This window comes from Phyllobates terribilis, unplaced genomic scaffold (genome assembly GCF_046119375.1).
Source record: "Phyllobates terribilis strain yellow unplaced genomic scaffold, ASM4611937v1 Scaffold_291__1_contigs__length_2406647, whole genome shotgun sequence".
Taxonomy (NCBI): Eukaryota; Metazoa; Chordata; class Amphibia; order Anura; family Dendrobatidae; genus Phyllobates; species Phyllobates terribilis.
The window spans coordinates 656,155-728,243 of NW_027363051.1; the positions used below are offsets into that span (position 1 = coordinate 656,155).

The following is a 72,089-nucleotide window of genomic DNA, read 5'->3' on the forward strand; positions in this document are numbered from 1 at the left end:
GAATTGTAAAATTAGGCCCGGTCATAAAGGTTAAAATAGGCTCGGGGAAGAAGGGGTTAAGCCTCAGATCACATCTACAAGACGTCACCGACCACGACAGATGGATCCTGTAACTAAGGCTCCGATCACATCTACAAGACGTCACCGACCACGACAGATGGATCCTGTAACTAAGGCTCCGATCACATCGACAAGACGACACCGACCACGAGCGATGGATCCTGTAACTAAGGCTCCGATCACATCTACAAGACGACACCGACCACGAGCGATGGATCCTGTAACTAAGGCTCTGATCACATCTACAAGACGTCACCGACCACGACCGATGGATCCTGTAACTAAGGCTCCGATCACATCTACAAGACGTCACCGACCACGACCGATGGATCCTGTAACTAAGGCTCCGATCACATCTACAAGACGTCACCGATCACGACCGATGGATCCTGTAACTAAGGCTCCGATCACATCTACAAGACGACACCGACCACGACCTATGGATCCTGTAACTAAGGCTCCGATCACATCTACAAGACGTCACAGACCACGACCTATGGATCCTGTAACTAAGGCTCCGATCACATCTACAAGACGTCACAGACCACGACCTATGGATCCTGTAACTAAGGCTCCGATCACATCTACAAGACGTCACCGACCACGACAAATGGATCCTGTAACTAAGGCTCCGATCACATCTACAAGACGTCACCGACCAAGACCGATGGATCCTGTAACTAAGGCTCCGATCACATCTACAAGACGTCACAGACCACGAGCGATGGATCCTGTAAATAAGGCTCCAATCACATCTACAAGACGTCACCGACCACGACCGATGGATCCTGTAACTAAAGCTCCGATCACATCTACAAGACGTCACCGACCACGAGCGATGGATCCTGTAACTAAGGCTCCGATCACATCTACAAGACGTCAGCGACCACGAGCGATGGATCCTGCAACTAAGGCTCCGATCACATCTACAAGACGTCACCAACCACGACCGATGGATCCTGCAACTAAGGCTCCGATCACATATACAAGACGTCACCAACCACGACCGATGGATCCTGTAACTAAGGCTCCAATCACATCTACAAGACGTCACCAACCACGAGCGATGGATCCTGTAACTAAGGCTCCGATCACATCTACAAGACATCACTAACAACGACCGATGGATCCTGTAACTAAGGCTCCAATCACATCTACAAGACGTCACCAACCACGACCGATGGATCCTGTAACTAAGGCTCCAATCACATCTACAAGACGTCACCAACCACGAGCGATGGATCCTGTAACTAAGGCTCCGATCACATCTACAAGACGTCACCAACCACGAGCGATGGATCCTGTAACTAAGGCTCCGATCACATCTACAAGACGTCACCGACCACGACCGATGGATCCTGTAACTAAGGCTCCGATCACATCTACAAGACGTCACCGACCACGAGCGATGGATCCTGTAACTAAGGCTCCGATCACATCTACAAGACGACACCGACCACGAGCGATGGATCCTGTAACTAAGGCTCCGATCACTGATGGATCCGGTCTCTCGGCCTCTGGTCTCCCCCTGGAATCCCCTCAGTGCTGACGTCACACAGATCCTGTTCTGTCTCCAGGAATATAATCTGCGGGGAATGTTCTCTGCTCTGTATATAATGTCTCCTGGGCGCAGGTCTCTGTATAATGGCTGATAACAGAGAGAACAGAGATCCAGGAGAAGTATGAAGCGTCTGCAGCACTGAGGGGGAGGAGCTGTGGTGACGTCATCATTATCACAGGTCCTTCACTACTCTCTGGAACTCCGCCCCCGATCACATGGCGGTGACGTCACCACAGGTCCTTCACCACCTCTCTCCTGAGCCCCGCCCCCCTGATCACATGGCGGTGACGTCACCACAGGTCCGTCACCACTTCTCTCCTGAGCCCCGCCCCCCTGATCACATGGCGGTGACGTCACCACAGGTCCTTCACCACTTCTCTCCTGAGCCCCGCCCCCTGATCACATGGCGGTGACATCACCACAGGTCCTCCAGCTCTCAGTGCAGCAGCTCCGTCCTGGTTGTGCGCAGCTCTTGCTCTCTGGTATCAGCCAGCAGCAGGTTTCCGCTTCCCGCCATTCCGGTGAGATTACAGGGAGGGTTTGTGGTGAATCTGTGAGAGGAGAGTGTGGGGTGAGATCAGAGCTGTTCCTGTGGAGGCTCCTGCTCCATGTGACTGCGGCTCCTCAGTGTTGTATGGGGGATGTGCAGCGGCTCCTCCTCACCTCACCGCCCCCGCTGGAGGTGGAGTTACCACGGTGACCGCCCCCGCTGGAGGTGGAGTTACCACGGTGACCGTCCTCCGCTGGAGGTGGAGTTACCACGGTGACCGCCCCCGCTGGAGGTGGAGTTACCACGGTGACCGTCCTCCGCTGGAGGTGGAGTTACCACGGTGACCACCCCCGCTGGAGGTGGAGTTACCACGGTGACCTTCCCCCGCTGGAGGTGGAGTTACCACGGTGACCGTCCTCCGCTGGAGGTGGAGTTACCACGGTGACCGTCCCCCGCTGGAGGTGGAGTTACCACGGTGACCGTCCCCCGCTGGAGGTGGAGTTACCACGGTGACCGTCCCTGCTGGAGGTGGAGTTACCACGGTGACCGTCCTCCGCTGGAGGTGTAGTTACCACGGTGACCGTCCTCCGCTGGAGGTGTAGTTACCACGGTGACCGTCCTCCGCTGGAGGTGTAGTTACCACGGTGACCGTCCTCCGCTGGAGGTGGAGTTACCACGGTGACCGTCCCCCGCTGGAGGTGGAGTTACCACGGTGACCGCCCCCGCTGGAGGTGGAGTTACCACGGTGACCGTCCTCCGCTGGAGGTGGAGTTACCACGGTGACCGCCCCCGCTGGAGGTGGAGTTACCACGGTGACCGTCCTCCGCTGGAGGTGGAGTTACCACGGTGACCGCCCCCGCTGGAGGTGGAGTTACCACGGTGACCTTCCCCCGCTGGAGGTGGAGTTACCACGGTGACCGTCCTCCGCTGGAGGTGGAGTTACCACGGTGACCGTCCCCCGCTGGAGGTGGAGTTACCACGGTGACCGTCCCCCGCTGGAGGTGGAGTTACCACGGTGACCGTCCCTGCTGGAGGTGGAGTTACCACGGTGACCGTCCTCCGCTGGAGGTGTAGTTACCACGGTGACCGTCCTCCGCTGGAGGTGTAGTTACCACGGTGACCGTCCTCCGCTGGAGGTGTAGTTACCACGGTGACCGTCCTCCGCTGGAGGTGGAGTTACCACGGTGACCGTCCCCCGCTGGAGGTGGAGTTACCACGGTGACCGTCCCCCGCTGGAGGTGGAGTTACCACGGTGACCGTCCCCCGCTGGAGGTGGAGTTACCACGGTGACCGCCCCCGCTGGAGGTGGAGTTACCACTGTGACCGACCCCCGCTGGAGGTGGAGTTACCACGGTGACCGACCCCCGCTGGAGGTGGAGTTACCACGGTGACCGTCCTCCGCTGGAGGTGGAGTTACCACGGTGACCGTCCCCCGCTGGAGGTGAAGTTACCACGGTGACCGTCCCTGCTGGAGGTGGAGTTACCACGGTGACCGTCCCCCGCTGGAGGTGAAGTTACCACGGTGACCGTCCCTGCTGGAGGTGGAGTTACCACGGTGACCGTCCTCCGCTGGAGGTGTAGTTACCACGGTGACCGTCCTCCGCTGGAGGTGTAGTTACCACGGTGACCGTCCTCCGCTGGAGGTATAGTACCATGGTGACCGTCCTCCGCTGGAGGTGGAGTTACCACGGTGACCGTCCCCCGCTGGAGGTGGAGTTACCACGGTGACCGTCCCCCGCTGGAGGTGGAGTTACCACGGTGACCGTCCCTGCTGGAGGTGGAGTTACCACGGTGACCGTCCTCCGCTGGAGGTGTAGTTACCACGGTGACCGTCCTCCGCTGGCGCTATAGTTACCACGGTGACCGTCCTCCGCTGGAGGTATCGTTACCACGGTGACCGTCCTCCGCTGGAGGTGTAGTTACCACGGTGACCGTCCTTCGCTGGAGGTGGAGTTACCACGGTGACCGTCCTCCGCTGGAGGTGTAGTTACCACGGTGACCGTCCTCCGCTGGAGGTGGAGTTACCTCGGTGACCGCCCCCGCTGGAGGTGGAGTTACCACGGTGACCGTCCTCCGCTGGCGGTGTAGTTACCACGGTGACCGTCCTCCGCTGGAGGTGGAGTTACCACGGTGACCGCCCCCGCTGGAGGTGGAGTTACCACGGTGACCGACCCCCGCTGGAGGTGGAGTTACCATGGTGACCGTCCTCCGCTGGAGGTGGAGTTACCACGGTGACCGTCCCCCGCTGGAGGTGGAGTTACCACGGTGACCTTCCCTGCTGGAGGTGGAGTTACCACGGTGACCGTCCTCCGCTGGAGGTGTAGTTACCACGGTGACCGTCCTCCGCTGGAGGTGTAGTTACCACGGTGACCGTCCTCCGCTGGAGGTATAGTACCACGGTGACCGTCCCCCGCTGGAGGTGGAGTTACCACGGTGACCATCCCCCGCTGGAGGTGGAGTTACCACGGTGACCGTCCCCCGCTGGAGGTGGAGTTACCACGGTGACCGTCCCTGCTGGAGGTGGAGTTACCACGGTGACCGTCCTCCGCTGGAGGTGTAGTTACCACGGTGACCGTCCTCCGCTGGCGCTATAGTTACCACGGTGACCGTCCTCCGCTGGAGGTATCGTTACCACGGTGACCGTCCTCCGCTGGAGGTGTAGTTACCACGGTGACCGTCCTCCGCTGGAGGTGGAGTTACCACGGTGACCGTCCTCCGCTGGAGGTGGAGTTACCACGGTGACCGTCCTCCGCTGGAGGTGGAGTTACCACGGTGACCGTCCTCTGCTGGAGGTGGAGTTACCACGGTGACCGTCCTCCGCTGGAGGTGGAGTTACCACGGTGACCGTCCTCCGCTGGAGGTGGAGTTACCACGGTGACCGTCCTCCGCTGGAGGTGGAGTTACCACGGTGACCGTCCTCCGCTGGAGGTGGAGTTACCATGGTGACCGCCCCCGCTGGAGGTGGAGTTACCACGGTGACCGTCCTCCGCTGGCGGTGTAGTTACCACGATGGCCGTCCCCCGCTGGAAGTGTAGTTACCACGGTGACTGTCCCCCGCTGGAGGTGTAGTTACCACGGTGACCGTCCTCCGCTACCGGTGTGGTTACCACGGTGACCGTCCTCCGCTACCGGTGTGGTTACCACGGTGACCGTCCTCCACTGGAGGTGTAGTTACCACGGTGACCGTCCTCCGCTAGAGGTGTACTTACCACGGTGACCCATCTCCGCTGGCGGTGTGGTTACCACGGTGACCGTCCTCTGCTGGCGCTGTAGTTACCACGGTGACCGTCCTCCTACGAGGCTGATAATGAGCGGTCAGATCCTCTGAGGAGGCCGCGGTGGAGTTTGTGGCTTTTCCTCCAGGTTCTTCCTGATAAATTACGGATAGAGAGTAATTAATTGATTCGCACTAAAATAATGTGAAGGACTTGGAGCGAGTAGATAAAAAGTAATTTTTTATTTGATTCAATTTTCCATTAAAATTGTTAATACTCATAAAATAATGTTCATATTAGTACAATATTATAAAAAGATATAACATGATCGCTTAAAACTGGCGTATAGATTAGATAACCCAGTGGGCTCCAGAGTGGAAAACCTGTAAGGAAATAGGAGAATTGATTTGTTAGGCCCGGTTGAGAGGTATTAGTCCTACGGTAATTAAATCCACATATACCTGGTTCGATGGTACGTAGAATACCGAGTCGGTAGATGAAGAGCCCCTGATTCGTTTTAAGTAGTAACTGGACTATAAAGAAATCAAGGTATATAGGAGTTACTCGAAGTAATAGGGATTTAAGAAAACCGCCAGAGAAAAGGAGTACCTTTTATATGATTATTCCGGTGCTGAGGTAGTTTTTAGTGTAGGATGTAGTTTACACGAACTAATAGATGACACACTGCATGCGTGTAGTAGTTCTGCCTTAAAATTCTTATAGGGTCCAGGAATATCATGAGAGGTTCTTCTTTTGGCTGATGAATCAATTATTATTAAATATGCCTATAGCTTTTTTGGATCAAAAGGTGCCAATCTACAGTCCTAAGGACCCCGTGTATGGTAAGTTAGGTGCTTAGTTGGTATTGTTGCCTGATGTTGCCATAGGGTCCAAGGATATTTTGTTTGGAAATCCAAGTGTACTCACGTTGCAGGGGAGACCGAGTGTCTGGGCGCCGGTGCGAGAGCGGTGTCCCGGCCGGTGACTGCCGCTACTCGCGTACTTCCGCTTTAGTGTGTGCACTACTGAGTGAGAGTCTGCCAGGACCTGTGTGACGTGGCAGCACGTGACACACACGTGGTCCGGATGATGCGGCAGCTCATTTGCTCTGATCGAGCTGGATTTAGGGACGACATATTCCTGGACCCTATAAGAATTTTAAGGCAGAACTACTACACGCATGCAGGGTGTCATCTATTAGTCCGTGTAAACTACATCCTACACTAAAAACTACCTCAGCACCGGAATAATCATATAAAAGGTACTCCTTTTCTCTGGCGGTTTTCTTAAATCCCTATTACTTCGACTAACTCATATATACCTTGATTTCTTTATAGTCTGGGCATCTGGGCAATAAAAATGAAAAAAGCATATACAGAATGGGAGGAATAGAGCTAAGCAACAGTACATGTGAAAAATACTTAGGTATACTAATAGATCATAGACTGAACATGAGTCAACAGTGTGATGCAGCAGCAAAAAAGGCAAATACAATTCTGGGATGTATTAACAGAAGCATACAGTCTAGATCACGTGAAGTCATTATCGGTATTTACTCCTCTTTGGTCAGACCTCATCTGGAATACTGTGTACAGTTTTGGGCACCACATTTTAAAAAAGACATAGACAAACTGGAGCAAGTTCAGAGAAGAGCGACCAGAATGGTGACTGGTCTGCAAACCATGTCCTATGAGGAACGGTTGCAGGATTTGGGAATGTTTAGCTTGCAAAAAAGAAGACTGAGAGGAGACTTAATAGCTGTCTACAAATATCTCAAGGGCTGTCACATTGTAGAAGGATCATCTTTATTCTCATTTGCACAAGGAAAGACTAGAAGCAATGGGATGAAACTAAATGGGAGGAGACACAAATTAGATATTAGAAAAAACTTTTTGACAGTTAGGGTGATTAATGAGTGGAACAGGCTGCCACGAGAGGTGGTGAGTTCCCCTTCAATGGACGTCTTCAAACAGAGGCTGGACAAACATCTGTCTGAGATGATTTAGTGAATCCTGCTTTGAGCAGGGGGTTGGACCAGATGACCCAGGAGATCCCTTCCAACTCTACCATTCTATGATTCTATGATAGTCCAGTTCCTACTTAAAACGAATCAGGGGCTCTTCATCTACCGACTCGGTATTCTACGTACCATCGAACCAGGTATATGTGGATTTAATTACCGTAGGACTAATACCTCTCAACTGGGCCTAACAAATCAATTCTCCTATTTCCTTACAGGTTTTCCACTCTGGAGCCCACTGGGTTATCTAATCTATACGCCAGTTTTAAGCGATCATGTTATATCTTTTTATAATATTGTACTAATATGAACATTATTTTATGAGTATTAACAATTTTAATGGAAAATTTAATCAAATAAAAAATTACTTTTTATCTACTCGCTCCAAGTCCTTCACACTATTTTAGCGCGAATCAATTAATTACTCTCTATCCGTAACTTACCTTTATTTTGACAAATAATGTTTTTTTGTCCCTAATTCGCAGCTGTTATAGTGACCAGCCTACCAGCGCCAATTGTAAATTTAATTATATTGTTTCTTCCTGATAAATGTTGGATATTTGGGGCAGAATTCAGTGATTGTCGTTATATCGTCCCCTGTGATCTCCATCTTCTCCTTTATCATGAAGACGCCGGCAGGACGAGATCCCTCCAGCTGATCCAGTGTTCATCCCTCCTTCTCCTGAATGACCCCGAGGATGGACGAGGACGAGACCACCAGAAGATTATTACACTTCACCCTGGAGATCATCTCCCTGCTGAGCGGAGAGGTAACTCCTCTACATTTCTATCAGCTTTATTGTGTTATGTAACAAGTCCGACATCAGGAAGAGGAAATCCAGAAGAGGAAGAGAAGGATTCTTTACTGTAAGAGCAGTGATTGTGTGCAGCTCTCTGCCAGGAGGAGTTGTCATGGGGATTCCCTATAAGAGCTGTAGAGGGGCCTGGATGTCTGTCCTGAGTGTAATAATATTCCCGGTTATGGCCCCAGATTACTGGAGACGGTTATTGATCCCGGGATTTCTACTGATTGTCAGATCTGGAGTCGGGAAGGAATTCTTCTCCCTAAGTGTCTCTCTCCATACACAGGATTACACAATAGTGAGGAAGACACCGGGGGAGGGTGTGACTCCCATCATCCATCTCCAAGAGTCAGGAGGGCGGAGCCCGGGTCCCATCACAGAGCCTCCCCCGCACCCCCCAATACATGAGAGGAAGAGGAAGAAGATCCTAGAGCTCAGCAATAAGATGATTGAGCTACTGAGCGGAGAGGTGACTGCTGGGACATTATACAGGACAGCACTGGAGGATTCTGGGTGATGACGGTGTCGTTGTTGTCAGGTTCCTATAAGGTGTCAGGACGTCGCTGTCTATCTCTCCATGGAGGAGTGGGAGTATCTAGAAGGACACCAGGATCGGTACCAGGAGGTGATGATGGAGGAGCTCCGGCCTCTGACATCACCAGGTGAGAGGAGACTCTTGTTGGCTCCGTTGGATGTGATGACGTCTCTCGGCCTCCTCCTATAATAGATGATTTTTCTCCAGACTTGCTCTGGTTTTCTCTACATTTTCTCACAGCTTTCATTCCCTGATTATTCTCTTCTGATCTATGAGTCGCGGTTTCTCCGCTGTCGTCTTCATCAGTCTTGAGTCTTCGTCCTCGGCGGCTTCTTTCAGAATCTTTCCCCTTCCTTAGAGCATCGGTCACATTTTGTCTGCAGATGTCCCAGCGCTTCTGTCCGTTCTCTCCTGTGAGATCTTTCGGTACCTGAGTCTGTCGTGGATTGTTACTCAGCAGAGTCGGGGTTAATTTACTGATGATTTTCCCCCTAATCCGCTGTCGCTCGTCCGTCCCTCAGAATCGGTGCAGGCTCAATGTCGTCATCAGTCGTGGTCGGGCGTCCGGCTCTTCCCTCTTGGCTGACACTTGTGTGATCTTCCTTGGTCTCCTCCGTTCATTCTTCTTCTTTGTGACAAATCACTTTCTCCGTACTGAGCACAAAGTCTTGGATAAATATCGGCACCGGACTGTCCCTCAGACCCCGAAACACGAGTCCTGACATGAAGATGGAGCGTGGTGGAGCCGATCACCCCCCAGAGCCGGACATGGAGGCTCCAGCAGTTCTCGGCCCCCGCGTCTATTCACCACTCGCTCTGCAGGCGGAAAAGCACAGAACTTTCCGCACTGGAGGAGAAGGTCGGACCACCGCGCACTCCTCTCTATAGGGGGAATGTTTCTTCTGGAGGAGAAGGTCGGATCACCGCGCACTCCTCTCTATAGGGGGAAATGTGTCTCATGGAGGAGAGCGGCGATTCTGAGTACGGAGAGTTATAGGCCATGCAATGCCCCATGGGAAATAAGATATGCAGAGAACGGGGTCTCTAGCGCCACCTACAGGAGGCAGCAATCCTAGGAGTCAATATCAATGTTTCAACCCCATCCTGTTGGGGAAAATTTCCATTTCTTTTTCATTTTTTTTTCCTCTCCTTCCATCAGCCAGAACATTTCTATTTTCTATCCACAGATGTTTGACGTCTTCTGTGTTTTTTTTGCAGCACAAATTGTGCATTTTACCATATAATGTGCTGAAATCAGAAAAAAAAATCCAGCTGAGGTGAGACAGTTAGTGAAAAAAAAAAACGCAATTCCACATTTATATTTTGTTTTTTGTTTCTCTGCATTTATTGGGCGGTAAGAACGACCTTTTGGCGATTTTCCAGGTCAGAACAGGTACAGCGATGCCAAACTTCTGTTTTTTTGTTTTTTGAATATATTTTTCGGGTTAAAAAGATTCTGTGGCATCGGACCAGACAATCTCTCCTTGGCTCCCCGTGTGCATCAGTAAGCACCCATGACCCCGGTGCCTGCTCTCTAGTTGTCCTTTCTACACATTGATGGGCACTAACCGCTGTGTACCGGGTGCTCCCCACAACACCGTCCTTCCGGGTTCTGTGACTTCATCTGTCAGTCGTACATGTGCCCTTTTTTCCTCCTTCAGAGACAAATGCAGAACTTTTTAGCACTTGCTGCCTATTTTATTGTTTCTATCGAGGTGGATGCGGAGATTTATGTCTATTTAAAAAGGAATAAAAACGCATTAACTCGTGTCTTTTTGGCTCTCAAAATACAATCACTGGTAAATGGTCACCGTCCTTCCCCCAATCTCCATACAGTGAATTATGAGAGAAGAAACCGATGGATGGAAATGTGGAGCTTTCTCCAGCTCCTCTGGTTCCATCCCTGGTGGAGATGAATCTTGGCGAAGTTGTGTTTCTTAGTACGGCTCCTTCATCTGACTGACGAGGGTCTTCTCTGTCTCTCTCCTCAGGGTCCTCATCCTCCGAGTGCAGAGCAGAGAGCATTAGGCTTTGGTCTCGCTGATTATCACTTCGTACTTGAGGCCCACAATGTGCTGGGACCTCGGTACCGGTGGTGAGGACCGCAACAATGTAATTTATTCCCTGATACATAAACATAGAGTTACTGGTTCTGAGAGACGAGTCTCATATATAGACAGATACACGGCAGGTCATGTATTCAGTCTCTGTGTCTCCACAGATGGATCCAGGAGGAGAAATCCACCAGAGAGATGTCCCCGTCCTCTGTATCCCCAGGACTGTCCAGAAGAGAATCACAGTGTCCCGGAGGGTCATCAGGTAGATGGAGCTGAGCCCTGTACCGGATCTGTATATGGGGGACATTTCTGATCGAGGTCATAGATGTCACAGATTTTGGTGGTTTCTTGTATTGCGCTGATTGTTACATCTGATATATCAGGAGGAAGATCCGACTAAGAATAAAGTGAAGGACGAGACAGAAGAAGAAGCGATGACGAGGAGGGATCAGCCGTGTGTGAGTGACGGGAAGGAGGAGATTCCTGTAGATGTTTCCACAGGTATGTAATAATGACCGGTGTGTGATATCGTGTGAAGTCTCCGGTGCAGTGAAGCTTTATCCGTTGTCCACATCACAGCAGAAGAGTCCGGTGATGACGCGGCTGCTCCTGTAGAGTCCGGCTGTGCACCGATGACTAACGGGGCCGCCTCCACACCTGTTTTTGATGATTTAGGAATCAAATTCTTAATTTTCCTAATTATATGACTTCTAATATTACTTCCATATTTTTGTTACACAAGTCCCGTGCTACCATATAAATGACTGACCTTGTGATCCAGACAGAACCTTTTGCAGAAGATTCCCTGTAATGAGGCAGATGGAGACATTGTGGACCCCGTCTGACCTGGATTTGGCATTCTCCGTCTTTTTCAGCGTGCGTAAAAGAGCCGTTAGCACAGTTTTGTGCATCTCTGAAAAGATGGACACAGCTGAACAGAGGCCTGACCGTGTCCAGAGTAACTCTGCTGCCACATTATAGTGAATGGATCCCTTGGGGGTGTCATCTGAATCACGTATTTTGTAGATTTAGATGGAAACCCCGATGTAAATGCTCTGCGTAGAGCGCAGGATAAATGTGATCTAAAATGTTCTGTACCCCAGAATGCCACCAATAAAAGCTTATACTCAACCCACGAAAAACAAGTCCCCACTCTGGTTCATCATATTAACAAAAACATAGGGTGTCCACATTATGTGACGTGGCTCCCACCTAATGAAATCCAGCAAAATCTGCTCATTTAAATATCCTCTCCTCCTGTGTCCCACAGAACGCTTAAACCACAAGTAAGGCTATGTGCCCACGATGCAGAAATGAAGCAGAAAAATTCTGCAGCATTTCTGCATCTCCCTGGCAGAAAAAACGCATGCAGATTGTGCATGCGTTTTTCCTGCAGAATACATGCGGAATACATGCGGATTCACATGCGTACCCACGTGCGTTAACGCATGTGTTTCTGTATGCGGACTGACAAGCACTTTCCAGGCGATAGCATCACTTGGAAAGTGCTTGACAACTAGGTCACACTGTATAAATCCATGCAAACGGCATGGATTTATACAGTGTGACCTTAAAAATAAAAAAATAAAGCTATACTCACCCCCGATGCCGCCGTGTGTGCTGTTGCGCTCCTTCCTGGTTCCTTCCTGGTTGCCGGCATCTCGCGAGACAGCCTGCGGTCACATGACCGCGACGTCATCTCAGGTCCTGGAAGGAGAAGCGCTGCAGGGGCCGCCGGACAGGTGAATATAACTTTATTTATTATTTTATTCTTTTTTTTACAGGTACATTGGTACCCAGGTCTGGATGAGAGTCTTCTCTCCTCCAGAACTGGGTACCATCCGCACATTGAAACGCATATTATCTGCTTGTACAAATGTACAGACACGGATTCTATGCGTCTCAATGCAAGTCAATGGCGGCGCTTCCGAAAAATTAATGAACATGTTGCGGATTTATGAGCGCTGCAGAAACGCTGCGGAAAAATCCGCAGCATGTGCATTGACATTGCGGAATGCCATTGGGGACCATGGGGTGCGGATTACCATGCGTTTTTGATGCGTTTCCGCTGCGGAAATTCCGTAGCGGAAACGCATGAAAAACACATCGTGTGCATGCAGCCTTAGCATCCTCATGTTTGGCATTATTGTAGCAAGGAGAGCCCACTTAATTTACAGGGTGCGTGTCTCCAGAAGCACAAGCTGAGCATAATGTACTAGGCACTGCAATATACCGGGCGCTACTGTGTACTGGGCACTACATTGTATGGGCGCTGTGACGATACAGCTTAAAATTTTAATTAGCCAGACGATTAGATTTGTTAAGTCACAGTGGCTCAGTGGTTAGCACTGCAGCCTTGCAGCGCTGGGGCCCTGGGTTCAATTCCCACCAAGGACAACATCTGCAAAGAGTTTGTATGTTTTCCCTGTGTTTGCTTGGGTTTCCTCCAGGTTCTCTGGTTTCCTCCCACATTCCAAAGACATCCTGATAGGGAATTTACATTACGAGCCCCAATGGGGACAGTGCCCATAATGTCTGTAAAGCGCTGTGGAATTAATGGAACTATATAAGTGAGTAAAATAAATAAATGAATACACTATTATCTTGGTGTTGACTTTGTAAATGTTTGTGTATTTATGTGCCTGGTCAATAAGAACAGACCAGTATTTGTATTACCCTGAATATTAACTTCTATTTTTTTGGAAACAAGGATGTTTACTCTGCTAAAGACATGTTGCACTAAAAGGCAACTAGATGTTTATTTACAAGACCAACTATGTAAATTGATTAGCTCAAACAATGCCCTCCCTAACACCTTACCTGTGAATGTGTAATTGCACAGACAACTGTAGCTATTTTTAAGGGACATGTGCTTCTGTAGTAGTTAGTCTTGAAGCAGAGAATCAGAAAGGAGAATGAGAGACATCCTTCAGGACAGTAGATGGGTAGCATGGCAATTCCATTCAAAGAGACACAGATTTGGATTCTACATGACTCCAGCATAAGGGTATCAGCCCTGACTGGAAAGATACGGATCTCTGCTCTATTGCCATCAGAGAACAAGGATACATTTGGGGAGACCAGGTTGGGACGATGAAGTCACTTGGCCCCATGGATATGTTGTTTGGAGTTGCCGGGAGGGACCCACCTGTCGCCTGGAACCCATGGAGACATTCAAAGAAGCCAGATTGTGACCCACCGGTCATCTGGCCCCATGGAAACTCTCGGAAAAGCCAGGGTGGGACCCTCGGGTCACCTGGCCTTGTACCTTGACGGACTACTAGCTTCCTAAGCTTACCGCTACCTTGTCTCTGTGGGGAGCCACCAGAACCAGGAAGCCACTGGTTGAGGTAGTCGGCCATGGAAGTTTCCAAACTCGCAGCTGTTCCATCCCATTTGGGCGGAGAAGGAAGGGTGAGACTGTGTAATGTTGTACCATCTTAGGTATTTGCTGGGACTGTTCTGTGTGTTTATTGTCCTCTTTGTGGTTCAGTAAAGTATTGCCACGGTGTTTTATCCTCATCCTGTGTTGTCTGAGGAGCATTTCACCCATGGAAGACCGCGGGTCTTCACAGGCACTATAATGGAATATATGCATTTTCACTTTGCAACATCCATTGCTGCTCGTTTCTGAAAAACATCGATGGAGTCAAATTCATCACTACTCCTGTAGATAAATTCCCAGATAGGTGTAATTTCCAAGACGGGATCCCTTGAGGGGGGATTCTGCTCTTCTGCACTTAGGGGCTCCATATATGGAGTCCGCAAACTATTCTAAAAAAAATTTTTCTCCAAGAGTCAAGTAGCGCTCGCTATATGCTGCCCCACGCTGCATATCTGACCGTCTTTTCCAAGCTGTATGTATCTGTCTCCCGGTGTGTTCCCTGCATCCAATATCTGCTGTGTATCCACTGATCCCTGCTAATTTCATTCTATCTGTCCTTGGTATGTTTGATCCCATGTGCACGTTCATCACCTCAATCTTTGATCCCAATACACACTGGTCCCTGACTGTCTGTTTCCTGAATACATTTAGCCTCTGTGTCCTAATTACTCCCCCACTCCACCCATGCTTTTGTGAGCAGTCTTCCTGCGGCTCCTGCACACCTAAGCCATCTCATGTGCTGTTCAGAACTCCATAAATCAAGTGAGCCAAGTCTGGCACAGACGGGTCTAGTTTCTAAAGGGTCCCTTTTTAAGGGTCTAAAAATGAAATCTGCCAGAAGTGACCAGAATGTACGAATAACTATTTACTAATTGTACTTAGATTCTCTTTCTCATTCACACTTAACATTCATTATGCTAACATACACCCTTACTGTTTTTGCCCCACTAATCCTCACTGTGCTTCGCTATCCCCAAACCCCAGCACCCTCTAACCAAATCATCATCTCTCCTTCCCTCTTACCTCCCCACCTGACCTCATCTACAGACCTGCTCCTCAACCTCAGGTCTATCCTACCAAAACATAACACAAGCCGGACACTCTCCTTCTCCCACCTGCTCTCCCTTTCTCTCCCTTTCCTTACTGCTGGCGACATATCTCCCAATCCTGGACCCCCACAGCTTGCACCTTCCACCAATTCCCCCACCTATCGCTTCAAACCAACTGCAAACTACCACAACCTCTCCTATGTAAAACCCGTGCCCATGATGCCCACCCCCATGCTCCCTCTCTCTGGAGCACCCTGGAATGCCCGCTCTGTCTGCAACAAGCTCCATTTTGTCCACGACCTCTTTACCTTTCGCAGTCTCTCCTTCCTGGGCATCACAGAGACATGGCTGACACCTTCCGACACTGCCTCCCCTGCTGCGCTGTGTTACGGTGGCCTCCACTTCACCCGCACTCCTCGCCCTGGTGACAGACATGGTGGAGGAGTGGGTCTTCTCCTTTCTAACAACTGCACCTTTGGCCCTATTCCCCCTCTACCTGACACCTTCCGACACTGCCTCCCCTGCTGCGCTGTGTTACGATGGCTTGCACTTCACCCGCACTCCTTGCCCTGGTGACAGACATGGTGGAGGAGTGGGTCTTCTCCTTTCTAACATCTGCACCTTTGGCCCTACTCCCCCTCTACCCTCCCTTATTCTCCCTTCTTTTGAAGTCCACTCTGTCCTTATCTACTCTCCCTCCAACCTCCAAGTGGCTGTGATATACCGACCTCCGGGCCCGATCACTGCCTTTATTGACCAATTCGCCACCTGTCTTCTTTACTTTCTCTCTGCTGACATTCCTACAATCATCATGGGCGATTTCAACATCCCCACTGACACTTGCCAGTCAACAGCATCCAAATTCCTGTCACTTACTTCATCCTTTGGACTTACTCAGTGGTCCTCCTCAGCCACCCACACAGACGGACACACACTAGACCTGATCTTCACCCGACTCTGCTGCTTATCTAACCTCACAACTTCCCCCCTTCCCCTATCTGACCACCATCTACTCACTTTCTCATCCCTGTCCTGGTCATCTGTCACCCATGTCCAGCAACTAGCACACCCCCTCAGAAACCTTGTACATCTAGACACTCACACTCTCTCTGACTCTATTCTACCACTGACATCCATATCTTCACTCCACAACACAAACAGCGCCACTGCTTTCTACAATGCCACTCTCGCATCAGCTATTGACTCGGTTGCCCCTCTTATGCATGGCAGAGCACGACGAGTCAATAGGCAACCCTGGCATAAAAACCTCACTAAACAGCTCCAATCAAGCATCCAGGGTAGCAGAGCGGCGTTGAAAGAAAACACATTTTCAAGATGACTTCACTGCATTCAAACAAGCAACACTCACATTCAAATCAGCACTCACCTCTGCTAAACAGGCCTACTTCACAACCCTCATATTTTCCCTGTCCTACAACCCCAAACAGTTATTCAACACTTTTAACTCTCTCCTCTGCCCTCCACTTCCCCCTCCGACCTCCGTCTTCTCTGCTGAGGAGTTTGCCACACACTTCAAAAACAAGATTGACCAAACACGGCAAGTCTTTACTGCCCAACTACCACAATCCCTTTGTTTTCCACACCATTTCCCTACCTCTATAACCTCCCTTCCCAATATCACGGAAAGAGACCTTACTCATCTCCTCTCCAAATCACACCTCACCACATGTGCACTCAACCCCATCCCTTCCCACCTCCTCCCCAACCTCACCCCCACACTCACCCCATCCCTAGCCCATCTCTTCAACCTATCACTAACTTCTCGTACCTTCCCCGCTGCCTTCAAAAATGCCTCAATCACGCCCATCCTCAAAAAGCCATCCCTCGACCCAACCGCCTTGTCCAGCTATCACCCCCAATTATCCAGCTATTCTTTTGTGTCTTCTCCGTTCAATGGTATAACATTTTGTGAAACACATATGGCGTCAAAATGCTCACTACACCCCTAGATAATTTATTTGTGAAAATTATTAATTTGTGGCCAAAATAACATTTTTGGGGGAAATGTATTTATTTTTTTTAACTTTCACGGTCCAATTTCTTAAAATTCCGTGAAGCACCTGTGGTTTCAAAATGCTCCCCATACATTTTAGATAAATTCCTTGAGGGGTCTAGTTTCCAAAATGGGGTCAGTTGTGTGAGGTTCCTTCTGTTTAGGCACATCAAGGACTCTCCAAACGCGATATGGCGTCCGCTATCTACATCAGCCACTTTTGTACTCCAAACTTCAAATGGCGCTCCCTCCCTTCTGAGTCCTGCTGTGCACCCAAACAGTAGTTTTCCTCCACATATGGGGCATTGACATACTCAGGGGAAAGTGTACAACAAATGTTATGGTCCATTTTCTCCTGCTACCTTTCTGAAAATTAAAAATTTGGAGCTAAAATAACATTATTGTGGAAATACTTTTCCCTTCCACATTGCTTTAATTCCTGTGAAGCCCCTAAAGGGTTAATAAACTTCTTGAATGTGGTTTTGAGGACTGTGAGGGGTGCAGTTTTTAAAATGGTGTCACTTTTGGGTATTTTCTATCACAGGACCCTCAGTCACTTTAAATGTGATGTTTTCCCTAAAAAATATAGTTTTGTAAATTTTGTTGGAAAAAATGAGAAATGATAAACTTTTAACCCTTCTAACTTCCTAACAAGTTTCATCAATGATGCTGATGTAAAGTAGACATGTGGAAAATGTTATTTATTAACTATTTTGTGTGATATAACTCGCTGGTTTAAGGGCATAAAAATTCAAAGGTTGAAAATTGCAAAATACTCAAAAAAAATTTGCCAATTTTTTTTTATATTTTCATAATTAAAGGCAAATAATAACGACCAAAATTTACCACTAACATAAAGTGCAATCTGTCACGAAAGAAACAGTCTCAGAATCAGTGGGATACGTTGAATTACCACATAAAGTGATGCTGGTCAGAATTGTAAAATGAGGCCTGGTCATTAACCCACATAACGAGCAAAGTATCTTGGTCCTTTAGGGGTTAATGTACCTTCAGCACTATTGCAGTCTTCTAAGGTTTCCTATTATGCTCTTATACATGCTGTGGACCTGATTACGGTGGCCGGAGCTCGACTGCTCCTGGATGTAGGGCCGCCTTCACTTTACCCGTCATTGTGTTAATGTTATGGCATGTAGTTGTCTTCCTTATTACCGGTACTTTCACTGACGAGGGTCTTCATTGTGAGCTCCATAAAATACATTTAGAAATCTCTTTGGATATGATTTTTTTCTTTAAAACAAATCTATCTTTCCTCCTTACAGGAAATCCTTGTGAGAATAACGGTTTATCACTAAATTGTAAAAAAGAAGATATCAGGAAGCACTCTAATGGAGGAAACCTCATCACCCTTCCTGCACCTCCTGGACTTCACAGCACTTCACCTTCTTATAATCCTCCTAATCATGAGGAATCATCTCCTGAGCAATCTCACATTGTTACCACAATTCCAGGTGACACAGATACAAGATTTCAGTGTGACAAGCAACTTACTAAAAGCTCAGATTGTTTAATACAAAGAAAACACAAAGGAGAAGAGCCATACTCCTGTTCAGAATGTGGGAAATGCTTTACAAGTAAATCAAAATTTGTTATACATGAGAGAATTCACACAGGAGAAAAGCCATTTTCATGTTCGGAATGTGGGAAGTCCTTCACAGATAAAGGGAGTCTTATAAAACATCAGAAAATTCACACAGGTGAGAAGCCGTATTCATGTTCAGAATGTGAGAAGTCCTTCACAGATAAAGGGAGTTTTACAAAACATCAGAAAATTCACACAGGAGAGAAGCCGTATTCATGTTCAGAATGTGGGAGATGTTTTATAGATAATTCAGTGCTTGTTAAACATCAAAGAATTCACACAGGAGAAAAGCCTTTTTCATGTTTACAGTGTGGAAGGTGCTTTCCAGATAAATCACAGCTTGTTGCACATCAGAAAATCCACACAGGAGAGAAGCCATATTCATGTTCAGAATGTGGGAAGTCCTTCATCGATAAAGGGAGCCTTATTAGACATCATAAAATTCACACAGGAGAGAAGCCATATTCATGTTCAGAATGTGGGAATTGCTTTAGACATAAAGGGAATCTTATTAAACATCAGAAAATTCATACAGGAGAGAAGTCATATTCATGTTCAGAATGTCGGAAATGTTTTATAGACAATTCAGTGCTTGTTAAACATCAAAGAATTCACACAGGAGTGAAGCCTTTTTCATGTTTAGTATGTGGAAGGTGCTTTACAAATAAATCACATCTTGTTAGACATCAGAAAATCCACACAGGAGAGAAGCCGTATGCATGTTCAGAATGTGGGAAATGGTTTACAGATAAAAGGAGTCTTATTACACATCAGAGAATTCACACAGGAGAGAAGCCATATTCATGTTCAGAATGTGAGAAATGTTTTATAGATAATTCAGTGCTTGTTAAACATCAAAGAATTCACACAGGAGAAAAGCCTTTTTCATGTTTAGTATGTGGAAGGTGCTTTACAAATAAATCACATCTTGTTACACATCAGAGAATCCATACAGGAGAGAAGCCATATTCATGTTCAGAATGTGGGAAATGCTTTACAGTCAAAGGGAATCTTATTAAACATCTGCGAACTCACACAGGAGAGAAGCCATATTCGTGTTCAGAATGTGGGAAATGTTCTAGAAGTAAATCAGATCTTATTAAACATCAGAGAACTCACACAGGAGAGAAGCCATATTCGTGTTCAGAATGTGGGAAATGTTCTAGAAGTAAATCAGATCTTGTTAAACATCATAAAATTCACACAGGAGAGAAGCCATATTCGTGTTCAGAATGTGGGAAATGTTCTAGAAGTAAATCAGATCTTGTTAGGCATCAAAGAATTCACACCGGGGAGAAACCGTTTTCTTGTTTACAATGTGGAAAAAGCTTTAGAGATGAATCAAAACTTTTTATGCATCAGAGAATTCACACAGGAGAGAAGCCGTATTCATGTTGACTTTGAGAAATGCTTTTAAAAAAAAATCAAGTCTTTTGAGCCACGAGAGAAGTCACACAGGAGAGAAGCCGTATTCATGTTCAGAATGTGGGAAAACTTTTATACATAAATCATATCTTGTAAAACATGAGTAGTCAAACAGGAAAGAAACTGTAATTATGTTCTCTGTGTTTCATCAATTTTAATAAACATTGCTCAGCATAAATGAGTACACCCCTTTTGATAAATTTTATTTAATATCTCACTCAACACAAGAACAATTTCTAAAATTTTGCCAACACTGAATTCCATAGAATTTTTTTTAGAATCAAAACATGAAAGTAAGGTTGATTAGTGATTTGGTACTCGCCCGAGCATCTCAGTGCTCGAGATGCTTGGTACTCGGTGAGCAAATTTGGAATGCTCGGGCGGGAGCCTGAGTCCTCGCCCTGCATGTTTGGTGCTGTTCAGACATTTAGACAGCCAATTAACTTGCAGAGATTGCCTGCCAGTCACGGTAATGCCTCAGCCATGTTGGTTGTGGCATTACAGTGATTGGCTGGCCGCATAGCGTCATTGGGTCTACATAAGACCTGGCGCCGCCATGCTCGCCACAGTCACTCCGGAATCAGACAGTGTAGGGAGAGGTGCTGCTGAGCTAGGGAGAGAATTGACGGTTGTTTTAGTGAGGTATTCCACAGCATTACAAATCTACAGTAACAGTCTTTCTAAGGACTAATGCTACTGAATATTAATCCTGGTGATAGCAGGAGTTAGGCAGGCAGAGTTTGTGGAGAGCGTATACAACACAATAGGATCCTTTGCATATTCTTTCTGCTGCTTTTACTCATATCCATAGTCCTAGATATCAGGGCTAATATTCTTATTGCTCTTAATCCTGATAATTTTGGTGAAAGCAATATAATACACCATTTTTACTGCTCCATTTGCTTGTTAGCAGCATACAGTCAGATTTGGTTGATTTTAACCCCTTCGCAACCCTGGGATTTTCCGTTTTTGCATTTTTGTTGTTTGCTCCCTTTGTTCCCAGAGCCATAGCGTTTTTATTTTTTGGTCAATATGGCCATGTGAGGGCTTATTTTTTTGCGGGACGAGTTGTACTTTTGAACGACATTACTGGTTTTACCATATCGTGTCCGGGAAAACGGGAAAAAAATTCCAAGTGCGGTCAAATTGCATAAAAAGTGCAATACCACAGATTGTTTAAAAAAATTTTTTTTACCACGTTCACTGAATCCTAAAACTGACCCACCGTTATTATTCTCCTGGTCATTACGAGTTTGTAGACACCAAACATGTAGAGGTTCTCTTTTATTTAAGTAGTGAAAAAAAATTCCAAAGTTTGCTAAAAAAAAAAAAAAAATGGCGCCATTTTCCAAGACCCGTAGCGTCTCCATTTTTCGGGATCTAGGGCCGGGTGAGGGCTTATTTTTTGCGCGCCGAGCTGAAGTTTTTATTGATACCATTTTGGGGTAGATCCGATGTTTTGATCGCCCGTTATTGCATTTTATTGCAATGCTATGGCGACCAAACAGTGTAATTCTGGTGTTTAGAATTTTTTTCTCGTTATGCCGCTTACCGATCGGATTAATTCTTTTTTTTATATTGATAGATCGGGCGATTCTGAACGTGGCGATACCAAATATGTGTATGTGTTTCTTTATTATTATTTTATTTTGAATGGGGCGAAAGGGGGGTGATTTAAACTTTTTATATTTTTTAAATTTTTTAATATTTTTAAAAACATTTTTTTTTTCACTTTTTGCATGCTTCTATAGTCTCCATAGGAGACTAGAAGCAGCACTTGTCTGATCACCTCTGCTACATACAGGGGATCAGCAGATCACCTCTATGCAGCAGAAATGCTCCTGTGCTATGAGCACCAACCACTAGGTGGCGCTCATAGCGATCAGCTCTTGACAACCACTGGAGTCTGCTGCAGACCCAGGGTTGTCATGCTCACGCATCTTTGACCTGCGATCAAGTGACGGGGTCACGGCTGGGCGGGGTAAGTGATGTGCTTCTGGCGCGGCAATGTTAAATGCCGCTGTCAGAGATTGACAGCTGCATTTAACATGTTAACAGCCGCAGGTGGATCGCAATTTTCACCCGCGGCTGTTGCGGACACATGTCAGCTGTAATAATCAGCAGACATGTGCCCGGTTGAAAAGGGGGTTACAGCCTGGTGCGTACTAATAGGCCACAGGCTGTAAAGGGGTTAATAGCATTGCTGTATTGTGGAAGCAGAGAAACTTGTCCATCATCTCAGGTGGTCAGATATTACTGCGGTAATAATCCAGACATTTTTGGGAACGTGACAGATATTATACTCCATTTAAAGCCTGCCAGTTGTGTGTTCAAACCTATTCACACTTGGTCGCTGACCAATAGCATATCTATTAGTGCAGTGTTCCCCAACTCAAGGCCCACCAACAGGTCATGTTTTCTGGATTTCCTTAGTATTGCACAGGTGATATTTACATCACCTGCACAGGCAATAATCCCATTACCTGTGCAATACTAAATCCTGAAAACATGATCAAAGCTATACATGGAGTGAACATGCATGATTATATATAAAAGACCCACCAATACAATTCAAGATTGACATCACATGATTAAACTACCAATACAAAAGACAATCAAAATAACGTCACATTGGGGGCGTGGCCTAGCCAGGGATGTAGGCAGACGTGTTCCGGTGCTCTCTCGCCGACCGTCGCTGTGTGCGCCGACCCGGTATACCACTGAGCCCTTCAGACACCGCCGGATCCTGTGAGAAGCTCTCCTGCCGCCCTGGGGAGCGTTTCTGACGAGCAGGAAAGAAGTAATGACCCGCACCAGGCAGCGAGATACTGGCCCTGGTAGAGGGGGCAGGGGCCAAGATGGCGCTGAGACTCAGGAGGAGGCGGCCAGAGAGAATGCGGCGTGCTCCAGGAGGACGTCGGCTGCTGCACGCCTTGAGAGGTTTGCAAGAGTGGAAGTGGGTGAACACAGTGCTGGACTTTCAGAAAGGGAGGCTGGGGCAGAAGATGGTATGGAGGATCAGGAGAATACTGTGGGTGCAGGAGACTGTGCGGCTGATGGCTCTGGAGATGAGGTGCAGGACAAAAATATGGAGTCTTCTGCTGACCCTGCTGTGGATGAGATCACCCTGAAAGATGTGTTCACTGTGGTGTCATACTGCAAACAGGCGCTTACAAAGTTGTCAAAGCAGGTTATGGGTGTGCAAGCAGGAATTACTAACATTAAAGCTGCCATGCAGAAAGCCGATGTCCGCACAGGAGAGGTAGAGGAAAGAGTGAGCACGGCGGAGGACACCATAATATCTCTACAAGCTGCTCAGAAAAAGCCAGACAAGCAACTAACAGATGTCACTGCTAAAAATGACTCGGAAAACAGGTCACGACGTAACAATGTCAGGATAGTGGGGGTCCTGGAAAAATCAGAGGGATCAAACCCTACAGAGTTTATTGAGAAATGGCTGCTGGAAAAATTTGGAACTGATAAACTGTCAAAGGTCTTTGTTGTAGAAGGAGCTCACAGAATCCCACTGAGACCCCAGCCTCCTGGAGCAGCCCCCCGGGCCATGCTGGCTAGGCTCTTAAATTACAGGGACAGAGACACTATCTTACGTACGGCGAGGAAGATCAAGGATTTAACAATTGATGGACAAGATATCTCGTTCTACTCAGACTATTCACCCACGGTGCAAAGAATGCGCATGAATTATAGAGATGTAAAGAAAAAATTGAGAGACATGGGACCGGCGTATTCTGTGATGTATCCGGCCAGGCTGAGAGACATGGGACCGGCGTATTCTGTGATGTATCCGGCCAGGCTGAGAGACATGGGACCGGCGTATTCTGTGATGTATCCGGCCAGGCTGAGAGACATGGGACCGGCGTATTCTGTGATGTATCCGGCCAGGCTGAGACTGGCTTTACTGGGTAGAGGACACTTTCTGCAATTTCCGGAAGAAGCTCTGGACTGGATTGAAAAGAATTCTAGACGAGTGCGAGAGCACAAGGACGGCTGAAGAGAGGGAGATTGTGGTTTTGTGAATGTGATTTATAATTATCCTTTTTCGGTTGCATTTAACTATTTGTTGCAGGATACAAGTCTGATCATGGACTGGAGCGGCGTACTGGTGGTGCATACAGTTTATATACCTTTTATATAATATGTTTTTCATAAGGCGGGAGAGGCCTTTGGGAAGATAGTTGGTGGAATAGGCCGGTTTCATTCACCAACTCTCGGATAGAGAGAACGGAACGACAAATTGGGAGGTGGTTTGGGGGAGATAGGGGCGGTCAGAGGAGTTTTGGTTTGGGGCATGGGGGAGGGGGGGTTGGATGCGGGGGGGGGCAGGGACGGACGGCATGGGGGACATCTTATGATGTGGTTATATACACAGAAGTTGAATCTGATAAACAATGGCGGGTATGGTTAAGGTGTTAAGCTGGAACATACGTGGTTTGGCAGACCGTAAGAGACGGGCTATTGTTCTCCAAAATATTATGGCCCACGGGCCTTCCATTATCTGCCTCATGGAAACACACCTGATGAGGGACAAAATTATGCTCCTGGCGAGGAAATGGGTTCAAAAAGTATACCACTCTACTTATTCTGCATATGCGAGAGGGGTTTCCATCTTGGTGCATGTGGGGACTCCATTTGAGGAGGTTGAGGTTAAAATAGATAAAGATGGACAGTACGTTTTTCTAGTCTGCTGACTTTATGGCAAATTATATTGTGTGGTGGCAGTGTATTTCCCACCTCCATTTACTGGGACAAAACTGCAAGAGATTATAGAGCTCACGAGTCATTGGACAGGGATTCCTGTGTTGCTGATTGGAGATGTTAACAATATAATGACTAAAATTTGGGACAAAACTAGTAGGCAACCGGGAAGAACTGACGGAGAGCGGGAGACACCCTTTGCTAAGTATGTGTCAGAGGTGGGCCAGATAGATTTGTGGAGAGTGAGACATATGGGAGTGAAGACATATTCATGTTACTCCTTGACGCACGGTTCTATGTCTAGAATAGACTTAGCCTTGGGAAATGGGTTGGTTAACCAAAACATCACTCATATTGATTATTTGCCTAGGATACTCTCTGATCATAGTCCCTTGCTGGTGGAACTGAGGTTCGGTATGTGTGGGAATGGTGGACGGAAAGAGTGGAAGGTTCACCCGGTATGGCTGGAAACGGTAGATATTCAGAAAATAGGAGAGGTGGAGGAATTCTTCCAGAACAATATGGGAAGTACAGCCATAGGAACTGTGTGGGACACAATGAAGGCTTATGCTAGGGGTTTATTGATTCAAGATATATCCAGATGTAAAAGTCAGAACAGATTGGAGGAAAGAGAGGCATTGGCTGCGCTGAGGGGGGCAGAGGAGGAGTTGGTGCTTAATCCCACCGTAGAGGCGCAACAGAACATGAAGGAAGCTCAAAAAAAGGTGGATAAAATATTTCTGGCCAATGGGGAAAAGAAGAGGGAATTCCAAAAAATTGCCTTTTATGAAGAGGGTGAAAAAGTTGGTCACCTGTTGTCTACTATAGCGGCAGCGCAGAGGGAACCGGGATTTGTGTATGGTCTCTTGGATCCAACTGGCACCCTAGTCACTGAAACGCGAGATATCTTGAGGGTGTTTAGAGACTTCTATAGTGACCTATATAACTCTAAATTAAGGAACACGGGAGATGATATAGACCAATTTTTGAGGGGTACTCAGATATCTGGGCTTAGTGAGGAGGCTAGGGGTAGCTTGGAGGGCCCCCTGACGGTAGAGGAAATGGAGGAAGCTTTGGCTTCAATGGCAAATAATAAAGCCCCAGGTGCAGATGGTTTACCAACAGAATTCTATAAACATCTTAGAGATGTACTATTGCCAAAATTAAAAGATGTGTTTTTGGCTCTGGAGGTGGGAGAATTACCGGAGTCAATGCGGGAGGCTACGGTGGTGGTTCTGCCCAAGGCAGATAAGGACCGGACACAGCCAGATTCATATAGACCCATATCCTTACTACCGGCTGATATTAAAATTTTAGCTAAAGTAATGTCTAACCGATTGAGCCGGGTGGTTTCTGGTGTTGTACACCCGGATCAGTCAGGATTTATGCCGGATAGATCGACGGCCATTAACTTGAGGCGACTATTCCTTAATATGCAATTGGCCGCTGATAATGCTGGGCATGGAGTGGTGGTCTCATTAGACACACGGAAAGCCTTTGATAGTGTGGAGTGGAGTTATCTTTTTCGTGTTCTCCAGTTGATGGGAATTGGTCTGTTTTTTTTGGCATGGATAAAATTGTTATATACACGTCCGTTGGCCAGATTGAGAGTAAATGGGGAGTTGTCAGATAAATTTGATTTGACTAGAGGAACCAGACAGGGCTGCCCCCTCTCTCCGCTGTTATTTGCTCCGGCCATAGAGCCGTTGGCTGCTGTACTGAGACAGTCAGACGTGGTGAGGGGATTCCGGTATGGTGTGGCGGAGGAGACGATAGCGTTGTACGCAGATGATATTTTATTATTCTTACAGGACCCTCAGATGTCATTACATGGAGCAATAGCTATTATCAATAGATTTGGTTTATTATCTGGGTTACAAATTAACTGGGATAAATCTCATATTATGGAAATAGACTCCCTGAATAGTTTAGATGTTGAACAGGTGGAGCGTACACAACTCAAGTTGCTACAAGAATTTAAGTATCTTGGAATTACAATAACATTACCAGTAAAGGAGTACCTTCAGCTGAATGTATACCCGATACTGGGGAAATTAAAGGATAAAGCATCTACATGGAGCAAAATGCGCCTCTCGGTGGTGGGACGCACCAATCTTCTTAAAATGGTGCTGATGCCCAAATTGTTGTACGTTTTACATAACTCCCCTGTGTGGATTCCTCGGTCGGTGTTCCAGCACATTAATGCAATATTTAGAGATCTGGTCTGGGGTGGAGGGCAGCCTAGGATTAAGATGGAGTCTCTCCAGAGGCCGAAGGAGGAGGGGGGTCTCGCTCTACCAAACCCGTGGGTATATTTTTTGGCAGCTCAGTCCCAGCATATTAGAGGGTGGGAGCAGAGGGCAGGGAATGGGACTATTTGGGCGGTTCTGGAACTTTATCTTAAAAAGAGTCCATTGGTAGTGGGTCTAGAAATGGGACTTTTTGGGAAGATGGGCAAGTCATACCTGACCTGTGGCCTAATCCATAAATTGTGGACGAGGGTGAAGAAGATTAGAGGCATAGTGGGGCTGACAACGTATACTCCTCTTTGGGATAATGAAAACCTATGTGAATTTTACAAAATAAGAGATCTGAGAGGCTGGGTGGTAAAGGGTGTACAATACATCTACCAACTGATGGATAATCAAAGCATCAAAACCCTAGAGACGCTGAAAGAGGAATTTCACTGATCGGACGGACACAGTTATCAGTATACACAGGTTAAACATGCGTTTATTAAGCCAGGGAAAATCAGGAACCGATCTGTTCAAAGGGACATCGTCATTGATTATATTTGTATGGGGGGATGTAAACAGGTGTCATATCTACGGTGTATGCCGATCTGCTTCACAGCTTTCTACTGAATTATCCTGTTTTGGCGAAGGGAAAGTGGGAAGCAGATGTTGGTACCATTGAGGATGACAAATGGGAGCCCATATTAGAATATATCCCCAAGCTGACTCTAAGTGAACCCGCCAGAATGTCCCAACTACTTCTTATTCACAGAGCGTATAGGTCGCCCGATTTTATGTTCAGAATAGGGGTACGGGAGACCTCGGATTGCCCGAGATGTGGGTCAGAAGCTGACGGTATACTACATGTTATGTGGAGTTGCCCAAAACTTGGAAACTATTGGTCTGAAGTAGCTGGCCTAATTGAAGGGCATTATCACTGTATAATTCCTACAGATCCAGTGGTTTGCTTGCTGGGATATGTGGAGGAACTTGTGGGGAATGATATCGCAAAACTGGCAATTGCCAGACTCTTATATGCAGCTAGAAAGGTAATAGCGAGGTATTGGGTGCGACCGGAGCCTCCCTCTAGACAGGAGTATATAAGGCAGGTGGATTATGTGGTGCGGATGGAGGAGAAAATCTATTTCAAAAGGAAAAATGCCAAACTCAGTGACAACCTATGGGCACCATGGAAGGTGTGATTAATGCTATTGGAGGGAAGATTCCGGTGAATACACTACGAAATGCAGTGAAATGGTTATAGGATGTTTTGTGGGATATTGGATCATATCTTATATAATGATGAGGGATTATTGCTGTCTGTAAAAGGGGAGGGGGGTTGAGGGTTCTTTTTGCTAATAAGAAAATGGAAAATTGTTATACTGAAGTTGTATTTCATTATTTTTTTCTAAATGAATAAAAAATTATCTGATTTAAAAAAGATAACGTCACATAATAAAGTCATCAGTAGAAAAACCCCAATATAAAACTTCACAAGTAAGTACAATAATATATATATTTTAAACAATTATACATGCGAGCATATAAGATGCGATGTTAATAGTGGAGCGTAAGTTCACGTCGCATATTCAGGCCGGTAGGATAACATGTATCCAAATTCATCATCCAATTATGCCTCTGGGTTTTGGAGACGTTTTCTGATGTCTCCTCCTCTGGGATTGGATATAATTTTTTCGATACTGAAAACCTGCAGTGAAATCTTCTTGTTGTGGCATTGTATGAAGTGCCTGGAAGCATAGGATGTGTTGCGGCTGTATCTGACATATTATATACATCTGTGATCTGCTCAGAGAGTCGTTCTTTTAATCTTCGTATGGTGCACCCCACATACATTTTGTCACATGAATTACATTTAATAACATACACCACATGATCACTGTTACAATTAATGTATTGTTTGATATGATTGTGATTTGTCTGAATTATGAAAGTCCTTTGTTATTTCTACATTTTGGCATAAATTACATCGACTGTGTCCACACTTATAAAATCCCGGGCAATTAAGCCCGGTGTGGCGTTTTTGTATTGGATTACATACATTTGGGGATAAAGTATTTCCCAAGGTTTGTGCTCTTTTGGATACTACCCGGATACCTGGGGTTAGAATTATAAAGAGTGTTGCATCATCCTGAAGAATAGGTAAAAAAATGTTAAGATTATCTTTTTTAATACTATAAAATTGTGGACTGAATTGTAAAGAAAGTACTAAAGTATTAGAAAGATAATCTTAACATTTTTACCTATTCTTCAGGACGATGCAACACTCTCTATAATTCTAACCCCAGGTATCCGGGTAGTATTAGTTATTTAAAAATATATATTTTTGTACTTTCTTATTTGTGTAGTTTTATATTGGGGTTTATCTATTGATGACTTTATTATGTGACGTTATCTTGATTGAAATCACACGATTAAACTACCAATACAAAAGACAATCTTGAATTGTATTGGAGGGCCTTTTATATATAATCACGCATGTTAATTCCAGGTATAGCTTTGACTAAGAACGCAGGCTTGCGTTTGAAACGCGTTGCTTTGCCTTTTTTCTCCATGGAATTTCCATTTTACCATTAAAATCTTTTTGCGCATGACAGAAGCTGGAACATTTTGTATTTTTACTTCTAACGCAAGTGGTCCCTTGAGGGCCATGCTTCAGGACGCCAGGAAGTGTGGGTAAGCTGGTTTCTTTTTTCTCCTGTTTGACAGATATTATACTCCATTTAAAGCCTGCCAGCTGTGTGTTCAAACCTATTCACACTTGGTCGCTGACCAATAGCATATCTATTAGGCCACTACCTAAAACTGTGGTCATTAGACATGATCCTATATTACTGCAGTAATAATACAGACATTTTTGGGAATGTGTCAAATATTATACTCCATTTAAAGTTGGCAAGGCATGTGGCAAGGGATGGGGAAGTGGACGTTGCCAGTCCAACCGCTAAGTCTTCCCGAATCTTGCTCTTTTTTAAAGACTGTACAGTTAACCCAAAAAAGGCCATTTGCAACATCTGTAATGCCAGCATCAGCAGGGGCAGCAAAACTACCAGCCTGACTACAACCAGCATGCTCAGGCACATGACAGCAAAGCACCCGACTAGTTGGGCAGAGCGCCAGGGTCCAGCAACAGTGTCTGCGGGTGACACCACTACCTGTTCCGCTGTTGTGCGTGCACGACAATCCCCTGTCTATGGCGCAGGCGAAGATGCCTCCCGCCCTGCACCTGTCATTGTACACTTGCAACCACCACCATCAGCATCCACGTTCTTGTCCCAGTGCAGCGTTCAGCTGTCCCTACCCCAGCCCTTGGAACACAAGCGCACATACGCAGCCAACCACCCTCAGGCCACAATACTAAACTGCCACATTTCTCGACGGCTTGCACTGGAAATGTTGCCTTTAGGATTTCCGCAACCTCATGGCGGCGGCCGTCCCTCGGTACTTGGTCCCCACCCACCACTATTTCTCCCAGTTTGTAGTCCCAGCCTTACACAAGCACGTGTCCCAGAATATTACCCGTGCCCTCACCAACGCAGTTACTAGGAAGGTCCACCTAACCACAGACACATGGACAAGTGCTTGTGGTCAGGGACGGTACATCTCACTGACGGCACTCTAGGTTAAAACTGTGGAAGCCAGGACCCAGTCGGACCCTGGGACGGAACACGTCCTCCTGACGCTGAGGATTGTGAGCCCTGGGTCAATCAGAGTTCCCCACACATTCTACAGCTCCTGCATCTATTCCTCCTCTTCAGCCTGCATATCCGAAATGACCACATCAGTCGCAAGCTGGAAGCACTGCCACCGCGAAGCGGCAACAGGCTCTGCTGAAGCTAATATGCTTAGGTGACAAACGGCACACTGCTGCAGAGTTGTTGAAAGCTTTAACAGAGCAGGCAGATCTGTGGGTCTCACCACTGAACCTACAGCCAGGCATGGTCATGTGCGACAATGGCCAGAACCTGGTGGAGGCTCTGAGGCTTGGCAATCTCGCACATGTACCGTGCCTGGCCCATGTGCTCAAATTAGTGGTTCAGCGGTTTCTCAAAACCTACCCAGATCTGCCCGAGCTCTTTGTGAAAGTACACTGCATGTGTGCCCATTTTAGAAAGTCAGCTACAGCTTCCACTGCCCACGTATTGGAACTCAACGTTGCAGATGTTGGGAAGGATTTGTGAGCAACAGAGGGCAGTTGTTGAGTACCAGCTTCAACACGCCCGTCGGTATTCAGGTCAGCCTCCGCACATAAGAGCTGATGAGTGGGAATGGATGTCTGACATCTGTGCCGTCCTCCAAAACTGAGGACTCAACCAGGATGGTGAGCAGTGATGACTCCATAATTAGCGTCACCATCCCGCTTCTCTGCTTACTGAAACACTCGCTGCTCACAATTAAAGAGGAGGCTTTGCAGGCAGAGCACAATGAGATGGAGCAAGGAACTATACAGGGTGATGCTACACAGCCCAGCCTCATCTCACCCCAATGTGGATTGGGTGAAGAAGATCAGGAGCTGGGTTCCAGCGCTACAGACGGTACTACCCACACCACATTCGTACCGTCTATTCAGCTTGGATGTCCCGAGAAGAGGGAGAGCGAAGAGGAGGAGAACATGGACAGTCGTCCTCTTGGTGAGGACAGGGAAGTCTTGACTGTTGGCAGTCTGGCACACATGGCTGACTTTATGTTCTGCTGCCTTTCCTGTGACCCTCACGTTATATGCATTTTGAGCAACAGTAATCACTGGTTGGTCACACTTCTAGACCCGCGCTACAAGGAGAACGTTCTAGTCTGGCAGAGAAGTCTATTAAAATGTTGCAGTACCAGAAGGCCCTTGATGAAGAATTATCTGACAACGCTGGTAGCAGAGGTCACATTTTGTTGGATAACCAAGGAGTACAGGTGAGGGAGACACAAACCAGAGACAGGGAAACACTGTCAAAGGTCTGGGACAGTTTTCTCAGACCCTCCCAGCGCCTAGGCCCTGATTCGTGAGGTACTCTGACAAGAAGGGAAAAGTTTTGGAAGATGCTGAAGGAGTACCTTGCTGACTGTACCAACGTCCTCCGTGATTCCTCTGTGCCTTACAGCTATTGGGTATCCAAGCTACACAAGTGGCATGAACTGGCTCTCTACGCCTTGGAGGTCCAGGCCGCTGGCGTTTTGTCAGAGATGGTTTTTAGTGCCACCGGGGGTATTATAACATATACACAATAAATGTGTAGGAGACCCACTCCTTAATAATGGGAATGATATATGCAGGGAGGAGGGGGAATGGAAGATGAGCTCAGCAGTAAGTAGTATCCAGGACACAGCTGCAGGGATCCGCTCAGAAGTCCCGGGACCGGCCTGAACAGCAAATGTAACAATACAAGTTCCAGCAGAGATCCAAAAGTAACAGAAGATGAAGTTTATTCACAAAGTAGTTACAATACACGGCAGCAACACGACCAGCTAGTGTGAACACCAAAGTGTTTCCACCCCCTGAGGGGTCTTACTCAGGGCTCTCTGCTGAAAACACAATGGTGCTATTTACAAGGAACAAATACACAAGTCCCATGTTAATGGCGACCAATGAATGTAACAGGTTAATTATGATAATTACATCACACCTGTACTTAGCTGAGGAGCCAGGAAACTGTTACCATCAGGGTCTGCATACAAATCTCATGAGTCCTATAGGGAAAAAAGAGTCCTGCATGGAAAGAGTTAAATGGAGCCAGAGTATAGTATCTGCGGGAAGGAAGCATACAACATATAATATCCCATATTCACACATAATATAATGCACGACAGCCGCTACCAATAATGTCATTACATTATCCACGGAGTATAGTCCGAGTTATTATAATGGGGTTAGAATCCACATCCATCAGGACATCTCAGCCCAATCTCCTCAGTGCCTGGATCCCCTTCCCTGCCGCACTTCAAGCTCACTAGTAGTGTTGAGCATTCCGATACTGAAATATCGGGTATCGGCCGATATTCACTGTATCGGAATTCCGATACTTAATTCCGATACTTTTATAATATCGAATACCGGAATCGGAAGTTCCCATAATGCCTGTGCTCTGCAGTGTCTGTGAAGGATGACAAGCTGGATGGCAGCACTCAGCTGCGATCCAGCTTGTCATCAGAATGCCATCCCAGCGTGGGAGAATTCTCCTGATTGTTTAAAAGCCGGCGCGCGGTAAAAAGCCGCCGGCTTTTAAACAATCACGCAGCCCCATACTGCTTCCCCGCAGCCTCCCACCCCGATCCTCCGCTCCCCTCGCCACCTCCAATCCCAATCGTAAATTAGGACCGGGCGGGGAGCGCAGCACCAAGGAGCGAAGGACCCGGGCGGGGAAGCCGGCAGTGAAAAGACTTCACCGCCGGCTTTCCCGTTCTGTGCTGCGCTTTCCCGCCGGTTATTTCAAATGAACAGCTGAGGTATCAGGTGATGCCGATCAGCTGTTCATTTGAAGTAGCCGCGGTGCCCTCAGAGGGTTCATGTGAGTTCATGCTTGACTGCATGAACTCACATCAACTTTCCCACGGCCGCACAGGTCAGCCACACCTCCCAGACCCGTCATGATTAGTGTGTGCGGGGTGTGTGTGTGTGCGGGGTGTGTGTGTGTGCGGGTGTGTGTGTGCGGGTGTGTGTGCGGGGTGTCTGTGCGTGCAGGCAGACATAGGCCGATGTGACACTACTACTCCCATCGGCCTATGTCTGTCCCCCGTCCACTCCTGCCAGCAGGATCAGCTCGATGGGAGCAGTAGTTCCCATCTGCCTGATCCTGCTATTTAAATTGCCCTACTGTGTCCCCAATAAATTTTAAATACATGTCATTGGTGGCCAGTGGTTACCTAAAAGAAATTAGTTCATACAGTACCTGTCCCCGCCGATCGCCACCTAAAATAAAGTAAAAAATAAAAAACTACACCTATACTCACCTAGACACCTAATTCCCCGAAGCCATCGATCTCCTGTAATAAAATATAAAATAATAAACCACAACCTTATCCTTACCCCTCCGTAGTAGTCCACGAGTGTCCCACGATGATCTCCAGTTCAGAGCAGCCACATAGAATGTGACCGCTCTGAACCGCTGCCGCCGCTAGAATGACGGGGCCGTAAGGGTTCGCCGGAGTTCAGGCAGCGCTGCTCCGGTTAGCTCCTTTACGGCCCTGCTGTATCGTGAGAAATTCCCACGGTACAGCACTGCCATAAAGGAGGTCTCCAGAGCAGCGCTGACTGAATGCACTCCGGTGACCTCAGTCAGTGGCTCCCGCTGCCGGGAGCGGACGTGTTCCCGGCAGTGTGAGCTTACAGCAGCCATGCACAGCTGTCACCATCTCCAGATGTGACAGCTGTGCATGGGAGATCAGCGCAGGAACGTGGACAGGTAACTATTTTTTTTTTAGTAAACTAAGAATTAAATAAAATGGTGTTTTATTTCAAATAAATTATTTTTTTCTGGGTGTAGTGTGTTTTTTCTTTTTAACACTTTGTAGGTTAGTAATGGGGGTGTCATATAGACGGCCATCATTACTAACCTGGGCTTCATGGCAGCTGGCGCTGACATGAACCCCACCACTATTACCCCCTGCCACCGCACCAGGGCAGCGTGGAAGAGCGAGGCTAAGTGCCAGAATTGGCGCATCCTATGGATGCGCCATTTCTGGGGCGGCTGACGGCTGGTGTTTCTAGCCTGGGAGGGGGCCAATATTCATGGCACCCTTCCTGAGCTATTAATATCAGCCCCCAGCTGTCTGCCTAGCCTTTGCTAGCTATTAAAATAGGGGGGACCCCACGTCATTTTTTTTGGGGGGGTCCCCCATTTTAATAGCTAGTAAAGGCTAGGTATTCAGCTGGGGGCTGATATTAGTAGCCTGGGAAGCTCCGTGGGTTTTACCCCCTTCCCAGGCTTCAAACATCTGCCCCAGCCGTCTGCTTAACCTCCGCTAGAGACTAAAATTATGGGGGATCCCACGCCATTTTTTTTTAAAATAAATCCTTTATTTTAACACTAAATGACATTTGAGGACTTAATAAAGATGCAGTCCCTAAATTATTATTTATTTTTTAATAAATTTTTCCCAAAACTTTTGACGTGGGCTTCGCCATATTTTTGTATGCCAGCCAGGTACAGCATCCAGCTTCTATGAACGCGCCATTTTCCGGGGCGGCCGCGGACTGCAATTTTCAGCGGGGGGGGGGGGCAGAAAGCTTGGGCCTCCCTGCGCTGCAGATTCCATCCCCCAGCTGCCTAGTTGTACCTGGCTGGACACAAAAATAGGGAGAAGCTCCACGTTTTTTTTTTTTTAATTATTTCATGAAATTCATGGAATAATTAAGAAAAAAAGGGCTTCCCTATATTGTTGTGTCCGGCTAGGTACAAATAGGCAGCTGGTGGTTGGGGGCAGCCCGTTCCTGCCTGCTGTACCTGGCTGGACACAAATATAGTGCAAAGCCCCACGTCAATTTTTTTTAATTATTTCAGGAAATTCATGAAATAATTAAAAAAAAATTGACGTGGGGCTTCGCACTATATTTGTGTCCAGTCAGGTGCAGCAGGCAGGAACGGGCTGCCCCCAACCACCAGCTGCCTATTTGTACCTAGCCGGACACAACAATATAGGGAAGCCCTTTTTTTCTTAATTATTCCATGAATTTCATGAAATAATTAAAAAAAAAAATGTGTGGCGCTTCGCCCTATTTTTGTGTCCAGCCAGGTACAACTAGGCAGCTGGGGGCTGGAATCTGCAGCGCAGGGAGACCCAAGCTTTCTGGGCCCCACCCGCTGCAAATTGCAGTCCGCAGCCGCCCCGGAAAATGGCGCGTTCATAGAAGCGCCATCTTCTGGCGCTGTACCCAACTCATCCAGGGCCCTGGTGCGGTGGCTCACTGGGTAATAAAGGGGTTAAGGCCAGCTTGGCATTATCAGCTGGCCCTAAGCCCAAAATTCATGGGGTCACGCCAATATTAGACATGACCGCCATGAATTTCTAGTAAAGTATTTAAAAAAAAACACAAACACCCAGAAAAAAGTCCTTTAATTGAAATAAAGACACAATTCTTTATTGTTCTAAATTAAACCATACTTACCATCACGCCCATTCCAGCTGAAGCCAACGATCTCCTGCAATAAAAGTAAAATAATAAAGCAACCTCATCCTTACCTTTCCATGGTTCCCAGGACAGCTTCAGCTCTGCTACATCGAGATGACAGGCTGGACCGCAGCAGAACGCTGCCATCCAGCCTGTCATCCCGCGGACACTGAGAAGCGCAGGCATGCTTGCGCTCCTCAGTGTCTCTCTGTGACGTCATCCAGATGAGCCGAGGTCATGTCCAATGAACTCAGCTCACCTCATGCACGTCACTGACAGCGTGGGAAAATTCTCCTGCACTCAGCGCTTCAGCGTGAGAATTCTCCCACGCTGTCAGTGACGTGCATGAGGTGCGCCGAGTTCATTGGACATGACCTCACCTCATGCACGTCACTGACAGCGTGGGAAAATTCTCACGCTGAAGCGCTGAGTGCAGGAGAATTCTCCCACGCTGTCAGTGACGTACATGAGGTGAGCCGAGTTCATTGTCGGCTCATCTGGATGCCGTCACAGCCAGACACTGAGGAGTGGAAGTATGCCTGCGCTTCTCAGTGTCTGCGGGATGACAGGCTGGATGGCAGCGTTCTGCTGCGGTCCAGCCTGTCATCTCGATGTAGCAGAGCTGGAGCCGTCGTGGGAGCCATGGAAAGGTAAGGATGAGGTTGCTTTATTATTTTTCTTTTATTGCAGGAGATCGTTGGCTTCAGCTGGAATGGGCGTGATGGTAAGTATGGTTTAATTTAGAACAATAAAGAATTGTATGTTTATTTCAATTAAAGGACTTTTTTCTGGGTGTTTGTGTTTTTTTTAAATACTTTACTAGAAATTCATGGTGGTCATGTCTAATATTGGCGTGACCCCATGAATTTCGGGCTTAGGGCCAGCTGATAATGCCAAGCTGGCCTTAACCCCTTTATTACCCAGTGAGCCACCGCACCAGGGCCCTGGATGAGTTGGGTACAGCGCCAGAAGATGGCGCTTCTATGAACGCGCCATTTTCCGGGGCGGCTGCGGACTGCAATTTGCAGCGGGTGGGGCCCAGAAAGCTTGGGTCTCCCTGTGCTGTAGATTCCAGCCCCCAGCTGCCTAGTTGTACCTGGCTGGACACAAAAATAGGGCGAAGCTCCACGTTTTTTTTTTTAAATTCATGAAATTCATGGAATAATTAAGAAAAAAAGGGCTTCCCTATATTGTTGTGTCCGGCTAGGTACAAATAGGCAGCTGGTGGTTGGGGGCAGCCCGTTCCTGCCTGCTGTACCTGACTGGACACAAATATAGGGCGAAGCCCCACATCAATTTTTTTAAATTATTTCATGAATTTCCTGAAATGATTTAAAAAAAATTGACGTGGGGCTTCGCACTATATTTGTGTCCAGCCAGGTACAGCAGGCAGGAACGGGCTGCCCCCAACCACCAGCTGCCTATTTGTACCTGGTTGGACACAACAATATAGGGAAGCCCTTTTTTTCTTAATTATTCCATGAATTTCATGAAATAATTAAAAAAAAAAAAACGTGGAGCTTTTCCCTATTTTTGTGTCCAGCCAGGTACAACTAGGCAGCTGGGGGCTGGAATCTACAGCGCAGGGAGGCCCAAGCTTTCTGGGCCCCACCCGCTGCAAATTGCAGTCCGCAGCCGCCCCAGAAAATGGCGCGTTCATAGAAGCGCCATCTTCTGGCGCTGTACCCAACTCATCCAGGGCCCTGGTGCGGTGGCTCACTGGGTAATAAAGGGGTTAAGGCCAGCTTGGCATTATCAGCTGGCCCTAAGCCCGGAATTCATGGGGTCACGCCAATATTAGACATGACCACCATGAATTTCTAGTAAAGTATTTAAAAAAACACAACACCCAGAAAAAAGTCCTTTAATTGAAATAAACACACAATTCTTTATTGTTCTAAATTAAACCATACTTACCACCACGCCCATTCCAGCTGAAGCCAACGATCTCCTGCAATAAAAGTAAAATAATAAAGCAACCTCATCCTTACCTTTCCATGGCTCCCACGACAGCTTCAGCTCTGCTACATCGAGATGACAGGCTGGACCGCAGCAGAACGCTGCCATCCATCCTGTCATCCCGCAGACACTGAGAAGCGCAGGCATACTTCCACTCCTCAGTGTCTGGCTGTGACGGCATCCAGATGAGCCGAGGTCATGTCCAATGAACTCAGCTCACCTCATGTACGTCACTGACAGCGTGGGAAAATTCTCCTGCACTCAGCGCTTCAGCGTGAGAATTTTCCCACGCTGTCAGTGACGTGCATGAGGTGAGCTGAGTTCATTGGACATGACCTCACCTCATGTATGTCACTGACAGCGTGGGAGAATTCTCACGCTGAAACGCTGAGTGCAGGAAAATTTTCCCACGCTGTCAGTGACGTGCATGAGGTGAGCTGAGTTCATTGGACATGAACTCGGCTCATCTGGATGACGTCACAGAGAGACACTGAGGAGCGCAAGCATGCCTGCGCTTCTCAGTGTCTGCGGGATGACAGGCTGGATGGCAGCGTTCTGCTGCGGTCCAGCCTGTCATCTCGATGTAGCAGAGCTGAAGCTGTCGTGGGAACCATGGAAAGGTAAGGATGAGGTTGCTTTATTATTTTACTTTTATTGCAGGAGATCGTTGGCTTCAGCTGGAATGGGCGTGATGGTAAGTATGGTTTAATTTAGAACAATAAAGAATTGTGTCTTTATTTCAATTAAAGGACTTTATTCTGGGTGTTTGTGTTTTCTTTTAACTTTGACTATGGGGTTAGTAATGGGGGTGTCTTATAGACGCCTCTCCATTACTAACCTGGGCTTGATGTCAGCTGGCATTATAAGCTGACATCAACCCCAACCCTATTACCCCCTGCCACCGCACCAGGGCAGCGTGGAAGAGCGAGGCTAAGTGCCAGAATTGGCGCATCCTATGGATGCGCCATTTCTGGGGCGGCTGACGGCTGGTGTTTCTAGCCTGGGAGGGGGCCAATATTCATGGCACCCTTCCTGGGCTATTAATATCAGCCCCCAGCTGTCTGCCTAGCCTGTGCTAGCTATTAAATTAGGGGGGACCCCACGTTATTTTTTTTGGGGGGGTTCCCCCATTTTAATAGCTAGTAAAGGCTAGGTATTCAGCTGGGGGCTGATATTAGTAGCCTGGGAAGCTCCGTGGGTATAACCCCCTTCCCAGGCTTCAAACATTTGCCCCAGCCGTCTGCTTAACCTCCGCTAGAGACTAAAATTACGGGGAACCCCACGCCAATTTTTTTTTAAATAAATCCTTTATTTTAACACTAAATGACAAGTACAGTAATCAACACTGTCACTGTACTTCATATATATGTGACTGACATGTTTCTATCTATCTAATCTATGTGTGATCCTCTATTCTTTCTGTTATAAATTGTCGGGTACAGATGCTGAATTGCCGGCCGGCTTTCTTAAAGAGACGGTGCATGAAAACACTATTATTTTTTTAAATAAATCCTTTACACTAAATGACAAGTACAGTAAGCAACACTGTCACTGTACTTCTTATATATGTGGCTGACATGTTTCTATCTATCTAATCTATGTGTGAAGCTCTATTCTGTCTGTTATAAATTGTCGGGTACCGCTGCTGAATTGCCGGCCGGCTTTTTTAAAGAGACGGTGCACGAAAACACTAATATTTTTTTTAATAAATCCTTTACACTAAATGACAAGTACAGTAAGCAACACTGTCACTGTACTTCATATATATGTGACTGACATGTTTCTATCTATCTAATCTATGTGTGAAGCTCTATTCTTTCTGTTGTAAATTGTCGGGTACCGGTGTATGCCGCTGATGAATTGCCGGCTTTTCATGTCATTCTACATTATTCTTAGTTGTTTTCCTTCATGTAGAATTAACCTACAAGGAAAGAAAGGGTTTATTTTCATTCCGATATTTGTGTCCCATAGACTTGCATTGGTTTCCGGTATCGGAATCGGCGATATCCGATACTTTTTGGGTATCGGCCCGATCCAATCCGATACGATATTTCCTGATATCGGAAGGTATCGCTCAACACTACTCACTAGCCATCTTTGAGGCTGTTACAGAAGAAGTTACCCAGCTTCTCACTTCTTCTCGACCTACAACCTGCAACAGTGACCCCATTCCTTCACATCTGCAGTCTCTCTCACCGGTGGTCACCACTCACCTGACTAAAATATTTAACCTCTCTCTTTCTTCAGGTATCTTTCCCTCCTCATTTAAACATGCCATCATAACCCCTTTACTTAAAAAGCCATCCCTGGACCAGAACTGCACTGCTAACTACAGACCTGTCTCTAACCTTCCTTACATCTCTAAACTCCTGGAACGCTTGGTCCACTCCCGTCTAATCCGCTATCTCTCAGATAACTCTCTTCTTGACCCTCTACAATCTGGTTTCCGCTCCTTACACTCCACTGAAACTGCCCTCACTAAAGTCTCTAATGATCTATGAACAGCTAAATCCAAAGGTCACTGCTCCCTGCTGATTCTCCTGGATCTCTCGGCTGCATATGACACTGTGGATCACCAGCTCCTCCTCACTATGCTCCGCTCTATAGGCCTCATGGAAACCGTTCTCTCCTGGTTCTCCTCCTACCTCTATGACCGCTCCTTCACTGTATCTTTTTCCGGCTCCTCTTCCTCTCCTCGTTCCCTTACTATCGGGGTCCTGCAGGGCTCAGTCCTAGGCCCCCTCCTCTTCTCTCTATACACTGCCCCTATTGGACAAACAATCAGCAGATTTGGGTTTCAGTATCATCTCTATGCTGACGACAAATTATACACCTCTTCACCTGACATCACCCCTACCCTAATAGAAAATACCAAGGATTGTCTGTCTGCTGTCTCTAACATCATGTCCTCCCTCTATCTTAAACTGAATCTCTCTAAAATTGAACTTCTTGTGTTTCTCCCCTCTACTAACCCAACTCTACCTGACATTGAAATTACCTTGGAGGGTTCAACCATAACTCCCAGCAGCACGGCCGCTGCCTTGGGGTCATATTCGACACTAACCTTTCCTTTACTCCCTATATCCGATCACTCACTCGCTCTTGTCAACTGCATCTTAAAAACATCTCCAGAATCCGACCTTTTCTCACCTTTGAAACTGCTAAAACTCTTACTGTCGCTCTTATTCACTCTCGTCTGGACTACTGCAACTCTCTTCTGATCGGTCTCCCTCTTACCAAACTTTCTCCAATCCGTAGTGAATGCGGCAGCCAGGGTCGTATTTCTGTCCAGCCGCGTCACCGATGCCTCCATCTTGTGCCAGTCATTACACTGGTTGCCTGTCTGCTACAGGGTGCAATATAAACTCATCACTCCCACCCACAAAGCTCTCCACAGTTCTGCGCCGCCTTATATCTCCTCTCTCATCTCTGTCTATCGCCCTACACGTGCCCTCCGTTCTACAAATGACCTAACATCCCCCATAATCCGAACCTCGCAAGACTTCTCTCGTGCTGCACCAGTTCTCTGGAATGCTCTACCCCAGACGATCTGACTGATGCCTAGCCCCCATGTCTTCAAGCGCGCTTTAAAAACCCATCTCTTTAAACAAGCCGACCACCTCAACTACTCAGTAAATTAACTTTCCCCTGTTCCCTCCTTCTAAATATTATTCAGAATCTGTTCCCTACTATTCATCTGTCTCCACACCCTCCATGCACAAGATAACTGCACTCGACACTTGATTATTGCACTTATACATACGGGCTGATGACCGGATCATGCAGCTTTATATGAAAATCCCTATTTATTATAATTGTCAGACCTGAAATAACAAGCACTTTTCACCTACCGTGTCCCCCCATTTCCTTGTAGATTGTAAGCGTGCGAGCGGCCGGACCCTCGCTCCTAATGTAACTGTTTAAACTGTCTTACCTTGTATTGAATTTATTGTCTGTACATGTCCCCGCTTAATTGTAAAGTGCTGCGGAATATGTTGGCGCTATATAAATAAAACTTATTATGTTTTTTTTGCATTTCCTATATACGCCTATATATATATATGTGTGGCAATGTGTATTGGTGTAAAATTCCATATTTTATTTGATAGTTAATATACTTTGTTATGGACATTTTTTCATTTTTGTGTATATACACTGCTCAAAAAAATAAAGGGAACACTGAAATAACCCATCCTAGATCTGAATGAATGAAATCTTCTCATTGAATACTTTGTTCTGTACAAAGTGGAAAACACACTACAGGCTGATCCAACTTTGATGTAATGTCCTTAAAACAAGTCAAAATGAGGTTCAGTATTGTGTGTGGCCTCCACGTGCCTGTATGACCTCCCTACAATGCCTGGGCATGCTCCTGATGAGGGTCAGTATTGTGTGTGGCCTCCACGTGCCTGTATGACCTCCCTACAATGCCTGGGCATGCTCCTGATGAGGGTCAGTATTGTGTGTGGCCTCCACGTGCCTGTATGACCTCCCTACAATGCCTGGGCATGCTCCTGATGAGGCTGAGTATTGTGTGTGGCCTCCACGTGCCTGTATGACCTCCCTACAATGCCTGGGCATGCTCCTGATGAGGTTACGGATGGTCTCCTGTGGGATCTCCTCCCAGACCTGGACTAAAGCATCCACCAACTCCTGGACAGTCTGTGGTGCAACGTGACGTTGGTGGATGGAGCGAGACATGATGTCCCAGATGTGCTCAATCGGATTCAGGTCTGGGGAACGGGCGGCCAGTCCATAGCTTCAATGCCTTCATCTTGCAGGAACTGCTGACACACTCCAGCCACATGAGGTCTGGCATTGTCCTGCATTAGGAGGAACCCAGGACCAACCGCACCAGCATATGGTCTCACAAGGGGTCTAAGGATCTCATCTCGGTACCTAATGGCAGTCAGGCTACCTCTGGCGAGCACATGGAGGGCTGTGCGGCCTTCCAAAGAAATGCCACCCCACACCATTACTGACCCACTGCCAAAACGGTCATGCTGAAGGATGTTGCTGGCAGCAGATCGCTCTCCACGGCGTCTCCAGACTGTCACATGTGCTCAGTGTGAACCTGCTTTCATCTGTGAAGAGCACAGGGCGCCAGTGGCGACTTTGCCAATCCTGGTGTTCTGTGGCAAATGCCAAGCGTCCTGCATGGTGTTGGGCTGTGAGCACAACCCCCATCTGTGGACATCAGGCCCCCATATCATCCTCATGGAGTCGATTTATAACCGTTTGTGCAGACACATGCATATTTGTGGCCTGCTGGAGGTCATTTTGCAGGGCTCTGGCAGTGCTCCTCCTGTTCCTCCTTTCACAAAGGCGGAGGTAGTGGTCCTGCTGCTGGGTTGTTGCCCTCCTATGGCCCCCTCCACGTCTGCTGGTGTACTGGCCTGTCTCCTGGTAGCACCTCCAGTCTCTGGACACTACGCTGACAGACACAGCAAACCTTCTTGCCACAGCTCACATTGATGTGCCATCCTGGATGAGCTGCACTACCTGAGCAACTTCTGTGGGTTGTAGAGTCTGTCTCATGCTACCACGAGTGTGAAAGCACAACCAATATTCAAGAGTGACCAAATCATCAGCCAGAAAGCATTGGTACTGAGATGTGGTCTGTGGTCCCCACCTGCAGAACCACTCCTTTATTGAGGGTGTCTGGATAATTGCCAATAATTTCCATCTATTGTCTATTCCATTTGCACAACAGCATGTGCAATTGATTGTCAATCAGTGTTGCTTCCTAAGTGGACAGTTTGATTTCACAGAAGTTTGATTCACTTGGAGTTATATTCTGTTGTGTAAGTGTTCCCTTTATTTTTTTGAGCAGTGTATATTTTATATAATGAGACTAATATGATTATATGAATGTTTGTAGTTTTCTTCATTTTTTATTTCATTGTGATGTCATTTCCTTGTTTTTTTTCTATATAAATGTTGTATTTCTATGTGATTGCCCACAATTGACAAAAGCTCTGGAGGAGCTGAAGCGTTTTGCAGATCTGTGGATGTGGAATAAATGATTGACTACAGGTGAATGCCGGGATCTCTTTCCTTTCCCTCTCCATTACTAACCTGAGGGCTTGAAGACAGCTGTGTTTTTTGACAAATCACAGCTGTCATCAACCCTAACCACCATTACACCGATTGCCACCGCACCAGGGCAATCGTGAAGAGCCATGGGTGTTGTCCACATAGAAAGCCTCTCCTAAAGCCCATGTACACAAAAGCCGCCCTACAATCTGCCAGGACACATGCGGAAACATATGAAGACTCCTGGGACTTTATACTCTGGAGTGATGAGACCAAGATAAAGGTTTTTTTTGGAACTGATGGCTTCAAAACTGTATAACATTGAAGAGGTGAGGAATACAATGAGAATGCATGGAGTCTACAGTGAGACCTGGTGGTGGCCGTGTCCTTATGTGCGGCTGCATGAGGGGCTACATTTCATTGATGGTATCTTGAATTCACAGATGTTCTGCTCTATAGTGACAGAAAAGATGCTGCCATCACTCTGTTCCCTTGGTAGGCCACCATTGCATTTCTAAAGAACAGGATGAAAGTGATTCCGTGGCCAAGTGTCTCCTGATCTGAACCCAACCAAACACCTAAGGGGAATTCTGAAGAGACAAGTTGTCATCGCTCCATCCAGCATCCAGGCTCCAAGTGAGCTTGTTATTGAAAAAGAGAAAAAAGATAGTTGTAGTAGTTGTAGCCAAAAAAAAAGGATGGATGAAGGAAGAAAATACAGACAATAAGGGAAAGATGCCATGTTATGTGTATTACAAAGATACTGCTCTCCAGCCACCGCCCGATAATGGCAGACGGGAGGAGATGGACCTGTACAAATTCCAGTCAGCAGATTATTGTGTTGCATGTCACGCGCCCCGTCCAGGAGGCCCACCCCTTGCTACTACCCAAGCCACTCCTAGTGCCCCATCCTCATCTGTTATACCTATGTCCGCCCAAAGTTCCAACCCTTCCTGCAGCGGCCATGTTGCTACACCCATTGCATCACCTCCAGCCTCTGACCACATGTCCCTTTGGTGGCGGCCATCTTGGCACACCCGGAATACAGGCAGCACTACACCCGGAATGTGTATGATGAAGATCATCATGTCAGTATGTTATACATGCGGTGGGACCAAAATATGATCCCCTGGATGTACCCAGGTCACAACACCTGCTCACAGAAACAATTCAAAACACCATAGCATACGCATCACAGCTTCATGCGGTCCCAACCCTAGCCCTGCCATTTATTTCCACCAGTATCTTTGCCTAATCAGTTTGCAAAGAACATGTCTAGCTGTCTGCTGCCATGGCAGCTGGACAACTCTGAGGTAGTACTGTTACAATACGTGGATGATCTTCTTTTGTGTGCCCCCACGGAGCAAGTGTCCATCAGGGCCAGTGTTAGCCTCCTCAAGCATCTGGCAAAACTGAATTGTCGAGTCTCAGCCTCGAAACTTCAGTTTTGCTCGGTCAAGTGGTCTTCTTAGGCCACTGCCTTACTCAGGGTGCCAGACATCTCGCAGAAGAAAGAAAGACGGCCATCTACCTGCTACCATTCCCAAAAGATCCCATAGAGCTGCAACAGTTCCTTGGACTATGTACATATTGCAGACAATGGATCCCAGACGCCTCACGTCTGATGCAGCCCCTATATGACGATTAAAAGAAGACACTCTGGCAGGTTTCATACTGGATATGCTGTCACAACTGAAGATACATTGGTAGAGGCTGCAGCCTTACCTCCCAGTATGTCAGCACAGGAAGCAGAGCTCAAAGCTCTGACTGCAGGTTCTCCTGTGAAAAATGCTGAAAGCGTCAGACAATTGATGGAAGCGGTGCAACTACCAAGACAGTTGGCTGTCGTAAAGGTAAAAGCTCATACCCGACCAGATGCCCCTAAAGCCAGAGGTAATGCACTTGCTGATCTCCATGCAAAGCGAGCAGCTCTTCTTCCGATATCCATGTCCATGGCTGTTACGCGGCAACAGGCCAAACAGCTAAATTCCGTGCCAACCCAGGATCAACCTGCAGAAGAGCATCAACCGGTACATCCAATCACAAAGCTACGCTCCACACAGCAGAAAGTCTCTAAAGAAAAACGCCAGTCATGGAAGGAGGCGGGTGCTAAATTGATAGATGGGCTATGGAAGAAGGAACAACTGTATTGTTTGCTCGACTCCTATATCCAGCCACTGCAGCCTGGGCCCATGGACCGGTACATCGAGGGAAGAATCAAGCTTTGCTACTGGTACAGAAACTCTATTGGGCTCCAGGAATTTCCACCGTGTTGAGTGCACAGAACAAAGGTTGCACAATATGCCAAACCTGCAACCCAGGCTGATTACAGAAGGTACCGACAAAACACCTTGCCAAACCAGAGTATCCGTTCCAACGATTGCAAGTTGATTGCATCACTCTCCCTAAAGCAGGACAATATGAATACTGCTTAGTAGTAGTGGATATGTTTTCCAGTTGGTCAGAAGCATTCGCCGTTCCAAACATAACTGCCAAGACTACCGCCAAGAAGCTGGTCTCTGAAGTTGTTTGCCGGTATGGAGTCCCAGAAGTTATTGAAAGTGATCAAGGACCAGCCTTTTCCTCATGCATGTATCAAGAAATACTTGCCATGATCGGATCAACAGTGGCGCTGCATACTCCTTATCATCCACAGTCAAGCAGCAAGGTGGAGAGATTGAATGGCACACTGAAAAGGCAGTTGACCAAAATGATGCAGGAGACTACGGCCCAGTGGCCTGAGCTCCTTCCCATTGCACTATATCACATACGCACCACCCCCATAGGGAAACACAAACTGTCACCATATGAGATACTATTTGGGTCACAACCAGCTATAGCTCTATTTACCCCACAACAATTATCAGAAGAAACAGATCATGTTGTGCAATATGTAATTCAGCTTGCCAAAGCACTAACACCCATGCGTTAGTATCATCTTCTATTCCAGATCCAGCTGATGCAGAAGGTTGTCATACCCCCAAGCCTGGAGATTACGTGTATGTGAAGAAGCATGTTCGGAAACATGGACTAGAACCATTGTATGACAGACCATACCAAGTGCTCCTGACAACCCCAACAGCAGTAAAACTTGAAGGGAAGTCAACATGGATCCATGCTTCACACTGCAAACGTCAACCATCCTGAGATGTTTTATAATATTATGTATGGTTGTGACGCGCCCCCTGGGCCGTGGGGTACCCGGAGCCGGGCCGGTAGATGCTGGGGGTTGTAGTCACTGTGGCGGTGACCTGGTCCGTGACCCAGGGCGGTCAATAAAAGGGTAATTAAGATATATAGGTTGTATAATGTCCGACTACGCCACCTGTGGAGTGCGGCTAATGGAGGCCGCCGCTGCGGAACAGTCCTCTGAAGCTGGTGGTTTGGCAGCAAAGGTGATATAACTCCCCACAGGAAGAGTTAGCTTCAGGGCAGCGTGTGGATGATGGTGGTTGTGCAGGGTGTCGCGGTGCATAAATAACCACAAAGTCCGTATAGTGCAGTCCCAGGGTCGTTACTGGTGGCAATTAGACAGGCCTGGACTGGAGTACTGGCTAGAGATAAGAGTCTGGTCAGCCTGGGAGCAAGCATAGAGCTCTCCTGGCCAGGTGGAGTTGTAGGCCTGCCGTTCTAATATACTCCGTGGCTTTACTGGTTGTAGCTGTGTTGTAGCCCACGTCCCTGAGTGTAACGTGCTGTGCTCACCCGTATGGCTAGCAGCTTGGGCCTTTCAGATGCTTCGCTCCTCCGTGGCGGTACTGGTCCTTCGGTGCTGCTGAGCCTCCGAGCGTCTGATGGGGCCAGGAGACCTGCAATCTCCTGCCCTGCGGTATCTGCTGCTGGGCCTGAAGTGCCCTACAGCCTCGGACTCCGGTGTCCGGTTCTCTGTGTATTCCAGCTAGGACGAGCTATCTCCAGCTCCAGTCCCTAGCTCCTCTCTCCTCAATGTCCTAAACTCAACTCCTCACACTAGACTCAATTAACCCCGCCTCCAGATCCAGTTATCAAGGGGAGTCTCCTCCCCTTGCTGGTCTGGAGCGAGGAAGTGTTGCATGTGTAGTGTTCCTGACCAGGAAACCCCTGTTTGCTTCCAGACATGGTATTACCTCTTTTGAGGGAGGCAATACCACTGTGGCAACCAGACCCTTGGGGTGCCACAGTTGGACTAGGCAATACCTGGAATAGCCTACAACAGAGTACTGACCCTTTTAATAACAAGTTCATTACTCACCACCAGATTTTGGTACAAGAATTGAGACAATTATAGAACAACCAGATCAGTGACTGTTGGATATGTACTCAATCACCAGTTTCAGCCGCTAGTATGCCCTTTCTGGCGGTCCCAGTCACTCTGGAAGAAATACTAAACTGGCCCAATTGTAGCGACGCCCTTGCTAATAACGCTACTATGTTTAGTAGATTATGGAGCACCACTGTAGGTATACCAGTAGTTGGGTGGGTGGATCTCCCCTGGTGGCAAGGAAATCTTACTGCCACCAGCAAATACCTACAATTCCTTGCCCTTAATGGAAACAAATGGGTGCCCAGAAACAAGTCTTCCTTGACTAATTTAGGCTTCATACCAACTGAAGGTCTGCAAATCAGTTTTAATGCTACCTCTAGTACGGCAGATGCTTTTAAACCGTCATTGTTGGAAAGATACATTCATAATCACTCATGGGTACATGCAAATCTGTTTATAAAAGGTACCAATGACACATGTTATAAAATATCTGGTAATATCCCTTGTAATGAATCCTCTGAATATAAGCCTAGTGATCCAACATGTGGCAATCCGGATGTTGGATATTGTAGCCCCCTGGGACAAATGCCTTCATGGTGTATGTTATCAAATAACACAGTTTTTAACGATTTGGTACATAAATAAGTATTACAGCACTCTGCTTTATGGGATCTACCGTCAGCCACATATTGGGTCTGTGGGAATAATGCATATAAATGGCTCCCAGTTGGAGTAGGGGGGACTTGTACGTTGGCCCGGCTAACTCCAGCCACTTATCTTTTTCCCCATAGTAAAGTAGATATGAGAGCCATCCTTCTTCATACCATCTATAAACGTGCCAAAGACAACACCCCACGCCCATCAGGAAGACCTCATTTAGTACAAATGAGTATACCCAATAAGATAGCCAGTACTGTCTTCCTCTACCCTATGGTAACACAAATGTGGGACAAGTTAGTGGAAGTCACTGATTATTTAGATGACCAGATTTGGAATATTTTGGAAGTAATTAATACTACTGTTGCGGTGCAGAATCAGCTTATCATAGTGGCCAATCAACATACTTTAGTGCTGGACTATTTGACAGCAGCTCAAGGAGGGATGTGTCAGGTTATAGGCCCAGCCTGTTGTCACTGTATTGATCCCGACTCTACCCTACAGTTAAAAACTAAAATGGAAGACATTAGGAAACTCAGGGAAGAGTATAACAAACATAACCAATTGACCAAAGACAATTGGTGGTCTGATACATTATCCTTTTTGAATCCTGCTAATTGGTTTAAAGGGATTGGTGGATGGATTGCTGGAATATTACAAGGAGTGTTGCATATTGCTGCTTGCATCTCGTTAATATATGTCTTACTAAAACTAGTCTTTTATTGCATCCATTTTTCATGAGGAAAACCTGCCAGCCATCAAGGAGGACGCTGTTAACCGACATCCAGTGCTACTGTACACGGACCTCCCAGATGTAACCAGCATTGAGGACCTGGATGACAAGGGAATGATGACCTTTACCCGCATGCCCCGACCAACCTCACGTCTGAAGATCAGAGCTTTATGATTATATCAACCAACAAGGGGGGATGGACATGCCGCGACAACCTCGATTGGTAACAAGGGCACTAATTGAGTGAAGACCAATGTCCCTCAGGCTCAAAGCATGACCCTGGGATAGCACCTCTATTGTTGATAATAACATAATTTTTAGGGGGGAAATGTAAAGGACATATTGATATTCATGCTATAATTCCCCTATGGGGAATTCTGTAGAGACAAGTTGTCACCACTCCATCCAGCATCCAGGCTCTGAGAGATCTCATTTTTGAAAAAGAGAAAAAAGATAGTTGTAGTATTGTGGTTGTCAGGCAAAATGTATTTTTGTCCTAGTTTTAAAAATGAGAGATGTCTTAAATCTTCACCCCCTGCTCATTTGGAAGAGGCTACATAGAAGTCTCTTGCTTTCCCCCTAACAAGGAATTTTTATTACCGCCATGAAACGTCAGCAAGCATACTGGTATACCCTGGATTTTCCCTCCAATCCTATTGTTTAACTGTGCAAACTTTTAATGTCGATTTTAATAATGCACATGACTGTCACAAACACAGGGACCACATTTTTGAGATGTTCACCTTTTCCCAATTGTGATGGTGTGGTGTTCGTGACTGGGAGACCACTAGGAACCGGGGAAATAGGTTCTGAGCTTCTGAGCGTCATAGAGATATCATATTTGATATCCATCTTCATGAATAGTGGTGACGGCAAACATGATGTCTCCATCTTGGATGTGGGACCCCCCATACCAAGATATGAAATCTAAAGGATTTTTATGTCTTATGCAGCTGGGTGGGTTCACAAAACCGAGCCCCGTGTGAGGTAAACAACATGGGTGTCTCCTAATGTTTTGGCCCCTTACTAAAAACCAGAACGGCCATTTTAATTCAAGAAAGAATCACATCTAATTTCCGGGGAGCCGTCCCCCCCACAGAATCTGAGACCATCACCCCGTGGCGAAGGTTTTGCTATTCTTTATCCTTTTTATTTTAATAACTGTTTATGCATATATGTACATTGTCTCTTTTATAATATCTTGTATATCTTTTGTAAACACTGCCCACTTTCGGGAGTAAATCATTATTATTTACCAGCTTCGTTCTTCTTGTCCTATGTCGAGTAAACACGTTCCTCACCCGCTAATTCACGTTACCTAACGGGTACCCGATCCACCTGTTAAGCGATCGGTGGTGGCAGTATACCAGTATTTCTGTGATATTGTGGTTTGAGGGTGGCTGGTCGGAGGTATATATACGTTCCTGGAAGGAACTGGTGGTATATATACATCCTGTCACATCACGTGCCACAATAGTCTACATAAATTAGAGCAGCTGCGCCCGTGCTTATCCTCGGTCAACACCGTGTTTGACCAGCAGGATAAGGGGGCGCCAGAGGGCTGCAAGGTCTGACTAAGTGTTTTTTATGACAGTGGTAAAGGACATATTGATATTCATGCTATAGCAACTCCATTTTGTCTGTTTGTTTCAAAATCATGTTATTATCACTCCTTGCATAACATACTTCTTTCCTTCTTTTCTCATGCTTTACATGGAACTTTCTCACACTAACTTTTTCTCACAAGAACATTTTGTCAGACACCCCGCTCCTGTTATCTAACTAGTCTAGGCCAGGATTGACCTTGTAAATTTCCATCGTGCTTCGAACTAACGATGATAATGTGACCATATATGTGTTTCCGGAATAATTGCACTAACATTGGCTCAAGTCTGTAGTACTGTAGTATGGCTGTAGGTGACTGGCTATTGATATACTCAAAACAATATAAAATGCTAAGCAAAATAAACGGGATCAGAGATTCGTTGAATCCTCCCATACAGAGCACTGTCTCCGTCTGGTTCCCTGTTGGATTGCGCAATCAACATAATAATTTGACACTCACTTGGTCAACCGTGAAGGGCCATTGCCCTCCCTCAACATTGTCACTAACTTGTTCATTCCAGGCCTAGAAAACTTGGTGCCGTCCTTTAAAATTATGGAGGCCATACAAAATAATAGATGTAGTAGCTTTTGATGTGGGGTGTACTCATTTTTACATCAACTAATTTGAGTAAAACTGAAGATTTTGTAATGAGAGTTATATTAATAACCTTACTTTCATGTTTTGATTACAAAAGAAATGTTCTATGAAACTTAGTGTTGGCAAAATTTTGTGAATTGATCTTGTGTTCAGTGAGATATTAAATAAAATCTTACTCATCAAAGAAGGTGTACTCATTTATGCTGAACAATGTTTATTAAGCTTTATAAAACACAGTGAACATAATTACACTTTCTTTCCCGTAAGACTTCTCTCATGTTTTACAAGGTGTGATTTATATATAAAAGATTTCCCACATTCTCAACATGAATACGGCTTCTCTCCTGTGTGAATTCTTTGATGTTTGACAAGATCCAATTTATATATAAAACATTTCCCACATTCTGAACAAGAAAATGTTTTTTCTCCTGTATGAATTCTCTCATGTGCAGCAAGTTGATATTTATGTATAAAAGATTTCCCACATTCTGAACATGAATACGGCTTTTCTCCTGTATGAATTATCTTATGAGCAGAAAGATTTGATTTACGCATAAAAAATTTCCCACATTCTGAACATGAATACGGCTGCTCTCCTGTGTGAATTTTCTCGTGTGTCACAAGTTTTGATTTCTCTGTAAAGCATTTCCCACATTCTGAACATGAATATGGCTTCTCTCCTGTGTGAATTCTCTGATGTCTAATAAGACTTCCTTTACCTGTGAAGGACTTTCCACATTCTGAACATGAATACGGCTTTTCTCCTGTGTGATTTCTCTGATGTATAACAAGATGTGATTTATCTGGAAAGCACTTTCTACACTGTAAACATGAAAAAGGTTTTTCTCCTGTGTGAATTCTTTGATGTGCAACAAGGTCTGATTTACTTCTACAACATTTCCCACATTCTAAACATGAAAATGGTTTCTCTCCTGTATGAATTCTCTGATGGTAAATAAGACTAAAGTTATTGGTGAACGACTTTCCACATTCTGAACATGAATACGGCTTCTCTCCTGTGTGAATTCTCTGATGTCTAACAAGTTGTGATTTATCTGGAAAGCAGCTTCTACATAGTAAACATGAAAACGGTTTTTCTCCTGTGTGAATTCTTTGATGTTTAACCAGCTCTGATTTACTTCCAAAACATTTCCCACATTCCGAACATGAATATGGCTTCTCTCCTGTATGAATTCTCTGATGTGTATTAAGATCCCTTTTATGTTTGAAGGACTTCCCACATTCCGAACATGAAAATGGTTTTTCTCCCGTGTGAATTCTCTCATGTATAACAAATTGTGATTTATAGGTAAAGAATTTCCCACATTCTGAACAGGAGTATGGCTTTTTTCCTTTGTGCTTTCTTTGTGTTACAAAATCTGAGCTTTTTGTAAATTTCTTGTCACACTGAAATCTTGAATCCACTTTGTCCTCTGGACTTTTGGTAATAATGTGAAATTGCTCAGGAGATGATTCCTCATGATTAGGAGGATTATAAGAAAGTGAAGTGCTGTGAAGTCCAGGAGGTGCAGGAAGGGTGATGAGGTTTCCTCCATTAGAGTGCTTCCTGATATCTTCTTTTTTACAATTTAGTGATGGACCATTATTCTCACAAGGATTTCCTATCAGGATGAAAGATAAATTAGATGAGATTTTTTTTCTTCAACACAAAAGAGATTTCTGAATGTATTTTCTGGATCTCACAATGAAGACCCTCGTCAGTGAAAGTACCGGTAATAAGGAGGACAACTACATGCCATAACATTAACACAATGACGGGCAAAGTGAATGACACTTATAAACTGGTGACATTGGCACAAGTCAGGGGTGGCAGAGATTAGACAGCAAATAGTTCTTTAAGTGGTAATTACTGATGACAGGTTCCCTTAATGTACCTCCAGTGCCATTTCACTCTCTCAAGCTTCGTATCTTGGCCTTAGTATAGAAAAGTGTCCACGTAATTAAAGAAGTTGTCCACTACTATTAAAAATGCCCCCAATGTAATTAACCCGTTGAGAGAAGATTTTTTTTAATTACCTAGCTTTGTCTTTATTGGCTGTGAGCGGCGCTATCGCTGGCCACTCACCGGCATCACGCGACTCCCGGCCTCAGCCGGCTCTTGCTTCCCCTGATGTCACGTCAAGTGAGGCGTGACTCGGTGATGCGATCCCCGCGGTGGATGCCGGGCTGTGGGTGGGGTTTCCCCGAGCGTCACACCCAGCGTCCACCGCGCACTTTCCCAATGAATACAAGGTAATTGTGATTCACAAAATGTTATACAATTGAACGGTGAAGAAAAAAAAATTACATTTTTACCACTATAATGTTATTTTATTCCCAGATTTTACATTTTCACAAAGGAAAATGGGTAAAAATGACCACATAATTTGTTATACAATTTCTGCTGAACAAGGCAATACCCCATATGTGGCTGTACTGTACTGCTTAGCCACAAGGCGAGACTCGGGAGGGACGGAGCGCTATTTGACTCTTGGAGAACAAACTTTAGTAGAACAGTTTGCAGACTCCATATACAGAGCCCCAAAGTGGCAAAAGAGCAGAATCCCCCCTCAAGTGACACCAGTTTGGAAATTACACCCCTATGGAAATGTATGTACAGGAGTAGTGATGAATTTGACTCCATGGGTGCTTTCCAGAAACGAGCAGTAATGGATGTTGCGAAGTGAAAATGCAAATATTTCATTATAGTGGTCAGTACATTGTAGTGTCCGGTACATTGCAGAGCCCTTACGTTGTAGCGTCCAGTACATGATTCCCAGCTAGTGCTTTCTGGAGAAATAAATTGTCTCTCCCCGCTACAGTAATGCCAAACATGTGGATGCTAACTGCACACGGTGGGGCTCAGGAGGAGGGGGCATGTGGATTTGGGAGCGCAGATGTCACTGGATTTCTTTAAGTGGGAGCCAAGTCACTTTTCCAGAGCCTTTGTGCTACCAGTAATATGGACACCCCCTATATTACTGTTTACAGATGATGAACCTGAGTGGGGACTTGTTTTTTGTGGGTTCAGTAGAAGCTCTTAATGGTGGCATTTTGGGGTACAGAACATTTTGGAGCATATTTATCCTGTGCTGTACGCTGAACACTTACAGTGGGTACGGGAAGTATTCAGACCCCTTAAAATTTTTCACTCTTTGTTTCATTGCAGCCATTTGGTAAATTCTAAAAAGTTCATTTATTTTTCTCATTAAAGTACACTCTGCACCCCATCTTGACTGAAAAAAAGCAGAAATGCAGACAATTTTGCAAATTTATTAAAAAAGAAAAACTGAAATATCACATGGTCATAAGTATTCAAATCCTTTGCTCAGACACTCATATTTAATTCACATGCTGTCCATTTCCTTGTGATCCTCCTTGAGATGGTTCTACTCCTTCATTGGAGTCCAGCTGTGTTTAATTAAACTGATAGGACTTGATTTGGAAAGGCACACACCTGTCTATATAAGACCTCACAGCTCACAGTGCATGTCAGACCAAATGAGAATCATGAGCTCAAAGGAACTGCCCAAGGAGCTCAGAGACAGAATTGTGGCAAGGCACAGATCTGGCCAAGATTACAAAAGAATTTCTGCATTACTCAAGGTTCCTAAGAGCACAGTGGCCTTCATAATCCTTAAATGGAAGAAGTTTGGGACCACCAGAAGTCTTCCTAGACCTGGCCGTCCAGCCAAACTGAGCAATCGTGGGAGAAGAGCCTTGGTAGGAGAGGTAAAGAAAAACCCCAAGATCACTGTGGCTGAGCTCCAGCGATACAGTAGGGAGATGGGAGAAAGCTCACAAAAGTCAACGATCACTGCAGCCCTCCACCAGTCGGGCCTTTATGGCAGAGTGGCCAGATGGAAGGATCTACTCAGTGCAAGACATATGAAAGCCCGCATAGAGTTTGCTCAAAAACACATGAAGGACTCACAGACTATGAGAAATAAGATTCTCTGGTCTGATGAGACGAAGATAGAACTTCTTGGTGATAATTCTAAGCGGTATGTGTGGAGAAAACCAGGCACTGCTCATGACCTGCCCAATACAATCCCAACAGTGAAACATGGTGGTGGCAGCATCATGCTATGGGGGTATTTTTCAGCTACACGGACAGGATGACTGGTTGCAATTGAAGGAAACATGAATGCGGCCAAGTACAGAGATATCCTGGATGAAAACCTCTTCCAGAGTGCTCTGGACCTCAGACTTGGCCGAAGGTTCATCTTCCAACAAGACAGTGACCCTAAGCACACAGCTAAAATGACAAAAGGAGTGGCTTCAGAACAACTCTGTGACCATTCTTGACTGGCCCAGCCAGAGCCCTGACCTAAACCCAATTGAGCATCTCTGGAGAGACCTGAAAATGGCTGTCCACCAACGTTCACCATCCAACCTGATGGAACTGGAGAGGATCTGCAAGGAAGAATGGCCGAGGATCCCCAAATCCAGGGATGAAGAACTTGTTGCATCATTCCCAAGAAGACTCATGGCTGTACTAGCTCAAAAGGGGCTTCTACTCAATACTGAGCAAAGGGTCTGAAGACTTATGACCATGTGATATTTCAGCTTTTCTTTTTTAATAAATTTGCAAAAATGTCTATATTTCTGGGTTTTTTTTAGTCAAGATGGGGTGCAGAGTGTACTATAATGAGAAAAAAAATGAACTTTTTCGAACTTACCAAATAGCTGCAATGAAACAAAAAATGAAAAATGTAAAGGTGTCTGAATACTTTCCGTACCCACTGTACATCGGGGTTTCCATCTAAATCTACAAAATACATGATTCAGATGACACCCCCGAGGGATCCATTCACAATAATGAGGCAGCAGAGTTACACCGGACTCCGACTACCCTCTGGTCGACTGCGCTTTTATGCACGCTAAAAAAGATGGACATCACTGGATCATGGGCCAGACGGCGTCCACAGGGCCTCATTATACGGAATCTTCCCCCGGGGTTCTGTCCGAATCGCAAGCTCAGTCATTTATATGGCAGCATGAGACTTGTGTAAGAATAATATGGAAGTAAAAGATGGAAGTAATATTAAAAAACACAATTAGGAAAATTAAAAATGTGCTTATTAAATCATTAAGAAGAGGTGTGAATGCGGCCCAGTTATTCATCGGTGCTCAACCGGACTCTGTACAAGAGCAGCCGCGCCATCACCGGACGCTTCTGCTGTGATGTGGACGGCGGATAAAGCTTCACTGCACCGGAGACTTCATACAATATCACACACCGGTCATCGTCAGGCGCCGCTAATCATAGTCACATGCCAATCATCATCGTCACACGCCGCTAATCATAGTCACATGCCAATCATCATCATCACACGCCAGTCATCATCATCACACGCCGCTAATCATAGTCACATGCCAATCATCATCATCATACGCCAGTCATCATCATCGTCACATGCCAATCATCATCATCATCATACGCCAGTCATCAACATCACACGCCACTAATCATAGTCACATGCCAATCATCATCGTTATACGCCAGTCATCATCATCACACGCCACTAATCATAGTCACATGCCAGTCATCATCATCATACGCCAGTCATCATCATCACACGCCGCTAATCATAGTCACATGCCAATCATCATCGTCATACGCCAGTCATCATCATCACACGCCGCTAATCATAGTCACATGCCAATCATCATCGTCATAAGCCAGTCATCATCATCACACGCCGCTAATCATAGTCACATGCCAGTCATCATCGTCATACGCCGCTAATCATAGTCACATGCCAATCATCATCATCATACGCCAGTCATCATCATCGTCACATGCCAATCATCATCATCATACGCCAGTCATCATCATCACACGCCGGTCATCATAGTCACATGCCAATCATCATCGTCATACGCCAGTCATCATCATCACACACCGGTCATCATAGTCACATGCCAATCATCATCGTCATACGCCAGTCATCATCATCACACGCCGCTAATCATAGTCACATGCCAATCATCATCATCATACGCCAGTCATCATAGTCACATGCCAATCATCATCGTCATACGCCAGTCATCATCATCACACGCCACTAATCATAGTCACATGCCAATCATCATCGTCATACGCCAGTCATCATCATCACACGCCGCTAATCATAGTCACATGCCAATCATCATCATTATACGCCGCTAATCATAGTCACATGCCAATCATCATCATCATACGCCAGCCATCATCATCACATGCCAATCATCATCGTCACATGCCAATCATCATCGTCATACGCCAGTCATCATCCTCACACGCCGCTAATCAGTCACATGCCAATCATCATCGTCATACGCCAGTCATCATCATCACACGTCGCTAATCATAGTCACATGCCAATCATCATCGTCATACGCCAGTCATCATCATCACATGCCACTAATCATAGTCACATGCCAATCATCATCATCATACGCCAGTCATCATCATCACACGCCGCTAATCATAGTCACATGCCAATCATCATCATTATACGCCGCTAATCATAGTCACATGCCAATCATCATCATCATACGCCAGCCATCATCATCACATGCCAATCATCATCGTCACATGCCAATCATCATCGTCATACGCCAGTCATCATCCTCACACGCCGCTAATCAGTCACATGCCAATCATCATCGTCATACGCCAGTCATCATCATCACACGTCGCTAATCATAGTCACATGCCAATCATCATCGTCATACGCCAGTCATCATCATCACACGTCGCTAATCATAGTCACATGCCAATCATAGTTACATAGTTTGTAAAGCCGAATAAAGACTTGCGTCCATCAAGTTCGACCTGTTAGTTCTGTAATTGCTAAAGTTGATCCAGAGGAGGGCAAAAACCCCAAATGATTTGGCCAATCTTCACCTGAGGAAAAATTCCCTCCCGACTCTGAAACCAGCAGTCAGAATAAATCCCTGTATCAACCTACTATTTTATTTTATTTTTAAGTATATGCTGAAATCTGCCTGGTATCTAGAAATGCATCCAGTCCCCGCTTGAACTGGTGTAGTGAATCCGACATTACCGTCTCCTCACTCAGTGAATTCCATATTCTCACTGCTCTCACCGTAAAGAACCCCTTCCTATGCTGGTGCTGGAACCTTTTCTCTTCCAGTCTTAGTGAATGCCCTCTTGTTACCGTAATATCCCTCCTTTTGAACAAATCCCGGGCAAGGTCTCTATACTGTCCCCTAACATATTTGTACACATTTATTATGTCCCCCCTCAACCTTCTCTTTTCCAGGCTGAATAGTCCCAGTTTTGCCAACCTCTCTGGGTATTGCAGTCCCTCCATTCCCTTTATTAATTTTGTTGCCCTCCTTTGTACCTTTTCAAGCTCATTTATATCCTTTCTATATATTGGGGCACATAACTGAGCACAGTATTCCAAGTGTGGTCTGACCAGTGCTTTGTACAGTGGAAGAACAATGTTCTCCTCCTTTGCAGCTATACCTCTTCTGATACATCCCATTACCCTGTTTGCCCTTACAGCAGCGGCCTGACTTTGGGCACTCCAATTTAGTTTGCTATCAATCAAGATGCCCAAGTCCTTCTCCATCTCTGAATTCCCCAATGATTTCCCATTCAGTGAGTACTGGTGACTTCCATTTTTCCTTCCCATATGTATGACCTTACATTTCTCCTCATTAAACCTCATTTGCTATTTAATGCTCCACCTACCCAGCTTATCCAAATCCCTCTGTAGGTCTGCACTGTCCTCTTTTGTATTAATTGTTTTACATAACTTTGTGTCATCTGCAAATATTGATAGTTTACTATCTATCCCGTTGACTATGTCGTTAATAAAGATATTAAATAACATTGGGCCTAGTACAGACCCCTGTGGTACCCCACTAGTGACGCTTACCCAATCTGAGTATATTCCATTTATAACCACCCTCTGCCTTCTATCCCTTAGCCAGTTAGCTACCCACTTGCAGACATTTTCCCCCAGCCCCATCATTCTCATTTTGTATACCAACCTATTATGTGGCACGCTATCGAACGCTTTTGAGAAGTCGAGATACACGACATCCACTGGTTCCCCCTGATCTACTCGAGAGCTAACCTCCTCGTAGAAGTCAATCAGGTTTGTTTGGCAGGAGCGATTCCTCATGAATCCATGTTGGTTGGGGATTAAAAGATTATTAGCATCAAGATGCTCCGTAATTGCCTCTTTAATGAAGCTTTCAAAAATTTTGCCCACAACGGATGTCAGACTCACCGGCCGATAGTTTCCGGCGTCACTTTTCGCTCCCTTTTTGAATATTGGCGCTACATTCGCCTGTCGCCAATCAAGTGGTACAGACCCAGTCTCAACAGAGTCCTTAAATATAAGATATAACGGTCTGTCTATCACATTACTTAGTTCCCTTAGTACCCGTGGGTGTATGCCATCAGGTCCTGGTGATTTGTTTATTTTAATGTTACTGAGGCGTTTCTGTACCCCAGCTTGGGTTAGATTTGTCATACTTAGTGGAGGATTAAGCTTGTCCCTTCTCATTTCGCCTGTTAGTTCTTTTTCCTTTGTGAAAGTTGTCGAAAAAAAATTATTTAATAGATTAGCTTTATCCTCATCTTTCTCTATGATTTTGCCTTCATCACTTTTTATCGGTCCAATATTATCCGATTTAGTCCTTTTACTATTTATATACGTAAAGAACAGTTTGGGATTTGATCTACTTTCCCTAGCAATACGTCTCTCTGTTTCCTCCTTCGCTATTTTTATTTGTTTTTTACAGGTTCTCGTTTTTTCCTTGTAACACATTAGTGCCTCCTTACTGTTTTCCTGTTTTAATCTCTTGAATGCCTCTTTTTTGCTATTTAACGCCCCTTTTACGTTCTTATTCAACCATATTGGTTTCCTCTTGTTTCTGGCCCTTTTATTCCCATACGGTATATACCTCTCGCACTGAGTATTCAGAATTCTTTTGAAGGTTTCCCATTTACTATTCGTATTCCCTTGATTAAGAACTTTGTCCCAGTCTATAAGTTGAAGGTTTTCTTTCAGCTGATCAAACTTCGCCCTCCTAAAGTTTAATGTTTTAGTTGTTCCCTTATTGATAACCCTACTGAAGGGCATTTTGAAATTGATAATATTATGATCGCTATTACCTAGGTGCCCCCCTATCTGTACCTCAGTTATTCTATCAGGCCTATTAGTCAATATTAAGTCCAACACGGCCTTCCCTCTCGTTGGTTCCTGCACTAGTTGGGAGAGATAATTATCCTTAATATTTGTCAAGAACCTTTTTCCTTTCTGAGATCTACAGGTTTCAGTTTCCCAGTCAATATCCGGGTAGTTGAAATCCCCCATTACAATCACTTCATTATGTTTTGCTACTTTGTCTATTTGTCCTAATAGCAGTTTCTCATTCTCCTCTGTTATATTAGGTGGCTTATCGCAGACCCCCAGTAATATTTTATTATTATTTTTAGTTCCCTCTATCTCTACCCACATGGACTCGACCCCCGTCATACGCCAGTCATCATCATCACATGCCGCTAATCATAGTCACATGCCAATCATCATCGTCATCATCACACGCCGGTCATCATCATCATCGTCACACGCCGGTCATTATTAAACACCTGTGGAAACATCTACAGGAATCTCCTCCTTCCCGTCACTCACACACGGCTGATCCCCCCTCGTCATCGCTTCTTCTTCTGTCTCATCCTTCACTTTATTCTTAGTCGGATCTTCCTCCTGATATATCAGATGTAACAATCAGCACAATACAAGAAACCACCAAAATCTGTGACATCTATGACCTCGATCAGAAATGTCCCCCCATATACAGATCCGGTACAGGGCTCAGCACCGTCTACCTGATGACTCTCCGGGATGTTGTGATTCTCCTCTGGACAGTCCTGGGGATACAGAGGATGGGGACATCTCTCTGGTGGATTTCTTTCCATGAGTCCATCTGTAGGAAACACATAGTGACAGAATACAGTGGCATGTAAAAGTTTGGGCACCAATGGTCAAAATTACTGTTATTGTGAACAGTTAAGTTGAAGATGAAATAATCTCCAAACGGCCTAAAGTTAAAGATGACATTTCCTTTGTATTTTAGGCAAAACAATAAATAATAAATTATATATATTTTCATCTTTTACATTAAAAAAAAATTCAATAAGGGAAAATGCAAAAGTTTTGGCACCCGGCAAGGTTAGTACCTAGTAGCGCTCCCTTTTGAAAGTATCACAGCTTGTAAATGCTTTTTGTAGCCAGACAATAGTCTTTCAATTCTTGTTTGAGGGATTTTCATTCATTCTTCTTTGGAGAATTCTTCCAGTTCTGTGAGATTCTTGGGTCGTCTTGCATCGTCTGCTATTTTGAGGTCTAGCCACAGATTTTCAATGATGTTCAAATCAGGGGACTATGAGGGCCATTGTAAAACCTTCAGCTTGCGCCTTTTGACGTGTGTTTAGTACCATTATCATTTGCCATCCTCTTTTCACCTCCAGCTTTTTTGCAGATGGTGTTATGTTTGCATCAAGAATTTGCTGAAATTTCATGGAATCCATTCTTCCCTCTACCCGTTCCCTGTGCCATTGGCTGCAACACAACCCCAAAGCATGATTGATCCACCACCATGCTTAATGGTTGACGAGATGTTCTTTTCCTAAAATTCTGTGCCCTTTTTTCTCCACCTAACTTTGATCATTGCTCTATTTTAACCTCATCGGTCCACAAGACTCGTTTCCAAAATGCATCAGACCTTCTTATATGTACTTTTGCATACTTCTAACGCTTAATTTTATGGTGAGGTCGCAGGAGAGGTTTTCTTCTGATGACTCTTCCATGAAGGCCATATTTGTGCAGGTGTCTCTGAAGAGTACAACAATGTACCACAACTCCAGAGTCTGCTAAATCTTTCTGAAGGTCTTTTGCAGTCAGGCGGGGGTTCTGATTTGCCTCTCTAGCAATCCTTCTGGAAATTTGCTTGGTCTTCCAGACCTTATCTTGACCTCCACTGTTTGTGTTAACTGACATTTCTTTATTACATTTTGAACTGAGGAAAGGGCAAATTGAAAAAGCTTTGCTCATAGCCTTCTCCTGCTTTGTGGGCCTCCACCATTTTCAGAGTGCTAGACAGCGGATACCTTGGTTGATGAAATCCGTCTTGTGGTTCTTGTGTAATCTTTACTTTCAGTTTGGAGATAATGATATGCTCGTGCTACGGGGTAGCCTATGGGGGGCGCTCTATCTGGGTTTCTGCTTACATATTCATCTGTATGCTCTTATGACAGCTCACTTATCGTTCACTGACCTGCCTCCTATTTTACATAATGCATCTAGTAGTAGCTGGTAATTTAGCCACAAGCAGCTCCCACAATGCCCCTCACCTGATGGTTTAGTGTGCCCTATATATTTAGAAGCTCTGTAAGGGGTGCACGAGTCTTCTTGTGTAAAGTGGCTTCGGAGATAAGTGGCAGTTATTTCAGAGGCAGTTAGTCAGGGCAGGAGTCATATAACCATCACTTTAACCACTTACTCTCTATTAACTATGTTTCTGTTAGCTCTCACTTTTTGCTCCACAATCCTCCACTTTCTAGTAACCCCCCAAATCCCTACACCTAGTAATAAACTCTTCATCTCTCCCTCCATCCTCCCCATTCACCTCACCTCCTCCTCCGAAATATTCCACAACATTCAATCCTGGATCTCTAAACACAGACAGCCACCCCCTGCTCTCTCTTGGTCCCACCTGCTAACACTTTCTCTGCTTCTCCTCACTGCTGGAGATATCTCTCCAAATCCTGGTCCTCCTCGCCATATCCCCACAGTCACTTCTACCTCCTATCCACGACCTTCCACAAACTGTCGCAACCCTTCTAACCTCATACCCATCCAACTAATACCCACTCCCTTAGTTGCTCTAACAGGAGCTCTATGGAACGCTCGCTCTGTCTGCAACAAACTTTCCTTCATCCACGATCTTTTCATTACAAACAAACTTTCCTTCCTCACCATCACTGAAACCTGGCTCACCCCCTCTGACACAGCCTCCCCAGCTGCACTTTTATATGGCGGATTCCACCTTTCCCACACTCCCCGCCCCAACGGCAAACATGGCGGAGGCGTAGGTTTTCTCCTATCAGAACACTGCGCTTTCACCCAAATCCCACTGCCACCCTCCGTTACACTCCCCTCTTTTGAGGTGCACTGTGTGCGCATCTATTCCCCCTCCAACCTCCAACTGGCCGTCGTTTACCGACCCCCAGGGCAAGCCACCACCTTCTTAGACCACTTCACCACCTGGCTGCTTCACTTCCTCTCCACTGACATCCCCACTATCATAATGGGTGACTTCAACATCCCCATTAACACTTCCCACTCGTCTGTCTCTAAGTTCCTATCTCTCACTTCCTCCTTCGGACTCACTCAATGGTCTTACGCAGCCACTCATAAAGATGGCCACACACTGGACCTCATCTTTACCCGCCTCTGTTCCCTATCTAACCTCACCTCTCCCTCTCTCTGACCATAACCTCCTCACATTCTCTACCCTCCCCTCTCCAGGTGCACAATCCCCACTCCACAAACTTACACACCCTCGCAGAAATCTCAAACACCTTGACCTACACTCACTCTCTGAATCCCTCCTCCCTCTTACAGACATAGATTCCTTACACGATGCAGACGTTGCTGCTGCTTCATATAACACCACAATAGCTGCAGCTCTAGACTCTATCGCCCCTCTCACACACACCACATCTCGCACATTCAACAGGCAACCCTGGCACACTAAACTTACTAAAGAACTGCGCCGGGCCTCCAGGGTTGCGGAGCGGAGATGGAAAAGGTCTCACTCCATCGAGCACTTCATCGCATTCAAGCAATCCCTCATTAATTTAAAGTCCGCACTCACTACAGCAAAACAAACCTACTTCTCATCTCTCATATCCTCCCTATCTCACAACCCTAAACAGCTATTTAATACTTTCAACTCTCTCCTTCGACCCCCAGCACCTCCTCCCTCTTCTCTCATCTCAGCCGACGACTTTTCTTCATTCTTCAAACAGAAGATTGACACCATCAGACAAAACTTTTGCCAAAAGTCCACTCAACCCCTCCTCATATCTACTCAACCCTCCTCCTCCAAACCCCACTTCTCCACCATTACAGAAAGTCAAGTCTCCTCTTTACTCTCCAAATCACACCTCACCACCTGCGAACTTGACCCAATCCCATCCCACCTCATCACTAACCTTACCACAGTCTTCATCCCAACCCTAACCCACCTCTTCAATCTGTCACTAACAACCGGTGTCTTCCCCTCATGTTTCAAACATGCTTTAATCACACCCATCCTCAAAAAGCCCTCCCTTGACCCTTCCTCTCTGACTAGCTACCGCCCCATATCACTCTTCCCCTTTGCCTCAAAACTACTAGAACAACATGTCCACCTTGAACTGTCCTCCCACCCCTCCTCCTGCTCCCTCTTCGACCGCCTGCAATCTGGCTTCCGACCACATCACTCGACTGAAACTGCCCAGACCAAAGTCACCAACGACCTACTAAATGCCAAATCCAAGCGACACTACTCCATCCTCCTCCTTCTGGACCTGTCATCTGCCTTTGACACAGTGGACCATTCCCTCTTACTCCAGATTCTCTCATCTCTTGGCATCACGGACTTGGCTCTATCTTGGATCTCCTCATACTTAACAGACAGGACATTCAGTGTCTCCCACTCACGCACCACCTCCTCATCTCGCCCCTTATCTGTCGGTGTCCCCCAAGGTTCAGTTCTAGGACTTCTGCTCTTCTCCATTTACACCTTTGGCCTGGGACAGCTCATAGAGTCTCACGGTTTTCAGTATCACCTCTATGCTGATGACACACAGATCTACCTCTCTGGACCAGATATCTCCTCCCTACTAACCAAAATCCCACAATGTCTGACCGCCATCTCATCCTTCTTCTCTGACAGATTTCTAAAACTCAACATGGATAAAACAGAGTTCATCATCTTTCCACCCTCTCATTCACATCCCCCCATCTGACCTAGCCATCAACGTCAATGGCTTTTCACTCTCCCCAGTCCCACAAGCTCGCTGCCTTGGAGTAACCCTGGACTCTGATCCCTCCTTCAAGCCACATATCCAAGCCCTTTCCACTTCCTGCCGACTCCAACTCAAAAACATCTCCCGGATCCGTGCATTCCTCAGCAAAGACTCAGCAAAAACACTAGTGCATGCCCTCCTCATATCCCGCCTCGACTACGGCAACCTCCTGCTCCGTGGCCTCCCTTCAAACACTCTTGCGCCTCTCCAATCTATCCTAAACTCTGCTGCTCGACTAATCCACCTGTCCCCCCGCTACTCCCCGGCCTCTCCTCTGTGTCAATCTCTTCACTGGCTCCCCATTGCCCAGCGAATTCAGTTCAAAACTCTAACCATGGCATACAAAGTCATCCACAACCTGTCTCCCCCATACATCTGTGACCTAGTCTCCCGGTACTTACCTGCACGCAACCTCCGATCCTCACAAGCTCTCCTTCTCTACTCCCCTCTTATCTCCTCCTCCCACAATTGTATACAAGATTTCTCCCGTGCATCCCCCCTACTCTGGAACTCTCTACCCCAACACATCAGACTCTCGCCGACCGTGGAAACCTTCAAAAGAAACTTGAAGACCTACCTCTTCCGACAAGCCTACAACCTGCAGTAACCACCGCTGCACGACCAGCTCTACCCTCACCTAATGTATCCTCACCCATCCCTTCTAGAATGTGAGCCCTCGCGGGCAGGGTCCTCGCTCCTCCTGTACCAGTCGCTGACTCGTTTTGTTAAGATTATGTAAATGCTTTTGTTATGTATATCCCTATCACATGTAAAGCGCCATGGAATAAATGGCGCTATAATAATAAATAATAATAATAGCAGAGAGTGGCTAGGTAAAATAGGAGGCAGGTCAGTGAAGGCACAGTGAGCTGCCATAAGAGCATACAGGTGAATATGTAATCAGAGCTCCAGATAGAGCGCCCCCCACAGGTCGCCCTGGAGCACGCGCATATCATTATCTCCAAACTGAAAATAAAGATTCCACATAATGTGGAATATCTCCTGAAAAAAATGAATAAAGTGAAACAGTTTTTTTGTATAGAGACTCATGTTAAATACAAAAGAGCAAATGATAATTTGAAACAAAAACCAATGGGAGGGAAAAATAGAAAAATCGAAAGCTTTCTGTGTCACTGGTATTTCCACCTTTACCTTAATTTAATATGGAAACACATTTTGACTCGCCTGTGGTAAATCACAAAAGAGATTCTCCTGTGATTGTCAGTGCCCATGTGACAAGAATTAGCCAATGAATGATGACTTCAGTGTTTTAAAAAGCCACATGGTAGGCCCCGTTCCTTTGTCACAATGGAGAAGACAAAGGAGCTGCCTGAGGACATCAGAACTGCTATTAGCAAACACAAGACTTCCAAAGGGTAGAAGGCCATCTCCAAAAACCTTGGTATCCCAGTTTCAACAGTGCGCAATGTCATTAATAAGTTTGCCAAGCATGGAACCGTCAAGAACCTCTATGGAAAGATGAAAATTGGCAAAAGAGATCTTCGAAGATTGGTGGAAATAGTGGAAACAAAACATCACGTCAAACATCCAAAGACCTGAAGGCCAATCTGGAACAGTCTGGGGTCATGGTTAAAACAAGTACCATACGCCGCACACTAAACCAAGCAGAGCTTTATGGGCGAAGGCCAAGGAAGAAAGAAACCATTGCTGAATAAAAGACATAAAAAGGAACGACTGATCTTTGCCAAAGAGTACCTTGACGAGCCTCAATCCTTCTGGGAAAATGTTCTGTGGACAGATGAAACAAAAATAGAGCTTTTTGGCAATGCAAAGCAACAGTTTGTTTACAGACGGCGCAATGAAGGTTATATAAGGAAAGGAAACCTTACCAACACTTAAGCATGGTGGAGTATCCACAACGCTGTGGGGTTGCATTGCAGCATCTGGTACTGGAGGCCTTGACCATATCACAGGAATCATGAAATCAGAGAATTATCAAGAGGTTTTAGAGCGAAATGTCCTACCCAGTGAAAGAAAATTTGGTTTGAGTCAAAGATCATGGGTCCTCCAGCAAGACAATGACCCAAAGCACACATCCAAAAGTACACAGGAATGGTTGAAAAAGAAAAAACATGGACTGTTTTATAATGGCCAGCAATGAGTCCAGACCTCAATCCCACTGAAAATCTTTGGGGTGAGCTGAAATCTGCCGTTGGGAAAAAGAACCTGCAAACATTCAAGAGCTCGAACAAACTGCAAAGGAAGAGTGGGAGAAAATCCCAGCTGAGAAGTGCAAGAAGCTTATAGATGGCTACAAGAAATGTTTGGAGGTTGTCAGCAATGCAAAAGGGTGTGCAACCAAGTATTAATTACTTGAAGAACAGAGGGGAATGGGGTAAAGGAATAGTCAGCTCACCCAACGTTGATTAGCAGTCTTCATCTGTAAGGCAGCGCGCGGAGCCGTCCCAGTCTCGGACGTGGAGACAAACAGCAGAAAATAGAATAGAATATCTATGGATCTCTTTTGGTGACTTGCTACTACAGTTTCTAATGTGATCAATAAACTTTGCTTTTTATATTTTTGGCTACCGCTGGAGGAGGTTCTTGTTTTTCTGCCAAGTATTAATTAGGGGTTTAGGGGGGCCTTTATTGCTGCACATGCTGTTTATTCGGTTTCTTCTTTGAAATTGCCACAAGGAGGTTAAACAATGTTCTATTGTTGTATTACTTTGGACCACCAATTAAAAAAATCCTAAGGATATACTGTAACTTTCATTATTTCTGAAGATATTGTACAGGCCATGAAAAAAATGAAGGGATGCCAATAATGGTGATCAGCAGTGCACAGAAGCGCAGTCACTGAGCAGCGGGAGAAGCAAGTCCTCCGAGCCGTCACCACATGGATTATAGGAGGACTCCCAACACAGATTTATGTCATAGTCACAGGGTAATGAATAAGGGACACATGCCGATTCCCCATGGGGGGTCGTCTGAGGATTTTTTTTCCTTCTGAGAACTAGAAATAAGTAAACCTCCGGCTATTTAACCTCGTTATTGTTGAAAATAATAGCACCCGAGGAGTCTATGTGAGGGGGTCCCAGTATGAGCCCATCGGGGTCTTCACTTTATAGTTATTTTCAGATGGAATGACCGAAAAACATCTGTTCTAATAAAATATACATTTTCCTATAAAGTATTTATTCCCTTCCCAATATCCAGCATCTACCTGTACCTGCAGCGATCGGCGCTTAAACTCTGACCTTTGCGATTAACCCCTTGAATACATAGTTATATAGGTTTAAATAAGACTCAGGTCCATCAAGTCCAACCGGTCTCCACAAGTTCTACATTCTTTTTCAATTATTTTAACCTACAATGACATTCACTGTGAAAAAATCATCCGGCCCTTCTATAAATGCCATTTCTCTTGATTTAACAAATCTAATCGTCTGGAATAACTGAGAAGAAAAGCTGTATTGTCACAGGTAATACATTGGGATCACAGGTTTTTATCCCTGTATTACAGTCGTGAGGCAGTGAGGGGAATTATATGCGGGGGACGGTATGTATCCCCCAGGATGCTCATAGAGGCACATTGAACCCGCTGGAGTGCACTGGAGTCACAGAAACACCTGTGGCTGCAGAGCAAAATAAAAGTAAAGTTTGGACTTGGTCAAACTATTTGACCAAGTTGGATTCAAGAAAACCCAGCGTGGGCTTTTATTTTGGGAGTGATCTGCAGGGGGGCAGTGGGGCGGTCCACTCCCTCCAGCCGAGTCTTACAAGTGGCTCACGGCCACAGAATCCATAAAAAAACCTTCAGCAAAGGTTTGGGTGTGTCAGTGGTTTGTTTGCTAAGCTGCAGAGCAGGAGGCGATGTACAATGCAAGCCTGGGTGAAGGCGCAACAAAGGCTTGTGAAGGCAACGTAACTGGCGCACCCGAGTGAAACGGCGGCAGGTTTACACGGACTGTTTGGATCACCCGGCTGCGATCCGGAGGACATTGTGCAAATAAAGACATTTAAAGTTGAACTTTCCTTGGGTCACTGCCTCATTACAATATGGTGGAGAATGCGGGCAGTGTGAACTGAGGCATACCCCAAAAGCAGCATGTCTGATCAAGTCTGCAAAGCTACAGCTCAAGCCTGCTGATATGGAGGGGCTACTAAAGCAGTTAGTACTCACCCAGCAGCACCAGCATCTCAAGAGGCAACAGCAGGAGCAGCACCAGCAGCGCACTAATGACTTGATAGTGCAGCAGACTGCGGCTCTGCGAGAGACGCCATCAGCACCGACCCCAGAAACTTGTGAGGCCCGGGACAAGGTCCGTTCAACCTTGAGGAAGCCGAGTCCGGAGGATGACGTAGAAGCCTTCCTCACCATCTACATGCACACCACGGAGTGGGAGAACCTGCCAACTTCCCAGTGGGCTGACATGGTGGCTCAGTTTCTGATAGGCGACGCGCAGAAGGCCTACTTTGGCCTGAGTTGCGATGATGACCAGGACTATGGGAAGCTGAAAGGTGAGATCCTTGCCCTACTGGGAGTTAATACATATTTGAGCACCCAACGGGTGTTTTAATGGACGCTTGTGGAGGCCCGGCCCACCAGGTCTCAGGCATATGACTTGCTGTAGCCAGTTAAAAGGTGGCTCCAGCCTCAGACTTTGACTCTGGCCCAGATGGTGGAGAGGGTGGTGGTCGATCGGCTAGAGAGAACTCAGCCAGCAGCTATACAGTGTTGGGTGCGGCAAGGGGACCCGGGTACTTTAAACCAGGTGGTTAGCCTGATCGGGCGGTACACGGCCACTCAGGACTTCATACGGGTTGTTTGCATACATGGGGACCTCCGAGAGTACCCGACAGCAGAGGTTACTTTTTCTACCCCGTGTGGGGAGATGAAACATGTGGTGGGAGTGGTGAAGATCCTTCCTGATGGGACTGTTTTGGGAAGATACTTGCCCCTGTACTGGTCCCTGTGGGAGAACAAAATTAACCCTCCCAGGGTAAATGTCCGGGCACAGAACCCAAAGATTCCGAGTCAGGGATACCTGCGGTAGGGGGTCGCCGACCTAGGGACAGAGTGTAACCCCGATAGGTTCCCCTAGAGGTATTGGCAGGAGAGGTTGAGGAGACCCCGTCGATCCCAGAGCTGGAAGTGTCCCCTGGTACTTTTGGGACAGCTCAGCTGCAGGATCCCACTCTAGCCCGCGCACGAAAAAGTGTGGTAGAAATAAATGGGGTGCCTCAGCAACCAGGTGCAGAGGCGATTTTCCCGCGCATGGCTGTCAACCAGGATCTATTATATAGAGTTGATAAAATCCGGGATGAAGTGGTGGAATAGCTAGCAGTATTCCAGTCGTACCGCCAGGCGCTACTAGAGATGGCTCTTACACACACACACACACACACACACACACACACACACACACACACACACACACACACACGCTGGGTGGACACCTAGGGGTGAAAGAAAAACAAAAGAACGTATTTTGCAGAGGTATTGTGAGTCGTGTCCCAAGTGTCAACTTACCACACCCACTGCAAATTTCCGGACTCCATTGGTACCTCTACCCATTATAGGAGATACCTTTTCAGCGGATTGCTTTGAATCTGGTGGGGCCTATAGTAAAATCTGCCCGTGGCCACCAACATATTTTGGTGGTAGTAGATTATGCCACCCGTTACCCGGAGGCAATACGTATCCCCTGCGAGCTGTTTGCCATGTTCTGCCACCTTGGGCTACCCAAGGAGATCAAGCGGCAAGGGCCAAATGAAGTCCGGAAAAAGGTGGGGGAGGTGAATTACCGAGTGTACCAGCCCGGAAAGAGAAAACCGGAACAACTGTATCATGTGAACCTGCTAAAAGCCTGGAAAGTCCGGGAATGTTTGATTACGGATGAGACGC

At 46.2% G+C, this 72,089-nt stretch overlaps 2 protein-coding genes across 2 annotated transcripts in view; one reads left to right on the forward strand and one right to left on the reverse strand.

Moving 5' to 3' along the window:
- Positions 1–2,013: 2,013 nt before the first annotated feature.
- LOC141220382 (uncharacterized) lies at positions 2,014–20,336 on the forward strand. Its single transcript, XM_073666315.1, has 7 exons — positions 2,014–2,142; positions 7,976–8,116; positions 8,436–8,618; positions 8,688–8,811; positions 10,906–11,003; positions 11,125–11,242; positions 18,470–20,336. The coding sequence occupies exons 2-7, from the start codon at positions 8,033–8,035 to the stop codon at positions 20,185–20,187; spliced, it is 2,325 nt and encodes a 774-aa protein (XP_073522416.1). The 5' UTR covers positions 2,014–2,142; positions 7,976–8,032; the 3' UTR covers positions 20,188–20,336.
- Positions 20,337–52,339: 32,003 nt separating this feature from the next.
- LOC141220385 (uncharacterized) overlaps positions 52,340–72,089 on the reverse strand; it is a 27,932-nt gene continuing 8,182 nt past the window's right edge. The window contains exons 5-7 of the mRNA XM_073666318.1: positions 61,970–62,067; positions 61,730–61,847; positions 52,340–53,729 (exon numbers count right to left, since the gene is read on the reverse strand). Coding sequence (XP_073522419.1) covers positions 52,429–53,729; positions 61,730–61,847; positions 61,970–62,067 — 1,517 coding nt within the window. The 3' untranslated portion in view covers positions 52,340–52,428. The remainder of the gene's footprint in view (positions 53,730–61,729; positions 61,848–61,969; positions 62,068–72,089) is intronic.

What these genes read in the sequence shown, in the direction of transcription:
- LOC141220382 (XM_073666315.1), top strand. Translation starts at nt 8,033, where the DNA reads ATGACCCCGAGGATGGACGAGGACGAGACCACCAGAAGATTATTACAC. An exon ending in GTGTCCCGGAGGGTCATCAG is followed by an intron (nt 11,004 to 11,124) that starts GTAGATGGAGCT and finishes CTGATATATCAG; the next exon opens with GAGGAAGATCCGACTAAGAA. An exon ending in TCCTGTAGATGTTTCCACAG is followed by an intron (nt 11,243 to 18,469) that starts GTATGTAATAAT and finishes TCCTCCTTACAG; the next exon opens with GAAATCCTTGTGAGAATAAC.